Below are 68,024 nucleotides of genomic sequence, written 5' to 3'. Positions count from 1 at the left end.
GGCAGCTCGTGCCGGCACTGCCCAGCTCCTTCTCTCTCTGCCTGCCAGTTCTCTCCAAATGCCACCCTTCCCCCATTCCCCCCTTCACTCCCCTCCCTTCTCCCCACTCCCATCCCACTCCCCTTCCCCCCGGCTTGGCACTGAATGCGAGGAGAGGGAGGGAGGCTGGGCAAAGAGCATCTGTTCCCTCCTTCCTCCCAGCTCCATCGGCTGCCAACCTAGGGCCAACGCCTGCCTCACTCGCCTGCCCTCCCGCTCACTCCCAAACTGGCATAGGATCAGGTGTTGGCTCCAGCTACCTCTCTGGGTACTGGTCCCTAATGCACGATGGAGTTGGCTGCCGAAGCCTAGCATGCATGGGGCTGTGTATGTGTTTTGTATGTGTGCGCGCGTGTGTGTACATCCATGCAACCTTCTGGGTATGGGGTGGGGATTGGCATTGCGGCTGTCATCCCAGTGCCCATAGAGAATGGAAGGATGGGGCGGAGAGAGGAGGGAAGAGGTTTGGGGCAGGGAAGGGAGGGGGCATGATGACTGCTTCGTGCTGCCTGCTCACAAGCTTTGGTACTGCAGCTGCCACCCTTGTGCCCGTGGAGTTGGGAGGAGGGAAAATGAGGAGGGGGAGCAGGCGCAAGCGCGAGCGCTCCATAGAAGGCTTGGTGTGTAGGAACCATTGGCACCACAGCTGCCAGTCTGGTGCCCAGAGCTGGGAATGAGAGGGGACCAGGAAGACTGGGAGGAGGGGCAGGACTAGGTGGTTGGTTTTGTTCTTGTAGAAGCCCAGCTCTGGGAGATGGTTGGACTTGGGGGTGGGAAGCTCTCTTTCAGCTTCGGGAAAGGGACATTAAGGGAAAGGGTCAGGGAGAGCAGTGAGGGAGGTACTGAGAAAGTAGTGAATGGCTGATGTAGGGGCATATCATTCTTGTGTGCCTGGGAAAAGTCCTGGTTGGGCTAATAGCCCAATACCTCGTGAAGGCAATGGGGGAGCAGGAACATCAGATTGGCGCCATCACTGCCTTTGGATCCTGGAATGAGCCACTCTGACATTATGTCAAATTGGGGGAGGGGGTAGTGCCTCATGCCATTCTGGTAGACTGAGTTGTTGCGCCTGATGCCTAGCAGGAGGGGACTGAGATAGGAAGCTAGGCTGGCATGTGTATGGGCGGTGGAAGATGGGATAGGCGCTCTTCAGTCGGGGCCACCTCCCTCATACAACTCCGACCTGGAAATGGAGAGACAGACGGAGAGAGGAGCAAGGGGCACAAAGGAGGAAAAGAGTGAATGCTCATACCCAGAGGAAGAAAGAATGGAGAGCGGCTGGCAGCCCTGCTTGGCCCTGGGCCAGTTCTTGGCTGAAGACGGCCAGATCCTCTTGCCTGGTCTGTATATGTCCCTGGCAAAGGGGGAGGTGGGATAGGTCTGGTCATTCAGCCCATGGGATAGAGGTTGGGGGCTGGGCTAAACTGGGCAGAGCAGGACCCCATTTGGACTTTTCAAGCTAACAAGTGGGGTGTTTCTATTTTTCTCTCTCTGGCTCCTTCCTTTCTCTTCCACCCCCTTTTCCCTCCCCCTTCCTCTCCTGACACCTGGGTCCCTCTGCCTTGGCACCCAACCAACTGGATGCTGCCACGCTTGGCAGTGCTGCACTGGCACGTGAACGGCGTCTCTGATCCTGACACTGCGGCAAAACCCAAACCCCGCCAGACGTGTGCTTGCCGCTTGGTGGCAGTGGGGGGAAAAGAGGGAGACTGGGGAAGGATAGGGTGGTGCCACACAGAAGATGCCAGGCATTGGGTGGGGTAGTGGGCACAGGAGAATGGGGCAGTAGCCCAAGGGAGAATATGCAGATAGAAAGTGAACTGAGCTAGGCCTCATCTCTCCCACATTCCCCAGAAGAGAATTTGGGTGGTACCTCATCCCGTAGCATTTGAAAAGCCAGCTAACAGGAATGCAGACGTAGACCACTTCCAAGCTTTAGATACAAGACTTCCATGGGGCTTTCTGATACTTGAATAGCAGCAGAAATAACTGGGCAGGTTGGGAAGAGAAAGAGGAGGTTAAAAAAAGAGATAAAAGATAGATTAGAAATAGTGGGTACAACGGTGATGGTGGCAGGGAGGGAAAAGATGCAGGAAGGAGGGATCTTTCCTCCTTTGGGTTATCTAACTCCTCCTGCAGTTGGCTGAAGGGTAGGGTTTCTACCTGTCTAGGTGTCATTTAGCATTATGATTGGCCAAACTTTGATGAGGAGACATCTGACCTTCCCTCCTGGGTTTGAGTGGAGGGGTGGGGGTAAGGGGTGTCTTTGGGCCATAGGTAGAAAAGGTAATACCTGTAGAAGGTGAAAGATATCAAAAACCTGTCCCTTCCACGGCAACTATTCAAGAACACTTGGTCATCTAGTAATTCCTCAACAGCATCCCACTTGGAATTATATAAATTTCCATATTCACCTTGATCTTTACACCCAAAGTCAATACTGAACCTCAGTGATGGGGGAGTCTCTGGAAGGGGAATCTGATCTGAGGAATTCTTAAGCATTCTTTGTGGCAGGAAAGCCAGAGCAGGCTTTGTTGGCCCTTTGGACATGCTCAGAATATTGGCCAAATCCTGGAACTGTAGTCTTGCCAAAGTGAGCGGCATCTGAAAAAAGTTTCTGACAGTATTGGGCTTTTTTGAGGCCCCCATAACCAGAACCTGAGCTATAGATGACCTCTGTCTTCATGACTGAGTTTTTCAGACACCGTGGATACTCTGGGATGGGAGGTTTGGCTTTACTCTTTGTTGAGTGAAGGTCATATGAGTGACCTGGGACACAAAGGGACATGGAACCATTGGCCATTGGGAACTGGACTGTGGGCATGTTCTGGGCCAGAGAGTTTCTGACTCCATCTTTTCTGGGGATGAATGGTAGCGCTGGAGAAAAAACATGGCGACTCATTGGAGAAGGAAACAATTGGTGATGCCATTGGGAGGAAGAAGTGAGGCGAGGCACTCATTTGGAGGGGGTGAGTGGACATTTTATATCTTATCTCCTTCCTGAGAATAGCCACAACTGGGAGAAGGAGCAAGGCACGTTTTCAGGGGCTATGAGTTGGAGGGGAGGAAGAGTGGGGAAAGCAAAATGACAAAGAAAATGAAGCGGTGGCAGCATAGTGGGTAGTGGTGTGAATGAGTGTGAACGTATGAGAGAAAGAGAGAGAGAGAGAGAGACAGATTTCAGCTAGTGTGGGCAGTTTATCCAGTTTTGTGGCTGGTCCATGCCTCTGCTGAAGGTGAGATCTGGGAAAGGACAGTGAGGCTAAGGGGACTTGGTAGAAATGCTCCTGTGTGGAGAGTGAAAAATAGGCTGGGTGTACAGTGCATTCTGAGTTGATCTACAGAGTTTCTTTAGCATCAAAGACACAGGACCGTTGGACAACATGGGTATGATGTGTCACATAGGATTTATTCCATCATCTGCCAAGCATGCTCACACAATGGGTACTTCATGGATGGGTGATGATGCAGATTGGATTTGGGGTGTAATTTAAAGAAGTGATGCACAACTGGGCACGTTTGCTTGTTCAGAACAGCTGAGAAGAGAACATGATTTTTAGTTCGACAAGAAAGGGAATCTAGATAAGTGGTAGTATAGGGCTCCAGTTATGAAGATTCTAACAAACATGTGGCATTTTTGCTTTTGATGATAGTATGAAGGTGGGTGCTAAAGTACTGTCATTCATGGGTACTATGTCAACTGAGTAAGAACACCCTTGCCCCGCTTTTTAGTCCTGATTCACCCTTATTTTCTCCCGATTGTGTTTCTCCAACCTACCATTACACACGGGGACTGGCATACTCTGCCACTTTGTGTTCACCTGTATCCTAGCATTTTTCTGACTTGGATGCCGAGGCTTATCCTGTCCATAGGACAGGGTAGCATTTGCCTTCTGGGATCATTTTTATGTGTGGGTTCCCAAGAGGATGAAGGAATGAGGTGGTCCTGTTCCAGGGCTTCCTGGTCTCCTGTATGAGACTTCATCATACAGACCTCTTCTCTTGTGATCACTTCCCAGTTTTCCCCTTGACCATAATAAGTTGGTCCCATGTCAAAGTCAGGATTCACAATTTGAGTTTTCTGCAAATGATTATTCCCTCGTCCTGCTTCTGAGCTTCCCCCAACCCTCCCTATACAATGTATGTGAGCCATAGTTGTCATGACACTAAGGGCAGAATCTTCCCTCTTTGGGACAACTGGCCTGTCCCCTAGAAATGACATCTGCCCTTTAAAGCTCAGCTTCTAGAAACTTATCCCTTCTCATATTTTAAGAATTTTCATCCCTGCCTTTGGTGACATCTTTGTCTTCAACCCCTGACAGAAATGCCCTTGTTTTGCCCTTTCAGGTACACCATTTGTTAAGTGCTTACCATATGTGCTTACCATTGTGCTAAATCCTGAGGAAAAGGCAAAAATATAGTCCCTATCCTCAAGGAGCCTGATTCTAATATGGGAGGCAACATGCAAGTAATGTGTATATACAACATATAGTATCAAGTGGAAGATAGACCAGCGTGTCTGTTGTTGGGAAGGGAGGCGGGGGTTGAGACGAAGAAAAGCCTCTTGCAGGTAGTGGGATCGGAGCCAAGTCTTAAAGGAAGCCAGGAGACAGGTAAGGGAGAATATTCTGGGTGTAGGGACAGCCAATGAAAAGGTAGAATTGAAAGATGGAGTGCCATGTTTAAAGAACTGCTAGAAAGCCAGTAGATCGCAGAGCATGTGGAGGAGACTAAAGTTTAGGAAAGACTGGAAAGGTAGGAAGGGCCCACGTTGTGGAAGGCTTTAAGAATGTAAGAGAGGATTTTATTATGTTTGATCCCAGTAATAGAAAGCCACTGTTTTACTAAGTAGAAGAAGTGACATGGTCAGTCCTGTGCTTTAGGAGGCTCACTTGGCAACTGAGTGGAGGAAGGACTGGGATAGGGAGGTGCTTGAGGTAGGCAAGACTATTGCAGTAGTTCATGCAAGTTGAGATGAGGACCTGAAGTGTCTCTCATGGTGGCTGTGTGATTAGAGATAAGGGGAGATGAGATGTAGAAATGTGAAGCTAAAAATGACTTGACGATTTGACAACAGATTGGATATGAGGGGTGCAAGTGAGTGAGGAGGTAAGGATGATACCAAAGTTTTAAGCCTGAGAAACAGGGAGGATGGTGGTGCCCTAGACAGGAATAGGGAAGTTGGCAAGAGAAGAAGGTTTTGGGGAAAAGATAATGACCTCTGTTTGGGCAAGCTGGTTTTGAGGTGCTCATATGACACCCTATTCCAGATTTCCAAAAGACTGGGATTCAGGAGAAAGATTAGGACTGGATATATAGTTCTGAGAATCATTTGTTTAGAGATGATGATTGAACCCATGAGGGCTGATGAGATCACCTGGAGAGAGTAGAGAGGGAGGGAAAAAAAAGAGTAAAGGAGAGAGTTTTGGGAGATAGCCCTGGTGATTAGGGGTGACCTGGAGAAAGATCTAACAAAGGAGGCTGAGGAACAACCAGACACAGGAGGAAAAACCAGGGGAAAGCAATGTCATGAAAATAGAGAGAGAAGAAAGTATCTGGAAGAGATTGATGGATAGTGTCAGAGGCCACTGAGAGGTCAAGAAGAATGAGGATTTAGACAAGCTATTAGACTTGGCCATTGAGAGACCACTGGTAACTTCAGAAAGTAGATTCTATTGAATGAAGTTGATTTTGAGAGGAGAGAGAGTGAATCTGGTCTTTAACAAGTTGTCTCTCAGAAGTCTCCTCTGAGTAACTCCTGCTTGCGTCACACCTAAGACCCAAATCCTCCTTACCCACTAGAGTTCCTTCCTCCTTCCTTCCCGGCGAGGTTGATATCCCAAATTCAGTCACCCCTTTCCTGGCTTTTAATATGTTATTTCTATGATTTAGTTACTCCCATCGTTGTTTGTTGGGAATGTTTGTTCAGAATACCGAAGTGTGGGTCCGTGTCCCTGGGGTCATCTGTGTGGTAATGAAAGTCTTTGTGTCTGGGAGCAGTTCTTGCTTTTGAGCCCATATAGCAGTTGGTATGTCCATGGTTCTTTCATTCTCCATTTGAGTTTCTCAAATGCTACCAGGGCACACAAACTGCTTCCCTAACTGCAGGCATAAATTATATACCTCTAGGTGAATCTCTATTTAGAGATAAATAAATAAGCATGTCCTTGATTATAGGAAAGAATCTTGGTATGTGAGTTGGGAAAAATCAGACTGAATTACTAGAGACATACAAGACCTGAAATGGAGTGCAACAAAGGACAAGAGGAGGTTGTTGTTGTGTTCGTCCTTCGTTGCCAAAGAAGACCATGCCATCAGAGACATGATGACATGACTTGCACTTGACTTTGTTTTGAGTGAGGGAGGGCTGTGCAAGGTCACCAGCCTAACTTCTCTTCCAGAGTCATCTGAATCCAGTGACCAGATATTCATCAGGATGACTGGAGATGACCCAGGATGCTTAAGGCACATAAGAAAGGACTGAGGGGGTGTTGGTTTCCTGGAGGGCAGCATTATGTCTGAGAGTGGTATGCAAGTGTCTAGATTTTGGATGGGTGTACTCCAAGGGTTGTCAGGAGCAGAGAGCCAGGTTCTTTTATCCTCAACCTCAAACAGTGAAGACCACTTTGCCCTTAAAGTACCTCATGCCATTTCCTTGTCTAGTTTCATGCACAATTGTCCTGGTGGGAAAATCAGTCAAGATCATTGCCACTCCCCGGGTACCATTTCTAGCTACAATATCTAAACTAGAACCAAGTTTGGATGCCTTTCCAGGCCCTTGGTTCTTTAGAAGCCCTTAGATCCTCTCCCCTTTGTGGTCTGGCCTAAGTTGCCACATTGTCAGGTCTATTAATCTACTAGAGTTCAGGTAGAGAAGTAAAATTAAGACTCGCCTCTTAAGTAGATCTGTGTGTAAATGCACAAAGATTCCAAGGTGAATGGATCTGGAAACCAGATGAGGGCTGGGTCTGAATAAAGAAAAGTCATGTTGGCATCATTCCAGGGGACTTGGAAATAAGTGGCACTCACCCCAAATTGACTACCTCTGCCTTCCAGCATCTTACAAAAATGGCCTGATGCAGTTGTCTGCACAACAGGCCAGCCTGCTAGAGTGGGATCAGAGGACTTTCTGGTTTGAAAAAGGGATTGGTCGAGAGTGGTACCAGTCTGAAACTGCGTAGAACAATAGCCCCTTTGATTTACTCAGTTCAATGGGGTTAGGCTTTTTTTTTTTTTTTGGCACAAGGGATCTCGATGAGTGTGATTGGCCTAATGTAGTGCCAGCCTATACCAACTGGTGACTATACTTGTATCCCCTGTGTTTTCCAGGTCAGTGTATCCGTTTGCATGCACATACACACAAGAGTCTATGTGATGGGTAAAGCTTTCTATCCAAATTCCAGTCATCCTGCCTCTCCAGTTGGAAAGCTCTAAGATATGGGAGGGACCCACAAGCAACTCCACACCTCATCACTCCATACCAGGCCATTGCCACGTTGGGTTTGGTTTTGAAAATGTTTCCTCTTATTTTTTTCCTGTGTTTTTGTTTTCAACCTTTATACAAGTCACATTCCCATAAAGCACAGAGTTAAAAAGCCTCTTTCCTCATACACATGCTGCTAAGAAAATAAGTTTTATACATGGAATTTGAATGGGGGGAGTTTGGGAGGGGAGCAAGAGGGAGGCAGAGAAAGATGTTAGCAAGAGCAGCGTGGCTCAGTTGGAGGAGGGTCACTTCTCTTGCTACCTGAATTGGTAGCTGGTCATTTTTGGCATCATCAGAGGAATTCTGCCCCTCCAATTCCACCCAGGTCGTGGTGACTGACTTTGGGGCACTTTGTAAATCATGAGACTGTGTGGCAATTCTAGGACAAAGCTAGGTTTTCTCTCCTCTCTCTTCCCTCCCCTTTGTTCTCACTCTTCTACATCGCCATAACTCTGATGTTTAGCATGGAAAATTTAACTGACTGGAAAACCTAAACTCCAGGATGGATTTAATCATGGGGAGGGTTAATGGTTAAGTGGGAGATAGAGAAGGAAGGAAAAGTGTTAGAACAGAGGACAAGAAAAGGGGCAGGGATGCAGGAGGAGGGACAGAAAAAAGTCTGGAGGCCTAAAAAGTTTGTAGTGAGGACTTTTCCTTTACCAAGACCTACCATCTGCTTCTTGGTCCCTCACCACCATGTTAGCTTATAAAAATTGTCATTTTAAGGAGAGGAGCAGGAGCTCCTGTTTTGTGCTTAAGCCATCACTTATTCTCCTAATAGCCCCCTCAGTTGGGGAACAGGTCCCGGTGGTCTCATGGGCATATTCTAACACCTCTAAGTTCCCCGTGACAGCTGAACAGCTGTTGAACAATGGAAGAACGGGCTGTGGTGTGACGTAAGGTAGGAGTGTAAAGACCTGGAGTACGTGAAAGGGAAAGAAGAAGATGGAGAATGAGGTACTTTAGGGAGTGGGGATTATGAGGGAGTATCAAGAAGTGGGAATAGGAGTTGAGGTTTAGGAGGGAAGTAAAAAAGGGAGGAAAGGACAGTTAGGATTCACAAACCAATTTGTCACATCCATCCACATTTTTCTGGACAGGGTTTCCAAGAGTCCCTCTTCTATCTCTGGGAAAGAGCTTTTAAGTGATTACAAATTCTTACGCATGTCAGGATTTTACCTTTCCTCTTAAACACACAGTGTCTGTAACAGGGGAGGGGAAAAGATAGGGTGACATTATTTTCAGTCCCATGAGGTGCTTAACAACCATTTCAGGGGCTAAAAACCATTTGTTCTTCCAAAGAAATGGGGAGATTTAAAAAACAACCCTTAACACAAGAGAATTTTTAAAATCTAAAGAACCAAAGCATTGACACAAACAGGAAAAACCAATTTGTTTGGTGGAAGGGTTTTCTGTTGGGTTTTTTCTGTGTTTTTCAAGTTTATTATTTTTCTTTAGTTCATTCCTCTGGTCTCTCCATCTCTCTCTCGTGCGTACGCTCTCTCGTGCTCTCTTTTTTTTTGGTTGTGTGTGTGTCTCAGTTTTTTAAAGAACTTTGGATTTGCCGTTGGTGGGCGGCACCGGGTCCCAGAGGCTGGGCCCAATGGTGGCAGGCCTGGGACCAGGGGCTGGCCCACGGCTGCTGAGAGGATCTCTGTGTTTAAAGCCTTTGAGAATAAGTTACTGCAGTTCTGGGGTGTAGGAAGGAGAGGGGCACAGGGGTTCCTGGCAGCGGCTTCCTCAAGAGTCCAGGCTACCTAGGTTCCCCTGCTGGAGAGGGAGGGGAGATAGGGGAGTAGGGGACCCCTCTCCCTGCCCCACCTCTTGTTTGGTTAGAGTTCCAAGACTCCCTACCCATCCTGGGCCCCAGCAGTGGGGGCTGGCCAGTTGGGAGCTTGGAAAGAGTTTGTGACCGGTGTTGCGCTCTGGACGAAGGAGGCCCGAGAGGGAAAAGGAGAGGGGTATTTTTTTTTCCTTCCCCCTTCGTCCTCTTGGGTTTTCTTTTTTTCTCTCTTCTTTTTGGCGTTTCTCAGTCAGTAGCACAGTACGGGAGGACTTGAGTTGGATAGGTGCATGTGGCTGGGGACATAGTGGGGAAGAGGCAGGAGGCCTTTGGAGACCATGAGAATGTAGGGGAAGGCAGGTATGTGTGTATATATGTGGGGAGGCAGGCTGTGTAAGTGTGCATGTAATAATGGGGTCGGACAGGGGTATGTTTGTAGGGAGTCTCGGAGCCAGGTTATGTGTCTGGGTTGGGGAGGAGGCAGGACACTGCTGGAGGTGGGGTGTGTGAAGCCCACTGAGGGTCGAAGTCTGAAGACTCCCCCAGGATGGGCAGAGCCATGGGGTATGGGCGGGGGTTTGAGCTCCCACCAGCAACCCCTTGGGGTATGCAGGAAGAGCTGAAGAGCCCTTCTCTCTTCCCCTATCTTGGTTTCTCTGTTTATAAAGCTAGAAGTGTAGAGGTAGAAGTAGTTTTTGGGTTGGAGTCCGTGTGAGGTAATCTTGCTTCCTCTTTGGCAAAAGCCGTGGCGTTGGTGACCGGCTGGCCTCCTGGGGGTGGAGGAGGGGCCGCCTTGCGCCGGTGCGCTGAGGAGCGCAGATGTGCTGCTAGGGCCTCCCGCCCACTCAGCAGCACCTCACACGCCAGGCAGTGGTAGGTACAGATGGGTACTCGGAGGGGGGGGGGCACACCAGCCCCCGGACCCCTTCCAAAGAAGCAGAAGGACCTCTGGTGGGCAGCAGCAGGTGCCTCTCCCTCAAATGCCATCTTGCACTGGCGGCACAGGTAGCGGTGGGTCACATCCACGGTGGAAATGCCTGTGGTACCCGCTAACAATTCATCGGCTTCCCCGGGCTCACCCTCACTGGGGAGGTGCAGCTCTGGTGGCTTCAGGGGAGCTGTGGCTGCAGGTTCAGGGGGCTGGGGTGGTGGCTGGAGGAGGGCATTGGGGAGCAGCCCAATGAGGGTCTGAGGTATCACAGGGTTCATGGGGAACAGCCCCTTTTTCATACCATAGAGCTGCTGGAAGTAGGCCCCTTGGAGCTGTGGACCAAAGACGGCTGGAGGGGCAGCCCCCCCTGCTGTTGGCAGGGGGAAGGGCAAAAACTGGCCCCCTAGCAGGGTGGGTACTGTGGCCTTCAGTGCCTTGAGATTCTTGAGGGCGTCAGTAGAGGAAGTGGTGACCCCAGTGGCAGCACACTTACGCTCATCCGGGGTGTCATCCCCTGAAGGTTCAGCAAGAGGCCCCAGAGCAGGGTCTGCTGCAGTGGAGTTGGTTTGATCTGTTCTCTGAGGTAAGGGGCGAGCTGGACTGGGCTGGACAACTGTGGTAGCTGGCAAAACAGAGGCGGCAGCAGCAAGGCTGATGAGGCCTGAAGAGGCTGCAGGGCCTGGGAAGGAGAGAAGGGGTTAAGTAAGGAGACAGGTAGACCACTGATGGAGAGCTCCTGACCAGTGCTGTCTGCTCCCCACCAGAATCCCAGAATCCCACTGGCTTCTATAGGGGGCTATGTGCCCCACCATCACCCCCCAGTGAGTTACATTTCCCCTCTGCCCCTGAAATGGGATCAAAGGAAGAATGCAAAACAGGGTAGAGATGGGAAGGGAAGCTTGGGGAAAGGGAGAAGACAGACTGAGGAGAAAGAAGTCCCTTGGGAAGAGATTGATATTTCTGACTAAAGGGAGTCATCCCCTTCCTCTTCACTTACCTGAATTGAAGGGGGCTAAGCTGCTCAGTGGGGGTTGGGCCAGAGCAGAACCAGACAGGAGCACAGGGGCCAGTCGAGGCAGGGCGCTGGCAGCCCCTAGGGGCAATGTGGCAGTTGTGGTGGGTGGAGGGGCCTTAGGGACCAGGGGAGCCTCAGGGGCAGGAGCCAAGTCATAGCATTTGCTTTCACTCTTGAGCTGGGCCCGGACAGCCTCCTTCAGCTTGGCCAGATGCTGACGGGAGAACAGATGGCCCCGGCAGGACACGTAGAAATCGTACTTGACATCGCAGTAGGGGCAGTCAGTTCGGGGAGCTCCCATGGGGCCTTCACTGATGCTGCCTCCCCCACCTCCTCCCGCCCCTTGTAATTTGGCCTTCTTTTCCTTGGCACGGGCATTCTGGAACCACACCTGGATGACTCTCTTTGGAAGTCCGATCTCTTCTCCAAGGACTTCACATTCCTGCATGGTTGGGGTGCGGTAGGCCTCGTAGCAGGCCTTCATGATCTTCAGCTGCAGGCTGCTCATTTGGGTCCGATAGCGCCGCTGGCCTAGCCCATCAGGGGTCCCAGCTCCACCTCCAGGCCCACCACTGCCCCCTCCCCCGGCACCAGGGGACTCTGGCTCAGCCAGGCTAGAAGCAGATGAGTCACTCAGATCCCCTCCTGAAGGGCTGCAGACCTCACTTTCTGGAGATGCCTTGAGTGGCTCATCTGGTGCCTCTTCCTCAGGAGGTGGGGGTGGGGGTAGGGGAGTTGGGGTAGCATCTGATGGGGTGGCACTAGCCTCCTTCACTTCTTTGCCAGGTGGTACAAAGGACACAGGGCCAGCCATGGGAGAGGCTGTTGCATAGGGGATGGTGGGTGCCTCTCGCTTGGAGACTTCCCTTCCTGCTCCATCGTCGACTTTGCCCATTAAGATGCCAAATTTTGTAAAGGGGACAGGGGTCGGTGGGGCAGGGGTCTTGATGGCTGGGCTGGATGTGCTTCCAGGAGTGCTTCGAAACTGACCCTTCCGCTCCCGGGCTCTGGTGTTCTGGAACCAAACTTGTACCACCCGCTTTTTGAGCCCCACCTCCTCAGAGATACAGTCTAGCATCTTGCGGGTCGGGTTGGAGTCCTGCATGTACCAGCGGTACAAGATCTCCAGCTGCTCAGGCAGGATGGTGGTGCGGAGACGCTTATCTCGGGGCGGCTCACCCTCCCCAGGTCCCCCGGCCTCGCTTCCTGTTGGTGACAGGCTGCCTTCTTCATGTTTGCGTTTGAGAGGAGGCCCTGAGGCTGGTGGGGGCCCTGGCACCAGGGGACCCCGCTCCCCAAACACTAACAACGGCAGGTCCAAGAGCTGTGGAGGGGCACCAGGTGGCACTGGTGGCACAAAATGGAGTCTTTGGTGGCTGCTCAGGAGGTCCTGGCTGGCAAAAGCAGCAGCGCACTGGTCACAGGTGTGGGCTGGGGCCAGCGCCTCCATCTCTCTCTCTACCTGGCATGGCTCTTCTTCCTCAGGAGATGCTGGCACTGGAGCCTGCGGGCCAGCAGGTGGTTCTGGTGTTTGCTCTTCCTCAGCTTCTTCCTCCTCAGCTGCTTCCTCCTCCTCCTCTTCTCCCTCCTCCTCCTCTTCTGGCGGCCGGTCATCATAGCATTTCTTGAGGTGCCGAACTAGCTCAAAGATGCAAGAGAAGGTGGTGTGGCAGCGCTTGCAGGCCAAGGACCCCCCGCCTGCTCCCATGGCTGGTACTGGACCCCCGTCCCCAGCATGCTTCCGGGCTTTCTGCCGAGCGTTCTGGAACCACACCACCACCACGCGACTGGCCAGGCCCAGGAGCCCTGCCAGCCGCTCCACCTCCCCATCTTTGGGATAAGCGCTGGTCTCAAAGAAGGACTGCAGGGCCTGGGACTGGAATTCAGTGAATTTTGTGCGGGAGAAGCGGCGGCCTGCAGGTGCAGGTGGAGGAAGGGGACTCTTCCCCTGGTCTTCCTCCTCTTGGGGCCAGTGCCCTGGACGGAAGTGCTCCTCAGCAGGCTGGCTGGCCCCAGCCTCAGCTTCGGGCACCAGAAAGGGTGCACAGAGTTGGGGAACAGAGGGGTCTGCAGAACCATCTGAAAGCTTGGGAAGCTCAGCTAGGGGTGGATATAGGCTGTCATAGCTCTTTCGGAACTGTGCTGCATAGCGGCTAAGGGCTTCAAACGGCAGGAAGCGCCGATGGACATGCTCCTCATGGGTCTTGAGAATGAGCATGTTGGAGAAGAGCTTCCCACAGGCTCCACAAGCCAGCTTGTCCCCACTCCCTAGGGCCTCAGGAGGAGGTGGGGCTGGGGGTGGTGGTGCTGACTGCTTCCCCTCGTTGTATTGGATCACAAGCTCAAAGCCAAAGTTCTCCAGCAGGGCCTTGGCTGCAGTCCGGGCTGCCTCATTGGGAGGTTGGCAGGGTGGGGAGGAAGGCCCCACCTCGCTTTTCTCCTCAGCCACTGAGGGCCGCTCTTGTTCCTGCTCAGCCTGCTCGGCCTTAGGGGGAGGTGGGGGGGGAGGTTGGGTGGTGGGTGGCAGTGACAGCACAGGGGTGGGCCCTGCCAGTGCCAACTTGGGCCCCACCTTGAGGTCATGCAGGTAGAAGGGCAGGAGCAGCTGCTGTTGCTGGAGCTTGAGCAAAGACTCAGGTACAAGGGGGAACGGTGGCAGCACTGGGGGAGTAAAAAGAGGGGCTGAAAAACGGTGTAGATCTAAGGGTGGTGGTGGTGGGGACAGGAAGGGCAGCCCGGAAATCAGGCTGCCGGGCTCAGATGCCTTCTTCTCTGTGACCCCCACCCCATCGGGCTCAGCCTCCTTGGACTCTTCCTGGTTCCTCTCTGGTCCCTCAGCCTTGGCATCAGTCTTGGCTCCCCGGGACCGAGTCTGGTGCAGGACTGACCGCATGTGAATCTCTAGGGTAGAGCTCTGGTTATAGGAGACACGGCAGACTGTGCACTTGAAGGGTTTGTCTGTGGCTGTGGTAGCTGTTGGGGGTGCACCACCCTCCCCTCTGGCTGGGGCCAAGGGGTCAATGGCAGCTTTCTTCATCTTATGCAGATGGGAGACAGAGTTGTAATGTACCAGGAGGATGTTCTTCTGGGTGAAAGATTCCTTACATACTGTGCACTTGTAGGGCCGGGCAGGATCCAAGAACTTGTCTAGAGCAAAGTTGGTGGTCTTACGGTAGGACAGGGGATGTCGGGCATCAGCAGGAGCTGGCTCTGCTGGGCGAGAATCCCCTGTGGGTCCATCTTCCTCTTCAACTATGGGCATCGTGGGGGATGCTTCTTCAGTCTGGGGGTCAGGCTGAGGGAGTGGGGAAGGGGCTGGAGAAGGGGGCTTTTCCGGGCTTGTCAGAGGTTTGTCAGGGGCCTCAGCTGGAGGTGGAGGAGGCTCTGGTAGAGGGTCTGGATTGACTTCTGGAATCAGGTTGGGACCTTCTCCTGAGAAAAGAGAGAAGTGGATTAGGGTTGAGTGAGGAAACTACACCAGCCCCCAACTCTAGTCTCCTTAATCTTATCTCCTCAGTTCATATACCCTTGACCTCCTCCCCCTACTAACCAACCCCCAAACTTTTTCCCTTACCCACTGCTGAGTCTCCACTGGATACTGGTTCAGTTCCAGGAGTAGGGGGTTCAGGGCTATCCCCTATGGAACTGAGACTAGTCCCAGGCAGCACTTTGGTCAAAAAGGTCATTCCCACAGTTGTGGCCTAAAAAGAAAAAAGTCCAGATCGCTCCAACTCTTCCACCCCAGACTCCTCCCTTATAGTGAACTGGTGCCCGCCTCCCATTATCAGAGGACCAGCTTCTCCTCCAGTGCCTGCCCAGTTGCTGCGTTGTCATGGGCACTTCATTTGGTTTGTTCTCACAGTCACTCGGGGTAGATGTTGATTTTGGTAGGGTGGTACGCAAGCAGGGGAAGGGGAAAACGTGACCCACCCCCCAGGCCAGGAAAAGGGAGAGATGAGCCTGCTGATCAACTGCTTACTAGAGAGGGAAAGGTGAGGCATGCTATTACCCTCCCCATCCCAGCACCCCAGAATGCATCTCTTTTTCCCTTTCTGCAAGGCAGTGTTAGGGGTGAAAAAGAAAGCAGAGGATTCGCAGGGGTTCTTGCCTGGCACTCACCACCAGAAGTAGTTTTTCAACACATTCAGGTACTACATTGTGCAGGTGGCTAAGGTGGAAGTGAAGACCAGAGCGTCCCACCAGCTGCTCCTGGCACAGTGGGCACCGGTACTTGGGCTGCACGGCATGCTGGGCTATGGTGTGGGCCTGTACCTGCTCGTTGACAGGGCTGATGAAGCTGCAGTATGGACAGCAGTACACCTGGGTAGATGGATAGGTGAGTGGGAAGGACATAAGGAAGGAGACAATAGGCTGCTAGGCTCCTGGCTCTGGGAAAAAGCTAGCCTGAAGGCAGGACTTCTCATGCCTTGAGAACACCTGGCTAATAAACCTAGAACCTCAGAGCCTTTTGGGGTTCTTGGATCTTTTTAAATCACTGAGAGAGCTTGAGGAGCTTATGAGAACACTTTATGGGAAGGCATCACAAAAAACATCCAACCCCCAGCTGTCTCGGGGCTCTTCCCTGGGGGCAGGGACTGAGGCCTGCTGGGAGCTGCACACTCTCCTCCCTCTTTGTCCTCTCTTCCTGTAACTCGTCCATACTCTACTTTCCTGTGGCTCTCGCTCCTCTTACTTTCCTCTCTCCATCTCCCTCTGCCCCCCCCAGTAAGCCCCCTTCCTCCTAGCCATTTGGATCTCTCCCCCTTTCCCCAGCCTACGCCTACACCTTCCTCTCCTTTCCCCTTCCTGGCGCTGGCCTCTCTCCTCTTAGGCCCTAGGGGCACTTTCCCAACCCTGAAGCATGGCCTGCCCCTGCCCACTGCCCCTTCGGCACTTGCTGCAGCCAGAGTCGTTCTAGGAAGGAGGCCATACCTGCCTGTTTCGGAGCCCACTCATCCTCCCTCCGAATCGGCTCAGCTCCCACTCTTTCTTTTCCTTCTTCCTTTTTTTTTTTTTTTTTTTGTAAACAAACACCACAGCTCCCCCAGTGGCCAGTGGCCCAGGCCTGGCCTCCTCCCTCTGGCTCAGGTCCCCCTTCCATCCACTCCTCCCCCTCTGAAGGGGCGGGGAAAGGGGAGTGCAGATGGAGGTGGTGGAAGAGAGGGTGAGAGCTCTCTGTGTAGAGTTCGTATGATGAAGCAGGGAGAGACTCCTCTCTCTCATTTTTTGTCATCAAAGTGCCTAGCACTGTACTGGGCACTGTGTCTCCAGTCTCAATATCAAGCCTGTGCTCCCAAAGCCTGGGCCTGCCTCTACTCAAGCAGCTCAGAATTCCTCACTTGGGTGACTTACTTTTTGGTGACTGGGAAGTGGTTGGCAGATGCCTCCAGGAAAAAGCATAAGTGGGTGGAGAGACCTAGAGCCAAACCCTCATTCTCACTGCACCCAACTTGAACCCAGATTAGGAAGGCCAGGGATTAGACCTGCTGGACACAGCCAAAGTGACCGCAACGTTGCCTCTGCTGTTGCCACCTTTGCCCTGGGATGTAGTAGTCACACTGTGGGGGACCTGCCTGTTCTGGGGAGCTGGAGAGCTCTTTAAAATTTGGATTTGTCCAGATTCAGATTGTAGAAATGGCAGCTTTGTACCTCCTGTTCCCTCTTTTACTTTTGGAACCAAGAGAAGCCATATTAAATAGAGCTCCGTGTGCCTGTGCTCCTGGGCTATGCTAGGCCTTTTGGACACTCAGTGTTTTTCTGCCCTAGGGAGTGATCTAAGCTGGGGGTGCCTCCATTTCCTGGGGCTCCTCCTAACCCTCCCTCCCCAGGAAGTAGAGGGAAGTGATGCCAGGACAATACCCAAAGAGAAACTGTAGCCTTCTGGGCCCCAAGACTGGTCCCACTTCTCTTCCCAGGAGGCTGGGAATCCCTTTCTCAGTCTCCAGCAGCTGTTTTCCCCTGCATTCCCCCTACCCCCCTCTTTCCCCAGTCCTAGATTTTCTCCCTCAAGCTAACCCCACCTTTTCCTTCTCATCTCCCTTTACTCTTTCACACCTAAAGCCATTATAACTCTTTAGATTTTTCTCTGGCTGTGGCTGAATAAAAGCAGGTGACCTTATGCTGCATGGGAGAGGATTTTGTAAACTAGAGTCTTATGTAAATGTTAGCTAGTGTTATTGTATGTGAACATATTAAGGGAAATAAAACCACTGATTTAAAGAGTGTGAGTCTGTTCTTGCTCTATAATTCCTTTTCTGTAGAACTCTGTACAGAGTAGGATTCCTCCTTCTGCCTTTTCTAGCATCGAATTCCCTAATAAAGCCCCTTCCCAATCATCCCAGTTCTGACCACAGTCTGGTTGGTATTGTCCCCCGAAGGGCCAGTCCTCTTTTCTGCCTCTTCAGAAGCTGAGGATTGAAGGAAAAGAGGTTCAGAATGAGCGCAGGAAACCCAGTTGGTTTTATTTTTCATATGCTTTCACCCCCTTTGGGATTAGTGTAGTAGAGAAGGGAAGGGCAAGGGGAAGAGAAGAAGGATTTATGTAGCACCTGTGTGCCAGGGACTGTGCTAAGCACTTTACATATGTGATCTCATTGGATTTCTCAGAGAAACACCTCTGCCTACTCCCTGACTCTCACACGCGTGCGCACGCACATGCACACATGCGCACACACACACACACACACTCTCTATCCCAGCATGTATAGCAGTACCTCTCTTAGCACTGCCTCCTTCTGTAGAAATGAATGTCATGGAGGCTGCCAGGATGTGTCTTTGTATTTGTGAAAGTACACTACACATAGCCAAATAAAACTAGAGCTAGGGGCCAAAGAGAACACGTTTCTTTTGCTTGGGCCAAGTGAGGATTCAGGATCCAAAGGGGAGAGATGACAGAACCTCCACAAGACTGCCAGACTGAAGGGGATCACCACAGAGCCTTCTCTTGTTCACCCCTAACTCAGTCTTCCTCCCCTCAACTTTAACTTCTTGGCTCCTCGCTTTGAAAGTGGTCTTCCCCTCCAACATCCAGAAGCCTACCCGGGAGGCGTCAGAAGCTGTACAGCCTTGAGATTGTCCTGGTTGTGGGGCCAGTGGGAGGAGGGGTAGTTTGGGAAGAGGGAGGGTATGAGCAACTCACCTACTGGTGGGGCCTTGTTCTGAGTGTTCTCTGCAGTGGGTGGCTCCATATGGGCAGTGATAGGACCTTTCCCTGTACAGGGGTAGGAGAGAAAATCCAACTTAATGGGATAGCAAGGTTCAGTGAAGAAATGGGAGGGAAAGAAAAAGGAATAAACTGGACAGATTGATGGGCAAACAATGTCGAAAAGGTTAGGAAAGAGGAAGAATTACATGAATTTCATAAAGCAGAAAAAACGTGAGGACCAAGAGGAAAGGTACTGAGGGGTGAAGGAGAATCCAACTAAAGTGGGACAATCACTTCATCCAATCCCTTCCTTTTCTGAATAAGAAAACTGAAGATAAGAAAAGTGACTTTAGCATAGTAGAAGGAGCATAAGATGCTGTATGGGTTCAGCACAGGTAAGTCTCCTTCCTCCCCTGTGCAGTTTCCTCGCGTACATGAGCCCACACTACTTCCCTCACAGGGCACTCTGCACCCCCTTACACAGTATATAAATGGGAACTGCTGCGAGTTCCCAAGGCCATGAGGCTCCACACAAGTGGAGCCAGGCCTGGAGTTTAAGCTTCCGCACTCTTCCCCATTCCACCTGGTACTATGCCTCCTGTAACAACGCAGTGGGCAAAGGTGGGTGGTTTCAGGTGGTTTCAGGAAGAACAGATAGGAAACACAAAGCAGGGGCTGCTGGGCCTGGAGACATTACCACGAGAGGAAGAATTGACAGACGTGTAGGAATTTATTTTCGTTGGCGGCCTAATTAAAGTGTTAAAGTTCCTTAACTCCACTCAGCCCTGCGCCAAGATCGTTAGCTATTGATCCGAGCCCCTCCGGCACTTAACTCCAGCCAGCATATTGGCAATTCAATTAGCACCAGTCAATGCAGCCTGTTCCCTGGTTCCTGCTGCCAGTGCCCTTGCCCGTCTTTGTCTCTGGAGAGCCCAGCACCCATGGCCCTCCTGATCCCATCTTCCCGTCATTTAGCTGGTAGTATCTGTGGCCCCCATCTTTAATTGTAAGTCCATCTTATATGAGGCTGAGGCACAGTAGGATATCATGCAAGGCCCTAAGCTTGCCCAAAGGGCAGGGGGAGATTTTGGAAAGCTTATGTGTAAGCCTCTTCCTTTAGCAGGAATGGGTGGGATCAGAGGTCCAGTGTGTGTCCCTTCCCCACAGTTCCCATTATCCCCAGTGAACCATTAAACTTTTTCCATCCCTTTCTCCTCCCTCCTTCTTAGGTTCAGCCCACTCCCCCCAACTCCTCCCCTAGCACTGCTAGGAAACTGGCTTCCTGTCACAAGTCAGAAAGTTTCTACCGAAATTCCCTGATTCTTGGCCCTCCACCTGGTGACCCCACAGCCCTGCTCTCTCCCTTTATTTCCTACCTCCTGGGTCTGCTTTGTCGCACTCCCTGTAGCTCCTCTGAGCCTCTCTTGCCTCCTTTGCCAACATCTCCTTTTATCATTTTGCTTTCTGTCCCACAATCCTCCATCCTCCTTGCCCCATCACACACCCACTTCCCTCGCCTTGCCAGCCACGCTTCTCTGTCACCTCCATGACAGTACTTGATCCCCTTCCCAAACTGTCAGTGCCCCACCCTTTCTCTGCCTCTGTTCACAGCCCCTTACTCCCCATCCCCTCTCATCCTTACCAGGAGTTCTGGGCTGGCCATGGCTGAAGCAGAGGATGCTCTGAAGAGCTGAGATTCCTTCCTCAGCTACACGTCCACTCTGCAGCAGCTGAAGTCGTCGCTGGGCCTGGGCATCTCGGTGAGCAGGTGCCCGAAGGTGTTGCAACAGAGCCAGTCGGGAAGGTGTTTCCCATGCACACAGAAGACATCGGTAAAGTCCCAATTCCACCCCTGCCTCTGCCCCTTCCATCTCCAGCAGGAACTGGAAGGAAAAGGGGATACAGTTTAGGCCTGGGAGATAAGCACCAAATCCTGAAGTCCTCCCCTGCCCCCCCCCTCTGTCCCCTCCCAAGTCCTCTTGGTGCAAAGTCTCCCCTTCCCTGGATTTTGACCTTGTTTTTTTAAATCTCCCCATTTTGTGGCCACCGCCTTTATCTTTCCCTTCTCTCTCCATCCTTCCTTATTCCACTGTTTTCTAGTCTCTCAGCCCAGGTCCTCACTTGAACGTTTACCTTCTTGTATCCCTAACTTTTCTTTTCCTCTCTTGCTGTCTGATAATTTTCTTCCACCCTGCACTTCATCTTCTTTCTTCATGCCTCTATCCACTTAGCTTCATCCCCCCTCTTCCCTTATTCCATGCCCTGGGATTACCATTTCATGTTCCCCTTTCCCTCCCTTTCCTCCACTGCTCACCTTATAGACTTGGCTGTTCTCCTCATGTGTGCCACCGCGGGCATGGAGCTGCATTTTTTCCTTGCTGTTAGACTCAAAGTCACAAAGGTTACAGCGAAGGTGTAGGGGAGAGACTGGCCCATAGGGAGCACCTTCCCCCAGAGGGGGGACTGGTGCAGGAGTACCCCCACTGCCCTCCCTCAGGTGGGCCACCAGCTGGTACTTCTGGGCATGCTTGTCGGTCTTGAGATGGAGCTGGAAGTTGGCCTTGAGTTGAGTACCGTAGCAGCAGAGTTTGCAGCGATGGGTGTCTCCGGCCACTTCCTTCCACTCTGCTTCGGGGAGGCTTCGGCCCAGGGTGCAGTGGTACAGCAGCAGCTCCAGGCTGTCTGTGCTGAAAGCCTGGCACACCAGGCATCGGAACACTTTCAGTGATGGATCATCATCTGGTGGGGGTGAGGTGGGCAGGCCATCCATGGTGGGCCCCAAAAGCTGGCTTGGGGGAAGGCGGGGTTCCGGGGAAAGGCTGCCAGGGGCTAGAGAACAGGGAGAGGCAGGTGGGTCAGGGGAAGCAATGGACTTTTGCTGGGACTCAAAATCATATTAATGTGAGCATAAAGGTGACATCAGAAAAGTGAAAGATGACACTGGGAAGAGGAGAAGGGGCAGGGACTCCTAGGAGAAAAGGATGAAAGTGGCTAGGGAGTAGGAAAGGAGGAATGGAGAGATGGAGAAAAGGAAAAAAAGGAACCCAATAGGGGAATCTTACCAGGAGTGGGGAATTTCCGGGCAGGTGGCCCCAAGTGATGAAAGCCATTGAGGAGGAGCTGGGCCTCCAAGGGCTTGTCTGGCCTCAGCCCTGGGCCAGGCAGAGGGGCTGGTGGCTGGCCCAGTCCCTGTGGCCCATAGTACTGGAACAGCTCAGGGGGGTTGGCAGGGGTGGCTCCAGGAGGTGGGGGGGGGCCTGTTCCCACTAGCCCAGGAGGCAGCCCCAGAGGCAGCCCCTGATGCAGCAACAGAACATTCTGCATGTGCTTCTCTGAGGTCATGTGGATGCGGAGATTCCTAGAGATGTTGGTTTCATAGCTGCACACCTTGCACTGCCAGGAAGACTTGGCCTTGGGCTCCTTTTCCCCAGGTGGAGCTGGAAGTGCTGCCTCAGTGGGACTCCCCTGACCTCCTGGGCCAGCCTGAAAACCTTGAAGGTTGGCCAAGTGCTTATCAGACTGCATGTGGATACTGAGATTCCCCTTTGTGGTAGTGGAGTAGTTGCAGACCTCGCACCGATAGGGCTTGTAGCCACAGTTATAGCTCTCGCCCCTGGCGAGGCGGGGGTGCGCCCCTCCTGCACTGCAGTAACTGCAGTGGCTGTTGTTCTCTGGGTGTTTCTCCCTCATGTGAACATCGAGGGTCTGCTGGTACTTATAGTGCCAGTTGCACTTGGGACACTTGAGTGTCTTGCAGGAGTTTCGAGAGTGCAGCAGGGACATGTGGCTGGAGAGACTGAGACCCTGGAAGGCTGGTGGGGCTGGGGCAAAGTCATCAGCCAGCCGGTAGGGCCGGGGTGGGTCATTGGGATCTTCAGGTGAGTCAGCCTGGGCCGGGAGAGCCCCCCCATCTTTGGGGGAAGGTGAACTTTGGTTGAGTTGGGGGCAGAGTCCCCCATCCTCCTCTTGCCCCTCAGGGAACCAATCTGGCCCTGCCTCGCCTGCTGCCACTGGCGATTCTTTGGCTTGGGTTGGGTTGGGGTCCCAGGCAGTTGGGGTGGCAGGTGGGGAAGGTGGGCTGGGGACCATGTCTTCCTCAAGGGGCAGTGGAGGGCCCTGGTTTCCTGCCTCAGCGGGGCTGTCCCCATCCTGGGCTACATTCACCGTTCCACTCAGTGCTCCACTGCTGAGGGGTGCGGTGGGCAGGGGGCCAGGAGAGATTTTTGGTTCCAGAAAACTGACAAGCACTGTGGACCCCTCCTTCCCCTCTTGTATTATAGCTGGGCAGCCTGGCAGGCTCTGGTACTGAACTGGGGCCAGTTTTACCCCATGAGACTGAGCATGAGCCACAAAAGCCTTGGGCCCACTGAACCCCAGGCGGCACAGCAGGCAGAGCCAGAAGAGCTCCCTGTGGTCTCCGTTCCCACTCCCTATGGGGCCATCTTTGGGATCTCTGGGTGGGAGTGGGGCCGGCCGGTAGCTCCGGAAGGCTCCATCCCCTCCCTCACAGGCGGCCAGAGGTGGCGCTGAGGTATTATGGGGCAGAATTTGGTCAGAAGAGCTAAAGCCTTGAATTCGGTCAAAACCGTGTTGGACGTGAAGGACAGTGAGGTGAGTGGATGACGGGCAGACTTGGAGGGGCAGGCTGGACTCTTCCTCAGTCCCTGACTCCCCCCAGGAGAAGCCCTTTGGTAACAGGAGCTCACTGTTGTCAGAGAGAGGCAGTTCAGCCAGGAGATAGGTGGCACCATCTTCGGTGAAGAGCAGGTGGTCACTCAGGTCCTGGGGAGGGGGCCCTGCTTCTTCCTCCACTATTTCCTCCTCCTCCTCCTCTGCTCCAAGCTCCTTTGGTGGGACTAGGCCACAGCCTGGTTCCAGTGGATGCTCCCTGGTCTCCTTTGGTGGGACTAGGCCACAGCCTGGCTCAAGCTGGTGCCCCCCAGGCTCTGAGGGCCTCATGCTATCAGTGGTGGCAGCAGTGGGGGGATCTTTGGTGGCAGGTTCGCAGGATGTGCCAGAGGAGGGGTCCTGAGGCGGGGACGGGGCATTATGACCAGGGGCAGAGGTGTTGCTAGCAATGGAAAGTGAGTTAAGGGTGGCCATGGCAGACGGAGGAGCACTTGGGGGTCATCTCAGCGTGACAGCCAGCACCCTGAAAAAAAGAGGAGAGGTTTTGGTGAGGAACAGGTTGTGGATAGAAAAGATGAGAAAACAGGGAGGTGAGAGGGATGGGGGAAGATACCTATCTGTATGTATTTGGATCTTGTTTTTGACAAAGTGCCTCATAACTTCACATTATCAGAGCTCATTTCCCCAGGCTGAACCTCCTACAACATACCTGGGGTTGGCAACCTGTGGTCTACTTGCCAAAGATGGAACATAGGCTGATTTCCATTGGTACCCAAACCACTGCCATCCTCTCCCCAGGGACTGTGAGAGCTACTACAGGTCCTGAGATTTAATGGCAGAAGCTTACTTGATTGTACATCAAAAGCTTACCAGCTCTAGACTCTAGCTATTTCTGACTGCTAGGAAAAAAGGTAGGGGGTTGTCTTTTCTTGGCACCTCACTTATAAAAGTGACAATCTGAGATTTCTACTATCTTGGGGGATGACCCCCCCCTCACCCCAAAGCCTAGGCCCAAGAAAAGGGAGTCCCACTGATATCCCTAGGATCACCAACAAATTCCTGGTCTAGTACTCCTTATACTGTGACACAAGCTCACCAGCAGGGCAACTGTCTTTTCCCATTACCAACATACTCAGCTTCCCCTTATGTTCTCAACATTTGAAAAGTTCTATCTTAACTTTTTCCAATTCTAGATCATTAGCGATTCCAAACTCCTGAACGTTCAGTATCCACAGTGAAGCCAGAGGAACACCAAGCCAAACATGTTTCAGAATGAAGAAATAAATGGTAAGAAAAGGTTTATTTACCAGGAAATACTAGAACTACAAAAGTTCTTTCCTCCCTTAGACAACTTCTAACCTTCACCTGTTGAACTCCTAGACTGGGGATGAGATTTTAGGTATGGTCCCTTTTGGACCCCTCCCCGCACAATTTTTTTTGAGGGGGAAAAGGAGGGGTGTTCTTTCCAGTTCCTGGTAGAGGGAAGGCAGCCAGGTGTGACATCAGGGACATTAAGGAGTTCTGAATAGGACTGGATTAGCATGCTAATGAATATGCAAATAAGCACCTGGGAAAGGTAGGATTTGGGGAGGGGAGAAGGTAAGGGCCTAAGGGAAAATGGAGACCATGGACAGAAGGCAGGACTGTTCCCAAGGTGACTGGTAAAGTGGGTGAATTTGGAGAAGACTTTCTTTTATGGAACTCCTCAAGGCTAGAGAGTCAAAGTGCATTTGTCAATGCTAGTAAGTCCACTTTACCCTGGGCTTCCTCAGCTTCAACTAGCGCACAGGTAGGCTTTACCCAGGAGGAGACAACAGTCCTATTCCTGACTTGTTCCCAGTACTATCCAGTGGAAAATTTTGACCTTAGCCCACAAACCTTACTGATGTTCTCACCAACTCTCAGGGAGGACTCTCAGAAATAGAAAAAGTGAGCAGTGGGTTTCCCATCTTGGCTAAGGGAGTCCTGCTCTCTTAGCCTGGTGTCTGGGTGAGATGGAAGCCAATGGGGCAAAGGATGGTTGGTAGGCAAGCTGTTTAAAATTGCAAATCTCATCTCTATCCCTCCTCCTCCCCGGGAAATAATTTCAATTGCAAATTCATCTCTGCCTCAGTGCATCCCTACCCCCCCTTTTACCTTTCTACTTTCCTTCTCCTCCCCCTCTCCTCTTCCTGGGGGTTATCTCCTCATCTGCATCATCTTCTAACCCAAGCTCAGGAAGAGCAATGATTTTTCATCTCTTACTTTCCCCCTCTTTCTCCCCCATGCCACCCTACCCCAACCTCCAATATATTTTTGGAGGACATGCATAGAGAGATGGCGAGCCTCAGACCAATTTAGTATCATTCCTTTGTCTTATTGGAATTCTTCCCATACTTTCTGTCTCCCTATTCCTGGGTCTTAAGGGCTTCTTCTCCACTCCAGGGCATATCCGGATGGCACATGCAGGGACAAGGTGACTCTGTGAAGGCCTCAGTACTGTCTCTGGTGGAATGGTGGGATCCAGAGTGCAGAAATAACAGAAAGATGAGGAAGCCTTAGGGAGCATGGCCAGGAGTCGGATGAATGGGAGGGTCCTGGGTGAAGGGAATGGGTGGAAGTGAGGAGTGAATGCCTTTGGAGGACCAATGGGAGAGAGAGGGGCAAAGGAAGACTGAGAAGGCAGTGGCAGTGGTATGATTAGAGAAGAGATTGATGTGAAGGGGCACCACAGACGGCAGAGAGAGTCAATAAAACGAGAGGATCACATTAGAGGCGACAGAGAGAGCTTTAAATTACACTGCTGCTGCCACAGAGGGGGATGGGAGGAGGGAGACCTGGAGCATAGGGAAGGATGAAGAGAATTGAGGGAGCAGTGGCTATCTGATCTGGTTAGATAAATCTCCAGTTCCTCAAAGTCCCTCATTCTCCAGAGCTTTCTCAAAGCCCCTCATTTTACCCATATCCTTCCAAGTCCCCTACCACCCTCTTTCTTCCACCAGGGAAAAAGAAAGATGTAGGAATGGAAGGAATTCTCTTAGGAAGTATTTTTTTTCATTTTTTTCCTATTTACTGGTTTCTTGTCATTCCTTAGGAAAGGAAGCTAGGTATGGAAGTCCAGAACAAGTACAGAATTTCTCTACCAGGGTCTCTTTCCCATCCCACCTCTCATAGTCACTAAGCAGCAAATGCCTTTCTTTAGAAGGAAGCAGGAGGTAAATGGCACCTTCCCCAGTAAACAGAAAATTATTTGCAACTCCTGATGCCTGGAAACAGGGAAACAGAACACAATGAGGATCAGTCAGATACTCACTGATCTAGGGAGAAAAAGAAATGGCCATTGAAACCATAAAATACAGACATACCTAGGGCATCAGAGACATACATAGATAGTATGAGACTGATACTAGGACCCAGAGGGCCAATGAGATAAATAGATATTATGAATAAGTAAGACTTAGATGCTAGGAGATAAGAAACAGACAGCTGACAGTTTGGAGCTACATACTCAACAGAGAGATGCCGAAAACCAGAGTCAGGCTAGCTGAAAGGCAGCATGTTGAGAGGCAAAGGAAGACCCAGAAACAATAAAGGGAGAAAGAGATGCCATCACTTACTAAGGAGCTAGGAAAGGCCTGAACCCAGAATAGGCCAGGACATTCCCCCTAGACACAAGGAGCTTCACTCACCCCCATGGGGTGTCTAGTGGCTCCCCTCAGGAATAATCCTCCAAGCTCAACCCTCTCTGGAAAAGACATGGGACTGTTCCCTAGTGGTCGCAAAGGGAACTTCTTACTGAAGGGGATGCAGTTCCCCCTGCTCTCCATTTCTGACAGACCCTTCCCAAATTCAAAACTCCGACCATTGCGTTCATTAGCTCCTGGAGAAGATCCTGCTCATTTGCTTAACATTTACTTATCTACAAAATTTTCCTCAAACTCCTAGCTGGCACCTCTTCTACCACCTCCACCTTTTTCTCGTCTTCCTTCATCTTCCCATGCACTCACTCCCCTTCTTTCCCACTAAGCAGAGTACATCCAAAGCAGAGAGAAGCTCGGAAACGTGTGAAGAAAGGTCTGTGTGCTGGGCAGGGACATTACAAGCATCTAGATTATAAACTCCTCAAGGGTGAGGATTTCCTCTTCTTTCTTTTCCCTAAATAAGGCAATTTGATAGAGTGGAAAGGACACTGGATTTGGCAGCGAAAGAACCAGTGATTCATAACTCTGCTCCTTACCACCTTCAGAACCCTTTAACGTACATCACTTCACTGCCTTCTGGCCTCAGTTTCCTCATTTGTAAAATGAAATGAATTAGATTCTAAGGCCTACATTCTATAATTTTACTTTCACTCCATCCTTTCATAGAACTTTTGTTCAGTCATGTCCAACTCTTTGTGACCCCATTTGGGGTTTTCTTGGCAAATATACTGGAGTGGTTTGCCATTTTCTTCTCCAGCCCATTTTATAGCAAAGAGGGTTAAGTGACTTTGCCCAGGGTCACAGAACCAGTAAGTGTCTGAAGCCAGATTTGAACTTAGGAAGATGAGTCTTCTTGACTCCAAGCCTAGCACTCTATCCACTGTGCCATCTAGCTTCTCTTTTCATAGCCTGCTATAGCGTTTGCATACCTAGCACATCTAACAGTCTATCAGTCTCTTTACTTTCCTTGCCTGGAGGACGCCCCTTTAATCTCAGGATCTTGAATTGGTGAATCAAATATACTTTGGAGAGAGAGCCGAATTTGGAGATTTGGATTCTACTGGAATCCATATTCTGTCACTGCCTGCATGATCTGGACAAGAGACTAAATCTCCGAGTCCCAGTTTCTTCATCTGTAAAATATAGGGGGTGGGTTTGAATTGAATGACTCTAATGACCAAGGTCCTTTCCAGTTCATATTCTAACAGGACATAAATTCAAAGTAAATGGAAGGTCATCTCAAAAAGGAAAGCATCAGCAGCTGGGAAAAAACCTTCATTTATTTAGAGCCAGAAGGGACCTTACAGGTCATCTGCTCCCACCCTCTCATTTTGCAGATGAGGAAACTGAGGTTCATGGAGGTAATGTGAATTGCCCAAGTCTGTATTGGTATTAAGAGAGAGTCAGGATTTGAACCTATACTGAGTCCAAAATCAGTGCTATTTCCACTGTACTCTGGGAATACCTGAGGCCTGGTTCAAAACTGCCATGCCACCTCTACCTATACCCATCTCAAAACCTGTCTTTACTTTCCATAATACTCACCAATTTTTCTCCTTGAATTCCCTCTCCCCAGTCACAACCACCTGGGCTACTTCATGCTTCTCTTTAAAAAGCCTGAGACAGGTATGGTCAGGAAAGGAAAGAATAAAGGGCCAAAGACAAAAAGGGAAAGAGGAAAGGGGGGGAGAAGCAGGGGAAGGAACTCACTTCTGATCTGCATATGTAAATGTTTAATCTCAAAAAGGTCTCCTTTCCCCAGCCAAAAAACAGGGCTGGTGGCAAGTTCCCTGCAGAGGGAACCTTGCAGAAGTCTTTGTGTTTTAGACTTTGTAAAACGCTTGGGTGGTGATGGTGGTAGAAGTGGGGGCCTGAAGGTGAAATAGGAAAGGAGACACTAGGAAGCTGGAGACAGGAAGAAGACATGAGATTGGCGGCCATGGATTGAAACCCATGCATCCATGTGTACTGGTTTATCTGTGTTTAAAAGAGATATACACTGAGGAATAATACAAGCCAGTGTTCCTCCCCATACCTGGGAAATATGTATGTTCGGGTGAAATGTTTTTTTCCATTCTTCTGGCCATGTAAAATTGTATTCCTCTTGCCTACATATATACATATATGTCAAGACATGATAGGGTGGTTTGTATGTCTATGTGAATACCCATAAGATCATACTGGGGGTGTATGGAGCTGAGACTTCAGGACTTTTCACTATGTTACAGTCATCCATACTTTCATTAATCCAGCCCTGTATGTACCCTTGTGCATTTGAGCACGAAGGTGTGGGAAAACTGACATGTTGGAATGTGCCCTTGAACAAATTCAGGAACACATCTGCATACTGCTATGCTTTGGAATATATACAGTATAATTTAAATAACTTAAGTCAGAAAGGTACTCTATGCGTCTCTCCTAGTTATTTTCAAGAATATTTGTGTACACTATGGACATATATACATGCTATGGTATCATGTAACTAGGAAGATATTTATTATTGATTTCCTTGGTATCTCTGAGTCCAGTGTGGCACTGTTCTGTTGCTGGTGTATTTTTCTTCTAGCTTGAAGTTGCTAGAAGTGTTCCAACCAGATGTATTCTTTCTCAGGAAGGTGTCTCAGAGGCCATGTCTGATTTGTGGTATTTGAGTAAATGGCTATGTACATATCTGTACCCAGTTTGAGAGAGCACATGAGTGTGTATATCTCCATGGGTGGGAGTTGCAGTGTGACTGCATGCCAGTTATGTGTACATCTTTGCCACAGGTTTGGATCCATGTGCATTGTCTATTACAGAGCACTTGGACATCACCTCGTGATTGTGTGTGATGTATCGGTGTTCCTGATAACTCTTGGATTTGGGAACGTGTGCATCCTTGCATTTCCGTCCTGTCCTTGTGTGGTCAAGATGCAACTTGGCCCATGTGTGTGGCTGTGTGCCAGTGTACAGCCTGGTATGGGTGTGTTTGGGGTGGATGTAATTACTGGGATCGGCCCAGCCCTAATGAGTGTGATCTCGTTACACTCTCGCAGCGAGGCCTCTAATGGAGCTCACCTCATTTCACAGCCATTAGAGATGGAGATGGAGCCCCGCCCCCTGGGCTCAGCCAGCCACTCCTCCCGGGCCACATTCTTTCCCTCCGGCTCGCCATTTCTTAGCTCCCTCTTTCCTTCTCCCTCCATTTGTCTGTTCTTCTTTTCCTTTCTGCTTTGCTCTACAGCACGATCTGTGCTCCCTCCCCTTCTCCTTCCTCTTCCTCCAGGTGCTTCTCCTTCCTCTTCCTCCAGGTGCTTCTCCTTCCTCTTCCCTGACTACCTATTTCCCCTTTCTTTTCCTTCATTCCTCTCCCCCTCCTCCCTCTTTTGCCTAGTCTGGCCAGAGGACAAATCTCAAGGGGAAACTAGCAAAGACAAACAAGGAGCAGTGACTTCATTACTGTCATTAATTTGCCACTTCAGTTCCTCCCACAAGGGTCAAACCCAGCACGGCTCGGACCTGGGACTGACACAGGGAGGAGGGGAGCTGGGCCCTGGTCTCTGGCCCTCCCCTTCCTCCCCCTTCCTCCCCCTTCCCAGGAGGTGCCCGCATCCCCTATCTAGCGGATCCCTCTCCTTCCCCATTCTTCCTCCTTTCTTTTCCATCACAATTGGGCCATCCATCCTTATATTACTGGCTTTCTCGCTTCTACCACTCCCAGTCTCTGTCACATTCAGTTCGTTTCTCCTCCCTTCCATCTCAGCCTTATCTCACAAGATTGTTGTTTCACATAATGCATGTGAAAGAGCTTTGTAAACAATAAAACACAATACGAATATATGATTATGCCAGTTCTTAATCCCTCTCTCATCTTTTGTTTGCCATACTCATTTTTCTCTCCCTTCTTTCTCCTCTCTCTTCCTTGAACCCTGGTTTTTTGCTTTTGCAATGACTGTCAGGCAATCCTTACAGGAACATGGTGGAGAGAGGAGGTCAGAGGATGACACAGGGTTCTTCTGGTCACTAGCAACCCAGACAGAATCAGAGCTCGATAAAGATAAACAGAACTAGAGAGAGAAAGGGAGACACAAGCAAATCCCAGTGCTAGAGAAAGCCTGTGATGGAGAGACCCAATACAAATATATATATATATAAATCCAATGAGAGTCTGTACTACAGAGAAATAGAATCAGTGAGGCCAGACAGAGACTGACAGGCCAGAGTCAAAGGAGCAGGGGTTTGGACATCAGAATCAAGAGGAGGGAGAACTCACTGGTCAGAATGAGATGAGAGGAATTTGAGGGTGGAAATGACAATCAACCCTATTCTGCTGGGATACGCAATCTAGGTCTTCCTACACTAACCCATGTTCCTCTCTATTCTAAAGTCAAATGAGTGGGGTCTGACCAATTACATTTTAGCTTAGTCTTTGCCCTTAAAAAAGGGAATAAATAAACTGCCGGGGTAAGCAACACAGCACTCACATACAAATTCTGCTTCATTGTGTACCATGGACATAAACGTGCTACACACAGCCATGTTACACACATGTACATTATATTTCATATCATGTTTATAGAAAATAGTTCTGTCACAACCCATGGCAAAAACCTCTTAGACACACATGCCATATGCACATAGGACAATAGCCGCAGAAAGCCTACACAATGCTTGTTCACAGACACAAACCTAGGCTTTGTTATTCACATAATTCTACATGTGTCAATGTAGAGGAAGGGTCCCTTTCCTTCTATCTTTTCTCACCCATGGAAGTTGGAGAAGACAAAGCAGACATAACTTGATTTTCAGGGGGATAGAGGTGAGCTGCCCTGGTACCCACTACTGAACCCCATCATAGCTAATAGACTGAGAAGGGGAGGAAGTATGTGTGAAAGGGGAGAGCATTTCTGCATCTTAACTCCACCCCTCTTTTGCCAGGAAAGGTGAGGGTCAAGAATGAAGAAAGGCAGAACAGCAGACTTCCAGGCTTCCCTAGGGTGGCAGGGGGCTCAGGGCAAGTGGGTGGTGGGATGGCTTAGCTTAATATGAGAAGCCAGAAAAGAAAGATGGAAAAATCAATGAAATGAGTTTCTAACGGTGAGGTAAAGGACCGCCGTGTCGACAGCCTGTCGCCTGCTGCAAAATATGAGCTGCCCGAGTCCACAGCGGTAGCTGACAGCATTCGCAGCCTCCACGATCCCTCAGCCACTGTCCCCATGGCTTGCTATCTAGCTTTTTCTCTCTGACCATAACACCTCTAGCTTGCCCTAACTGCTTAAGTGAGAGCCAAAACCCTCTCCAGGGTTTCTTAATGCTGTCTTTCCTAGAATTCCGCCACTACATCCCTCACCACTGGCCTGGGTTGCTTTTCCTTTCTTGGAGCATCTCTTCCCCGTCTCTCTTCTCTGTTCTCTACATCTCTTGTGGTGGATCTCTCTGAATATGTGTTTGTTGTGTAGTTTTTCCCCTTCTGTTCCTGGCTACCTTTGGCTCCACTGCCAATGGAGAACCAGACGTCTCTATCCTCATCCATCTCCCACACTTGTCCTTTATAAGAGACAAGTAATCTGTGCCACGTTCTGCCTTTTGGTTTCCTCTGGAAATGCTGACTTTCCTATCGCTCACCTGATTGGGGGTGGGGAAATTAAAGTGGACTTGCAATGATTTATGAACCCTTTATTTGTAACCAACTGTGTACGTGGAGGCGTCTGTCTAGTAGACTATGATCGTATAAATTGTGGGGGAGATGTGTTGAGGATGCTGTTTCTAGTTCCCATATATTGACTTCCCTTGGAAACTAGTATCACTCAACCAGGGACCCAACTAATTAACCTCCCTACTCCATCCTTCTCAGTCTCTACCACTTCACTCTTGGCAAATCTCCCAAAATCTCTTCAGAGGCTCTCCCATTTCCACTTGACTCAGAGAAGGCCCTAAAAGGCCTTGATCCTCTTCTATCATTCCTCCCTCATAAACTCTTATCAGTTTTAGCTCCCATTTACATAGGATTTTACCCTTTTCCAATCCTCTCCTTGTCCTCTATCTTCCAACCTCTTGGTCTTAGGGAGATTTGTGAAGGGAAAGGGGAAAGTGAAGCTCCTTCTAGGCCCTTCTCTTTCCCATTTCTATCCTTACAAATGACTTATTCCAACTCAGTCTGTTCTCCCTGTTACAAATGACACTGCCTCTTGACATTTCAGAATTCCTTCTTCCTTTCTGTCTGGTTAGCTCAGATGTCCAGCTCAACCCAAACCTCTCTCCTTTCAGTTCTTATAAGGTACCTCTTTTTCTGCATTTCCAGTGACCTCCTCTAGTTACAAATCGGATTCATCCTTCTAATTTCCTCAGCATTTCCCTTTCCTCCTCTGCTTGCCCATACCTGATTGCCTTCTAATCACCAATTCCTCACTACTCATTGCTCTGTCTTGTTTTCTCCAAACCTCAGCACCGCACTGGAATTGAATAAACAGGGCCTTGTTCTGAGTTCAAAGAACAGCCCTTAGTAAAGTGAGGTCAGACACCAAGCTATCAGATTTGGAAGTCCTACAGATCACATTCAGATCCAGTCCTCAGACTTCAGATACAGCTATCCAGCAAAGCAGCGTTTCCTGTATAGTTCTCAAGGTAACACCAGCTGTCTATGACATCACAGAGGGGGGAACCCTGTCAAGTTACCAAGGCAACACCAGCAATTTATGACATCAGAGGCTTGAGGTCTTTAGTTCTTAGAGGGATAAGAAGGTTTGAGTTTCTGACAGCTAAAGTAACCGGGAATCCTGCTTTCCTGTCATCTCTCTTTATTAATGGTCTCCTGAATTTGGAATGTAGTTCAAAGGTTTCTGCTGTTGTGATGGAGGATGTGGGACTCTACTGACTTCTCTTATTCCACACTGTTTTAAGATACGTTTGTTCTCTTTGCGTCTCTTCTTTTTCACCATCTCTCTCAGTCCCCTTCTACTAAATCTTTTTCCCCCACAGCCTCTCCTCCATCTGCCTCTTTGCATGGATCATGCTTTGGACATTGTACACCCTCAGTACTCCAGAAGCACTTGTTTCCTAGAATAGATCCTTCTCTCTTGACTCTGTTTCTCCATCTCTCTGATCCTTTCTGTCATGCCTCCTTGTTGGAGATATCGTTTCCTAGAATAGATCCTTCTCTCTTGACTCTGTTTCTCCATCTCTCTGATCCTTTCTGTCATGCCTCCTTGTTGGAGATATCTTTATTCTTTTGTGCCTAGGGAGGCTGCATGGAATAAAGGATGGAATGCAGCATCTGGAGTCAGGAGAGAACTGAGTTCAAATCCCACTTCCCACAATCACTGGCAGTGAGACCACGGGCAATAATTTACTTAACCTCTCTGAGTCTTAGTTTCTTTTTCTGTAAAATGGGGATATTATCCTTAATAGCCTCCTCTCAAGGGTTATAGTGAGAATCGAATGAAATTATGTACATACAGTATATTGAAAATAGATGTCAGCTATCATCACCATCATCATTTTCCTCTGGTTCATTTTATCTTTTTCTCTCCATCTCATTCTGCTTCTCCTGTTGACCTCTCTATGCATCTTTGTTTTTAATCTCTTTCTTTTAACTCTCTGGATATCTTATTCCATTTCATTCTCCTATTTTCTCATTCCTTCCCCACTGTGTATATCTTTTACTCTCTCCATGTTCTTTATGCAATATATTTCCTTACCCAACACCCTTTGTCCCCCTCTTCCCTTCTTTCTGTTGATCTGTCAGTTTTTGAAAGCTCCCTCATTCCGTTTATCTCCAGCTCTCTTTCTCGCCTTATCCAGCTTCTGACAGGCCTTGAAAACAGTGATGGACTGAAACCAAAGCAAACTCCCAAGCCCCTGTGGCCTGTTTTCTTTCCCTTAGGTTGAACTTGCTTGTCTCTTGGGCTTTGCACAGGCTAGCTTTCACCTCACTAACGAATACTGCGCCTAGTAAAGAATTGGTGCTCACGCCAAATATGGTAACAGCAGCAATGAAAGAATGTTCTTTGGGCCCAGGGAAAAGACGAACAGGAATGCGAGGAAAAGGCCACTGAAATGTATCATGACTCACAGACACGGAGAGTCTGGAACACAGGAGGAAAAGAGGCGGTGGGACAAGAAGGGGACTCTTGCAAGATATCGACCCAGAAACACCAAATTGACAGTTGGCTGAGAGGATGACCCTGGCAAAATGCAGGTGGTTAAAGAGCCTCATCATCCAATGACAACTTTTTCCTTAGCCTGTTTATTTGCCTTCTCTTTAGAGGAGGGTCATATCACAGAGCTCCATCACCTTTGGCCACTGGGATTAAAAATATCAGGAGGGAACAGAAATAAGACAGGAAAGGAAGGAGGAACTAGGGAGAATGGGTGGGAAAAAAAGGTAGGCCGACAGAAACAAAGGTGGACAGTAAAGCCAGAGAAGGATAACAAGAAGGGAGAGTAAGTTGGAAAAAGGGAATGAAACCAAAGTGGAAGGAGAGAAAGTGATGAGAGAGAGCTGGAGTGGGGAGAAGTTTAGGGGGAGGCAGAAAGGGCAAGGTGATGGCAAATGAGCATAGAAGACGGGCTGCTGAGAGGGGAAAGCCAACCACACAGTCCTGTGCCCTCTCCACTCCCACCCCATGAAGGCCGCGGAGGTGGCAGGGTGGGCACAGTGGCAACAGGGAGCGCCTGCCACGCTCCACCTCGGTCCCCTTTCTTCCCAGTCCCCCAATTCCATTCCAAAGACAAGTTATCACAGCCATGGACGGCCAAGTGCCATGACGGGTGAATCGGGTTAACAGCGGGGTAGGAGCAGGCAGACCTGGCAAAGGAGGGGCACAGCCTGACCGGGACATGGCGTGGACGCGGGGTTAAATGAGTGATAAAGAGGTGAGAGGGAAGCTGCCAGGTGAGCAGACAGGAGAGCTACGAGGGCGCACACACACGGACACACGGACACACAGACACACACACACACACACACACAGAAAAAGGAAAACGCAGTCGCAGGGGCAACGAGGGAAACAAGCACAAACACGGAGAGAAAACAGGGGCACCGAGAGAGAAGCCCCGGCCAGACCTCCTTCACCTTGACCGCGCCGCTGCCCCCCTGCCCTGCCCTCCCCTACACACACACACACACACACACACACACACACACACACACACACACACACACACACACCACACACACACACACACACCACACACACACACCACACACACACACACATCCATCTATGCCCAACTTCGGATCCGGAAGCGAAGGCGGCCCGACCCGCGCCCCGCCGACCCCCGCGTCCTGCCGCAGCCCCGGCCGCCCCACCTCCCCGCGCTGCCCACGCCGGACCTGCCCCCTGACAGCTCGCGCCCCGGCCCCCCGGCCCCCCGGCGCTCGGTCCTCGCTCCTCCCCGCCTCCCCCCGGCCCCGCGCCCGCGCCCCCTGCTCCCCGGCCCTCGGCTCCGGCCGGCCGCCGGGCGCTCTCGGCGCGCCCGCCTCCCCCGGGCTCGCGCTGCCAGGGAGCGGGGCAGCAGAGGAGGGAGCGAGCGAGCGCGAGCGAGCACGAGAGCGGAGGAAAGAAACCCCGGCAGCATCGGAAATCGATGCACTTACACCTCAGCTGGAAGCAGACGGCAGTCGGATCGGCCGCGGAGAGCGCCGGGCGGGGAGGGGGAGAGGGGGAGGGAGGGGGCGACTCCTCGGGCTCCGTCCTCTCCGGCCCTCCTCCTCCTCCTCCTCCCTCCGGGGCTCGCTCCGGGCGCCGGGGCAGGGGGAGAAAAGCCAACCCACAGACAGATAGGTAAACGCGCGGCGGAGAGGGAAGGGGCCAAGTGATCAATGCTACTGGGCTGCGGCTCAAGTGTTTTCCCGGCTTCGTGTGGGGGTTCCCATTGATTCACCCTGGGCACTCGCTCCCTGCCTCCTCCTCCTCCTCCTCCTCGCCCTCCTCCTCCTCCTCCTCCTCCTCCACTCCCTCACTCCTCCGCCTCATTCACTGGCTAGAACCGTGGCGTCCCAACACAATGGAATAATCAATACCCAGGCGCCTGGGGTTGCCCCACTGAGCAGGTGCAGCCGTCCTCTCGCCGGGGCATGATGGGAGATGTAGTCCGGATCGCCCCCACCCCGAGCAGGGACGTCACTGTAGTACCCGGCGCTGGAAACATCTGCAAACTGGGGGGAGGGCAGGCTTCTGCGCCCCCGGCGCCGTCTCCCCCCTATCCAGACGCCGGCCCCAAGTCAAGTACCTGAGGGGCGCAGATTCCTTCCTCTCCCTGTTCCTCTTCTCTTGCCTACAGAAACCATAAATATCTTATCAGCTTCTGCTTTCTTCTAGGTCCCCAGAGCTGCTTGGGGCCTGTCTCTGCCTCCCGCCCCCCTCCTTCCTGCAGCCTTATAACTGGCTATAATTATAACAATATTGGTAACCTTAGACAGCACTTTACATACGTGCACTCATTTTTTCACCAAATAGTCCTAAAAGTGGGCATTAGTCCCATCTGACAGATGAGGGAGCCACAATTCAAAGAGGCTGAGTGATCTGCTCCCAAATTATATGGCTAAAACGCTAAGTACAGCATTCATAACACAACCGCCGGTCTTATCCCTCTGACCGACACCTGCTTTTTCCCCTTGTCTCGTGCCCCTCTCCGTCACTTGAGCACAGAGAGCTAAGAATCGATTCTTTCTATCTCACCATTAGCCGGAATTGTCTATATGGATACCTAGCTCCTCTGTTCCCCTCAACGGAAAACACAAAAGTTCATGAGGTCATGACTATGTGGGGTTATATTCAAACACAGGGAAAACATTATATCCTCTCTGCAGGACAAAAGTAACTGAAGAGGAAGCAGATTTTGGTTTAGGTCTATGGCCTGAGAGTCAGAATATCTTGATTTTCCTTCCATACTTTAGAATCGCCCCAGCTGGCAAGGAAGACACAGCCAAAAGTGGGCTGGAGAAGGGAGAGAGGGGCTGTTGCTCAAGCGGTTCCTTTGCAATTCAGTACCCCTAGCTGGCCATTTGTACTGGCCTGGAAATGGAGCAAGAACTGGGGAGGCAAGGACTGGCTCCTCTCAATCCCAGACATTTCCGACCCTTCAGACCCTTTGGAGGCCTGTTTAAGTGCCAAATACAGGTAGGCTGAAGAAAACACATCTCCTCAATAAGATGCCATCCCATCCACCATCCCAGAGGGTCAGAAATATGAAAGCTCAAAACGACGCCAAGACTTTTGGGACACCTTGTCCAATGAAGGCATGCTGCCTCTCCGTTGTTTTAATCAGGCGACACCATCTGGCTCCTTTAATGTCTGCTCAAACCAAACCAAACCATACTTTTTGGAATCAGAAGACCTGGATTCCAGTCACTTTGCATTTGGTAGCTGTGTAACCTTGGATGAGTCCCTTAACCCAGGTCTCAGTTTCCTCATCTGTAAAACGGGGATAATAACCCTGGCACTAATTCAGAGGGGGTGGGAGGCTCAAATGAGAAAGAACATACACAAAACACTTTTGACACCCTTAAAACGCCCTAGAATTGCAAGTTACGATGATGATATAATGCCCTTTAATTTCAAATCCACTTGCATTCTCCAAACCTCTGTCATGCCCAGAGCAGTGCCTGGGGGGATTTGGGAGGTGGAGAGGGGAGTTGCCCAGCCTATATTTCCTAGCCACGGAGTCTGAGGCTGTCCCTGGGAGTCAGGACCTAGCCTCCCCTCTTTCCCCAACATTGCCCCCCCAACCCCTTCCCAAGCTCAGTTCTCCTTCCCTCTCTCTCGTCGCCAGCCGCCCAGCCCAGTATTAAGTCGGAGCCCCACTGGCCCTAATTGCAGCTTTCCCGTAGCCATGGAGACAGGGAGGTGGGATAGTGTAGGCGAGGTAGGGGGAAGGGGGGGGGGAAAGAAGGGCAGAGGAAGCGTCTCTGCTGAACTACATCTCCCACAATGCTCCCGGCTCAACTGCTCCCTGGCTCCGCCTGAGGCCCAGTGACCCCAGCCCGCCCCGGGACCCAAGTCGGGACGAGGGGTGGAGCGCGGGCGCTTTGGCCTCACTCCTTCGGCCCACAGCCAGGGACTCGTTCCCCTTGACAAGCCCGAAGGCCTACCGGACCCCGCCTGCAGTCTACACCGTCCCAGCCAGGAACTAATATGGCCGCTGGAGCCGGGTCCAGGGCCGAAGGCGCGAGGGTGAGGCCGGGGCTCGAGGCCCGGGAGACCGGAGGGTGGGGTGGTGGTTGGCTCCCGGCATGCATTGCGGGAAGTTGCGTCCTGCCCCCTCTGGGTCCGCGGGGCGGGCGCAGTCCCGGGGGAGGTGGCCGGGGGAGACCCAGGGAGTGAGCTCCATGAATCTGTTTCTCCTACGAGTCCGAGGGAGAGGAGTGGGGATCCCCACCCCCAGGGAGCCTGCTTTCCCATCTGTGAAATGGGGATAATACTATTTCCGAGGGGTTAGAACACGGGCAGATGCGCTCTGTTGATGTCAGTTAGCACCTGGCCGGAAGGACTGACCTACTGTGTGCTAGATGGAAACCGCCAGCGCACATTTGTAGGAGGAAACAACTTCGTATTTTAGTTTGAGGAATTGATGTGGAAAGTGCTTTAAAAACCTGGCCTGCCCTAGATCGAGGTTGGAGGAGGGGAGGGTTGGTGGGTGCCCCGTGCCCATGTAGGATGCCATGGCTTTGTTGGTGCGGGGACCCCCCTGCATCCAAGCTCCCAAGTTCGGAGTCCAGGTGTCACGCATGTGTTCTGTGGATCCAAACCGGGATGCGAGTTCAGGTTTCCCCTGCCCAGGTCGGCTCTCTGAAACCACACTGGGCGGTCTCTTGACCTCTCTCTCTTACAGACAGCAGAAGCTAAATCAGTGTTTGTTGATTGACTGATTGGCCGAAGGCACCATGACACATCCTTGGATTGAGGTGGAGCAAAAGTTTGTCCCCAGCCCAGGCATCGAGGATCGGTTGAAGGAGCTGGGGGGCACCCAGGAGAGCCAGATTTCTTTCCGGGATAGCTACTACGACACCCCCGAGCTGACTCTCATGAAGGCCGATCACTGGCTCCGCCATCGGGAAGGCAGCGGGTGGGAACTCAAGTGTCCTGGAGCGGGAGCCAACGCCGGCTCCCATACCAAGTACATGGAGCTCACGGCAGAGGCCCAGATAGCAGCCCGCCTGTGTGAGAGGCTGGGCCCGGTGGGGCTGGGCACCGAGAGTGTGTCCGAGATGCTGGGGCGGCTGAAGCTGCAGGAAGTAGCCAGTTTTGTGACGGAGCGGAGTGTCTGGAAGCTGGCTCTGTCTGGGGCTGGTGATGAAGAAGAGCCCCTTACAGTAGACCTGGACACAGCCGACTTTGGCTATGCAGTAGGGGAGGTGGAGGCCCTGGTCCGCGAAGAGGCTGAGGTCCCAGAAGCCCTGGAGAAGATCCACAGTCTCAGCTCCTTGCTTGGTGAGGGGGCACGCAACTTTGTTTCTCCTGTATTCTCCAGGAGGGTTGGGACTGACCTATTGGGCAACAAGATGGGGGCGGTGCTCCCGAGCCACCTCTGTAACAGTGTCTGTAACTATGTATCTAAATTCCCGTCTGTATCTAATCCTTCCCCCCTCCACTGGCTAGTAGCTCCGGCTAGGTCTGTATTTCGTCTCATTTCTTGGAATTTTCAGTCTTCCTTCGGTGTGTCCCTCCCTGACTGTATCCAGCCCCCATCCTGCTCCTCTTTGACGCCACCTTGGTTCCCAACCTTATTCATTTGTGTTCTTCACTCTCATCTCTCCATCATTCCCACCAGTTAGTGCCTCCACTTGGAGCTGCTTTCTTTTTATTCAATGCCAATTTCTTTATCATCGTTTCCCAAATTATATTTCACAGAATCCTGGTATTCCATGTGATGTGAGTAGTATTTTCTTGGTAATGTCCGTGCTAGTGATATTTACCCGTAAGCAAATGTGTATGACATGATGATATGGCCATTTCTGGGTATGAAGATTGGCTTATTTTGCTCACAATTTGAACACCTTCTTTCAGTGTTGGGGGTTGTTCAGCCCTAAAAGTGCCATTTCAGGCCCCAGAGTTCTGTGGGCAAATTAGTTTAACAGTGTGGATCTAGGCCATCTCTTTGATTTTAGACAAGAAAATGAGGCCCAGAGTGGTAGACTTGCTCAAGGTCATATGGCTATAGAGCCAGAAAAAGCCCAGGCCAGTGTGCCTTTTCACTCAAACATGGTGTAGTAGAAATGGCCTCAGCCTGGAAAGAAGGCCAGGATCCCTTAAGGAAAGTGGTGGTGGGAAGGGCATTCCAAAGGTGGAACACCTGGGTTCGGACTCCAGCTTTACTTCTGGTGAGACCTTGGCCATATCACTTCCTCCTTCTGGGAGGTTGGGACCAGGTGACCTCTCATGTGTCTATGGATCTGTGGATATATTTTAAATCCAAGAGTTCTGTGGCCAAACTAGTTTGGGAAATGCTAGACTGTATCACTTCTATTGTCTTTGTAGCTGTAAGGGGAGACGAGGACATGTTATATTTGTGATAAAGAGTTAGTGTTCCCCCCATCCCTCTCGGGAGGAAGGTTGGTAAGAAGACATTAGAAGGACCCCTCCCTCCCTCTCTTGTTTAACGTATGTTGTTTTTCTACCTCAAATCTCTGTCCCTTCCTAGGGGATTACAAGTTATATAGCCTACTGTGTCCTACACCAGTCTAGAAAACAGACTGGGCACCCTATTCCTTTCATTCATTTTAACAGATATGAATCATATGTACAGCTATGGGGGATACAAAGAAGCCTACATGGCCACTGTCCTCTGTTTGTGTCTAATAGTACCATAAGTCTTCCTTGTTACATGTGGTGTGAGCCTGTTCCAGGCGGGTATGGAATTATGGATATCTCTGTCCACAGTGATAGCTCTACCTTTCTGATGGGCTATCCTTCTTCATTCCTTGGTTTACATCTGTGTGTATTTGTGGCCCTGCTTCATTACCAAGCCAATGAGCTCTGGCCTTCTCTAGAAGAGCTTTAATCTTTATCAGGGGACAGAAGCAATAACTGAAATGAGCCAGTTGCTATAAGGCCTTTCCCGTCTTCCATTGGATAGCAGAAAGATTATATTTACCTTCACATATTTTTGCCTGCCTCTGGCAGCTGGGGCAAGAACTGCAGTCCAGAATAGCCTGTGTTAACCTGACTCCAAAGATGAGGGAAGGGGAAGCCCCAGGAGCTGAGGGGGGTTATTTCATGTGTGTTACAGAGCACTTCTAAGGCAAGGGAGGTAGAAGGTTGAGGTTAGAGCTTAGGGGCTTATACTGTCTAGAAAATTGCTTTAGGGCATGCTGACTGTGTGGCTTAGGAAATGGAACAGGCTTAGAACTGCTTGATTTCTCATACTTTCTTGCCTCTCTCCACCTTTTTGCTTATAGGTGTTTCACAACAAGAGCAAACACCTGGCAAGCTGATCGTATACCTGAAGCGCTTCAGGCCTCAGGACTACCAGCGCCTGTTAGAAGTGGCCACGGGGAAGAATGATGAACAACAGGGGTCTGCAGCCATGGAGAATTAAACAGCTACAACATGGGATGAGTAGGTGTCATTTGTTTGGGGGCTGGGGCTCATGTTAGGGCTAATGAGGTCCACTCTTAAATTCCCCAGCCTCCTTCTCACTCTGTCCCTCCCAGTCCTTCTGCCGTCTCCACTTCCTTTGCTTTCTCTCTCACCTGCCCCACTACCTCCTCCCTGCTCACCTCCTTTCCTTCATCCGTCAGATGCAATCTGTGGGCTGCCCCTCTCCCCCAGCCGCTAAGCAGCCTCCATTGATTTCCGCTCGTGTTTATAGGATTTCCACTTAGCCGTGATCAGTAGTTAAGCACAGGAAAATCCCTCACCAGCCCCCCCTTGGTCGATGCCATTGATTCTGCCAGCGGCTCCTCACCGCCTTACAGCTGAGTTAGAGAAGAGGGCAAGCAGAAGGGATTTCCCTGGCTGGGGCTGGGGGGACTGTTGGGGAGGGGTAAGAGGTGGGAGACTCTGATGTCACTGGCAGTGGTGTCTGCCTTTGACCCAGGATAGCAGATTAGGTTTTGTGTGAGTTTTTGAGCTAAATTTCTGCCCTGTAGTGGAGGACAAAGAAAATTCTCTGTTTGTAGACTTCCCCAAGAAACCTTTTCTTGAGAGGCTCTCTGTTGTTTCCTAGGGCTCTGTCCCCAGAACAGACCTAGACATGGCTTTCTTTCCCCAAGTTTATTATAATCCTTCATTGCCAGGGGGAGATCAGTGCCCCCCATACCCCAGTCTATCTCTGCACTAGACAGTCATGGAGGCAGAGTGCCACCTACTGGGAACCCTTGGGCACAGTGACTTCAAGCCCCATAGGCTCAGTCTAGGGGCTCTTTGGAGAGGCTGGGACTTCTTCCTGCTCAGGTTAAGGAAGCTCGTTCTGTCACTGCCATGTGTCTGGAGGGAAGTCCTTCACCTCAAAGATCTCCTGCACTGACTGTCCAAAGTGGTTGTACGTGAGTCGCAATCTCATTCGCAAAGGGGCCTAGGAAGGAGAAAACCAAAGGGAGGGTAACTGGCTCTTTTTGTTCCTCTAATTCTCCATGGCTGTCCTTATCCAGAAGGATTCCTGGTTCTCACCTTGTTGGGATTGAGGACTCTGAGGACCTGTGTGACAGGAGGACCTCCCTGAGCAGGAACTGTGTCCCCACTGGGTATCTGCAGCTGCAGCTGGAAACTCTGGCCAGTGGGGTTGGAGGGAAGCAAGGTAAGGTAGACTTTCAGCAGGCCCTTATACAGGCCTGTCTTCCCACGTACCACTTTCCCCCCCACACTACTACTTTCCCTTTTCCTATAAGCTCTTAATTCTCCCACTAAAACCTGATCTAGTATTAACCTTGGGTACAGCAGCCTGACACACAAAGTGGGTGACATCACTCTTGGAGGTGTTGCTAGCAGTTGCTGTGATCAGAAGCAGGGCAGGTGTCTCAGCGGAACGAACGAAAGACAGATTCATCTGTAGTCCTTCTCGGTCAAATACCTTTAGACCTGGGATGGGTGCTACAGTAGGGTTATAGAGATGAGCTCAGTCTTAGGAGTTTGGAATGGCCAGGCAATATAGAGAAGTAGAAGAGAGGAAGGCAGAGACAGTTCTGGACGCTCCAGATAAACCCTGCTACGTAGCCTTGTTGGACTGCACACCAGCATGTCATGTCAACATTCCCCTGTACCAGTAACTTACCTAGGGAGGGGGTATTGGAAGGAAGATCCAGTAGGTGTAATAAGGAATCTCCTGGGGTTAGATCTAAAGCAGAAGATGGCTGGGCATCCCCACTGGCACTATCCAGGAGATCCAAGAGGTCTAAAAGATTTGAAGTCTGTGGGAAACCAAAGAAAAGGATCAGTATGGGATGGGGGAAGAGGCTAAAATTCTCCTTGCTCCAGTACTTCCAGTCTCCTCACCGGGGGTTCAGTGGAAGATTGGACCTCTCTGTTTGGACTCCAAGGCTCTTCTTTGCCTTCTCCTGGCTCATGGTCTTGGGGTCCACCATGCTCCACAAGAGGCATCTTCTCCAAGATTGCTGATCTGAAGGGGACACAACCCAGGCAACCTGGCTCCCAGGACTGTCCCTGCCTACCACTTTTCTTTTGCACTAATGGTATGTAAGGGGGACCAGTTGACAGAGTAACTAGCTCACTGAATATAGTCATAGCTTCTGGAAAAACAATGAGAATGCTTGTTTTACTCTGGGTATGCCAGTGCTGTTTTTGCATTCAAAGAAATGTTGTCTTGGAGGGCTGAGAAAACCCAAATTTGTTGGGTAGAGGACAAGAGAAGCATTGGCAAGGACTCTCTGGGTGCTGAAAAGGTCCTTTCATTGTCTTTGGGTGCGTTGGGAGCATGGCAGAGGGAGCTCCGGGGACAGATTGTCATACCTCATATGATCATACTTCCGGAACAGAGCATTGTATTCCACAGCTCTCTGTTGTAGCTCTATGTCCAAGCAACTTCCATAGATGGACACTACTTGTCGGATACGGCTGGAACATATAGTAGACAGTGTGGAGAAGAGGGATGGGGTACAGGTTAGTGCGGTTGGAAGTCTAGTCATCACCCACCCTACCCTTGTCCTTCTGCCCCAGAAGTGAGAGAGGAGGGAAAGGCTGCCTTAGGGATGCTTAGAATTCTGTGCCAATCAACTTCAAGGAAAGGGAAGCATGAAGAAAGGCTGGGTGCAGTGGTACCCTAGAGGAACACAGGAGGCCTCTTTCTCACTTGTTGTCTCCTTGGAGTCTGGTGCTGAGTTTCATCAGGGCAGTGAGGGCATAACCTCGGGTAGCTGGCAAGGACAGGTGGGACTGCAACACCTTCTCTAGTAGCATTAGCACTTCCTCTTCTTGAACCTAAATGGAGGAGAACAGAAGAGATCACAGAAGGGAGGCTCTGGTCTTTTACCCCAAAGAGCACTTTTCACTTTCCTTAATGTCTGTTCAGTCTCACCTGCAGTGGCTCAATCTCCTCATAGCTCCCGGACAGCAGAAGGTCCCCATATTCCCCAATGCACCAGGCAGCTACTTGTACCAGGGGCTGCTGCATGGAGAAAGGACAGGGCCAAGTCATCATCTGGGTTCCTTTCCCTCTCCTGACCTTCAGCCCTTGGCCCTATGGTTGGTACTCTGGGACTTGGGTAGTTTTTGAGCAGGGAAAGTCAAAGAAGGGGACTTAGGGCAAATGCTAATTAGGGCCTTTAGGGCTTGCCTTAATTTCAGGTATATTGGAGAGGCAGCCCTTTCCCTTGAACTCCCACTGGCCTCTAGTGGTCAAGAGGGAGAGCTGCAGTGTCTAAAAGACTGAAAGGCGTTGGGATGGAGGGAAGGTGGGTATCCTGTCTGCTCACCAGGGTAAGTGCAACTTCTTGTCTTGAGGAGATAGATAAGGACAGAGTTGTTGGAGGGGCCGACAGAGGTGTGGTGGAAAAGGCAGTGGGCTGGAGTCAAAAGACTTGAGTTCAAGTCATGGATTCTGGAGAAAAACACTTAACCTCTGGCCTTCCCTTTCCTCATCTGGAAGATGAGGGGGTTGAACTAAATGATCTCTAAGACTTCCTCCCTTAAAGCTTTACATTCTGCTCTCTGAGGAGACAAAGATATTTAGGGAGTCAGTGGGGCCTTGCCGCTGGCCTGTACTGCAGCACCCTGTAAAACCCCAGACCTTACAGTCTAACTAGTTGAGGACCCTTCTGTATGTGGTACCTTTACCTCTTGGATGGTGAGCTCTTTCTGAGCTAGGGCTGTCTGGATTTTCTGTTTGTATTTCCAGTGCTTGGAAAGCACTTAATAAAGGCTTTTTCATTCATTTATTTATTCATTCATCCACAGGGTATGGATAGAAGATGGGGCAAGGGAACGCATGCTCAGTGAATGCACCAAGGAAAGGAATGGGTAGTCTTAGGGAAGGGGCTAGGGTGAGGAAAGGGGGGTTACCTGGGAAATGTCTGCAGCCAAGGCACTGTAGAGCCTGCGCACAGAGTAAGCGTGAAGCTCTTCCGCTCCTCCAATCAACTGAGTTAAGTTGGCCACTGCGTCATCTCTCACATGGGCACCTGCCTGCAGAGGGTGAAGTGGGGGAAGACAAGTCAGTGAGTTAGCCCAGTACCTAAACTTTTTCCTTTGAGGTTACCTCTAACCCCCAACCCTTCCCTCCCTACCCCTCTAGTCCAATGTTCTCACTGTGGTCAGCACTTGCATTATGGTATCTATGTGCCAGCGCTTTGTTGGGGCAAACCTAGGGGGCAAAGAACAGAATAGGGTTATCCTCTGCATTGCCTACCCAAGGAGAGGAGTATTGGAAGGAGCCTTCTCCAGCATTCCCCATGACCTGAGCACTTCTCACCTCTCTGCAGCCAGCAGGATACCTGATGCACAGTCTGCCCGAAGATCTACAGGGCAGGTTTCCAGGAAACCTTGCAGCTCCTGGGTCATGGACCGAATGTTAGAACTATTCACCAGAGCCAAGCTCAGTTCTAGTGCCCGCCTAGCAGAATAAACAGGGAATGCTTGAACAAACAAAGCAGGGTTCCCCAGTTCTTGCTTCTATTACTAGCTATTTCCTGACCTCCCTCTCCCTCTCCTAGCCTCATCCCAATCTCCCTGGGATGCAACCTCTCCCTTGGTCACAAGGTTCTATTCTGCCTAATTCTCTTTTCCCAAGCTCCACTCACCGACTAAGGGAGGCATCAGGCTCCTTTAGACACTCTACCACAGTGGGTCGATGCCTCTGCACAGCGCTATGATCTGACTGTACCAGTCGAAGCATTGAGGTCAGGGCCACATACCTGAGGGGTAAGGGTAGGAGGGGACAACCATCATACTTTCTTGGAACTGACTGCTATCAGTCACTTCCATAGACACCATCCCCAAACCCTTTGGGACAGGGGCACAGTGGTGAGGACGGCATGACCCTGAAGGGAAGCTGAGAGATGGGTAGATGGCCAGGCATTAGGTAGACAGCCTGAGGTGATCAGGTGTTTATTACCTGATGTTCTTGTCATTGTTGAGCAGGAAGCGGCCAAGGATGTTGACAGCGAGAACCTGGGGCAGGGGGGAGTGAGGGAGAGGGTGATGCTACTGCCTGAGACATGGGGATACATGGCATGGGGGAACTGGAGAGTACAAGTAGCTAAAGGTGAGTATCCCTAGAGAGCAGGAGCCAGAGTGACTCCTAGGGGATAGGATCTGTAATGTCTAGGATTGCATGGTGGTATCTGCAGAAGACCAGAGGTGGGAACTAGAAGGAGCAACAGGTATGACAGTAGCAAGACGGGAAGACAAGACAGTACCCGAAGGCCAGAGGCAGAACAGATGTCCACAATGGTGAGTACTGTCTCATATAAGACGGCGTTGCCAGCATTCCGGCTTGTGTCTGTGTTGGTGGCCACCTGAGTGGGTGAATTTGAAGTCAGCACCATCCCTAACCCAGGTTCCCATCTAGCACAACTCCCACCAAACTGACCTGGGCCAGCATGTCATTCATGGCCTCACTGCTCTCTTCGTGGTTTCTGCCTAGGATCCGAAGTAGTCTCAATACTTGAACCTTGTAGTAGAGGAATCAAAAGATATGGGGTGAGTAAAAGGGGGCTACAGGGTGGAGAGCCAAGGGAGTTAAGTGGAATTTGGCATTGAAGAGAACACAATGAGGTACACTTTCTCCTTCAAGGGTCAGAAGGACCTTGGGAAGGCCAGATGGGACCTGTCACCTCTTTAAAGTAAACCTAATCTACTTTCAAGGTCCTCGAATTGCTTGTCATTGGGATTCTGGGGAGCCAGGACAGATTGAGGCTGCTGTGGGCCTCATTTGCCTGCCACTCCAATGCTCACAACCTGACCAGAACCACACTCTTTTTAGAATAGTAGTTATAGCTGGGTTCTTTTCCTTGTCTCGAGACACAGGAGGGACAGAGGAGAGAGATTATGATGCCAGGGTCAGGTCCGCACCTGCAGGAAAGGGTCACTGACCCCAGCAACGCTATGCTCTGGTGAATATCCCGACATCACCAGAGTCCGAAGGATCTGCACCAGCTGGGGTACAACCTGGGGATGAGAAGAGTTTCACATAAGGACACAAGAACGCTGTACCCCCAGTCACACCCCCATACTATCAGTACTTTGTACTTTTCTGCCCTGGGAGTTTCCTGATTCTTTCTTGACTCACCTGTCTGAAATGTGTGAGGGCAGCAGGGCTTCGCTCACAAAGCTCTGTGATCAGTGTGATCGTTCCCATCAGGATACCTAGTTTCAAGGAGCAGGAGAGAGGGGGAGGAAGGAAATTAAATCAAATGGAGTCAGAGGAAAACCTATTTGAAACCTGCCCTGCTAACCTGTTTGGCTCAGGAAATGACAAGCCTCACCTTTCACCTCTGTACCCTGGGCCATGTCACTCTTCTATGACCCATATCCAGAGTTGCAAAAGGAGACAGAACAGTGTAGGAAGGAAGGGTGGCAGGTTCACGTGATGCTATTAACAGTGAGGATGAAAGGAGCTCCCTGCGCAAGAGAGTTCTTACCATGGTGGCGTTCATGCAGCAGCTGGGTACAGGGTGGGAGAAAGATGTCAGAGAGCTCAGGGACCTTCCGGATCATGTGCACTGCAGCCAGCACTGCCTGAGGGAGTGGGGGAGGAAAGAGGGGCACAGGCCAGAAGAAGCCACTGTAAGGGCACAGTAATATCAAACCCAGATTTGGGAGTTTCAAGGAAGAATTTCTTGAAGGTAAATGCATCAGAGGACCTTCCATCCTGACTTACCTTCTTTCTAATGTAAGGACTGGGCCTCAGCAGCAACCTCTCCACTTCATTGGCCAGGTCCCGGCACATCTCTGCTGAGCCCATGTTGCTTAGGGTACATAGTGCCAACCCCTGCACTGGCTGGGTCCCTTGGCTCAGGTCACTGCAGGGGTTGCCAAGATTGGGAAATGCCCTAGGAATTGAGTTCTTCCCTCCCACAGATGCCTCTCATCTCTGTCTTTTAGGGCTCATCTACTATCTAGGGTTTGAGAATCCTCCAAACTCCCGAATATATTGTTTCCCCCAACCTCCTCACTTTTTAATGCTGTTGGTTATGAGCAGGTGGGCATCCTGCCTCTCATCCAGCAGCAGCATTGCCCCCAGGTAGCCCACCCTTTTGTCTGTGAATCGGGGTGATGCGATCAGCTTCAGGCACTCCATCTATAGGAAGACAGGAGAGGCCGAGGACCAGAAGGAAGAGTGAGAGGGACCCGAGATCGTGTAGCCTCGCTCCATTCCCCTCCCTAACATTTAAATTAACCTTCTATACTATTCAGTATAGAGAAAGTGGAATAGTGCCAAAACAGGGCAGGAAATGGAAACGATCCCCTTAGTTTCAGTGTGAGTTTCACTGTTAGGTTCTAGGATCTAGGCCTGGAAGAGGCCTTTAAAAACTATCTAATTTATTTTGCCTGGGATAGTTAGACAACCTGTATATATGATATACATAGAAGACTGAGAGAATTTTACTGGTGTGTGTTTAGATATGTAAAAGAAGGAGGTTCTTGAGATCTTCGGGGAGATAGGCTGTGGGGATCTCATTTCAAGCACCCAATTAATGTTAGTTGAATCAATGAAGAAAAATAGGCAGTCCTAGGGATGGGTTTTAGCTGAAATGGCCTATCCCTCCTGAGAGCATGAACTTGTGTGTATGGGGCAGGGAAAGAGAGAGTCCCTGGGAAGGTTTGAGCTGAGGATTGATCCTGGATGGCATGGGTGTGCCACCCTGCCTCTGGTGAAGTTGTGAGTCAAAAGGAGTCCCTGGGAAATCTTGGGGTCTAGGCAGCAGGAGACAGCTGGAGTTGAGTATTCCAGATTATTTGGGATTTTGGGGGAGGCTTTTAATTTTTTTTCTTTACACAAATAACATTTTTTAAAACCTAACTAGTTGAAAGATTTGTAGGAAATATGATTCTCAAGGTAAGGTAAGCTGCCTTCATTTCATCTAATATAGCAGACAGTTTAACACTAATGGTTTTTAAATCAATACTTTCAATTGTAAATATGTTAGGATGTAGAATTGTATATACATATGGTTTAGTAACTCTCATCTGAAAGATAAACCGGAACTGCTGGTCTTAGCCTGCTGTCTTACTCATTTACATCAGAGGAGGGGTCACTTGGCTGCAATGATCAGGGTGTGAGGCTGTGTGTGTAGGGGGGTCCTTGGGAAATCCTGGGGTCTAAGCAGCGGAGGACCGGATGAGGGGTCACCCGATTGCAGTGGCTGTGCTCCTGACCGGGGTGTGAGCCTGTGTCTGTAGCGGGGCGTCCCTGAGAAGGAAGGGCTCCCGCTGTGCACAGCAGGGAGTCCTGGCAGAGCTGAGGTGTGGATGGTTCCCGCTAGGGGCGCGGTGCCCGGTGGGGTACCTGTCCAAAGTGGGCGGGATAGCCCAGCATGTGGACGTAGAGGAGCTTGGCGAGCTGGCGGTGGCGCTGGGGGGCATCGCCCTCGCGGAAGGCGGCCCGGATGTGGGCGCACTCCTTCTGGATGACCTCCCGCTCCTGGGCCTGAGTCCTGGCCCCGCGGATCTCCTGGATCAGCTCCTGCAGCTTCAGGGAGGGCAGCACCATCCTGGCCGGGCGGGGCAGGGCTGCGGGCCGGCTGGAGCTTAGCGACCGCGGGCCGGCCGCCTCGGCCCCGCCCTCGCCCCGCCCACCGGGCTCCCCCCGCCCGCAGCCCATAGGCCAGGAGCTCCCCACCCCCTCCACCTGCGGGGCTCTGGCTCCACCCCCCTCGCAGGCGCTCCACCCCCCTCGCAGGCGCTCCTCACCGCGCACGCGCCCTCCCTGCTCTCGCTTCCCTTCCCTCCCCAGGCCTGCGCACCCCTCGAGCCCCTCCCTTCTCCCGATGCCCCAACTGCGCATGTGCGGAGCCTCTCCCTATTTCCCCGCCCCGCCCCACCCTGCTGCCCCACAGCCCCGGCTCCAGACACCTGGTCTTCACGCTTCCCACCTGTCCCCCTCCCCGCAGCCTCCGAGCTTCGCGGATCCTGCAGCCCCCGGTCCCTCCCTCGTCAGACGCTCGTGGTCTCCGGCGGCCCAGCCCGGACAGCCCGCGCGCGTGCGCGCACGCAGCAGCCCCCAGCTCACCCGAGCCTGGCCTCGGCAGCTCCACTGGTGTGCGGGCTTCCTGGTCCGAGCCGGGCGGGGCGGCTCCCTACCTGGGCCTGCCCCCTTCCCGCCCCACCTCGCCCTCGTCCCGGCCCGGCCTTCAGCCTTCCGGGGCTGGGGCGGCCGCATCCCAGCCCTCCCTGGCCGTGTGGCCCTGGGCCGGTCCCTTTACCGCTGCCTGCCTCAGTTTCCTCTTCTGTAAAATGGAGATAGTAGCTCCCATCTCCGAAGCAGTGTTTGTAAAGTGCTGTGCGGGTCTGGAGTTACAGACGTTATAAATTGATAAACAAAAAAGCACAGATGTTATGGGTAGGACCCAGCCCCCTTCAGCTCCTCCATGCACCTGGCTCTGCCCCGAGCACGTGGGACTCGATGGGTGTGATGGAGCAAAGGCAGACTGGAGGTCTGGGGGTCCCCAGCCACCCTCCCCTGATGTGTGGGTTCAGCCCCCCCCCCCAATTTTCCCTCCATAAGATCTTACCCTTGGGGCACCAAAACTGACCAAGGGAGGAGATAGGCGGTCTTAGGGTAGAATGGTCTGAATCCCTCACACCTCAAAGGAGATGACTGCCCCCCCTTTTTTTAAACTTTTTTATTAATATATTTTTTGTTAAATTTATTTTTTTTCTGCAAGACTTGGTGTGAGCCGAGATGTTTGACTTCGATCCCAAATCCACGAAGTAGAAATTTGAAGTAAAGTCTTAAGAAGGGAAGGAAGTGGACCAGGTAGAAAATAGCCTGGCCAGAAAAAAAGAAGAGGGGGGGGGGCATTCCCAGGCATGGACATTCTTTGGGGAAGGGGGATAATGGGCAGCTTGCCTCTCTGCCTCATGCAGGGGAAGGGAGAGGCCTTCAGCAATGATGGACAGATTCTGGGGACCTCACATCAACCCCGTTCCTAAGGGGGTTCCCTGTCATCAGGGGGAATGCCGACAACTTCAAACCACGTGTTCCCTATGCCTCTTTCTCAGGGACTTTTGACTTCTACCTTTCACCCTGCTCCATGTACATGAGGGTTCCTCTTCCCTTTCAAGGGATTTTGACCCCAAAGAGAGAGATCCCCATTTTGATGCCCGGATAGGAAACCTGATGTAATAATAGACAGCAGGTTAGACCCTGGGCAAGTCACTGAAGCACTCAGTGCTCTAGGCAGCTCTTCAAGACCAACCTGCATCGGTAAGAGGGAGATTCCTCTCCAATCTGGGAGTTTCCTAAACCAATGAAATCACAGGTCTAGTTCCTATCCCTATCTTTTGACATCTAACCCAGTCCTCAGACCTTAATTGGGATTCCTGGGAGGGGCTCAATTTTGCCACCTTTTGAGCCTCCCATTTTCTATCCATTTCCATCTCCCAGAAATCCTTCCCATCCCATCCCACTTCCTCCCCCATCCCCAATGGTAATGGAGCACTGGCAGAGGTTCCCCTAACCCCATACAGTAGGAATGCCTCCCTCGGCCCCTCTAGAACATTATCAAGGCCACAAACAAGTCCAGACCATGTGGAGATGGTGGTGGTGATAGGGAAATTATAGGGGAGGGATGGAGAGAAAGAGGGTATGTAAAGGTTTGGGAAGGAGGGGGATGAATTTTCAGGTGTTTTTGTTATGCTAATTGTCCACCACCCCTCGGGCTAGGAGTAGGGGGAGAACAAGAGGCACCCTGCTCTCCCCTTCGGATCTCTGCCCAAGGGGAGGACAAAGTTAGGCAGGAACCAAGTTCAGTGCCTAGAAATTTGGTAACTTGCCACAGGGTAAGAGATGCCCCACTGCATTCCATTTCTATTCATTAGTCCCGCTGGTCCCCAAAGGAACATAATTTCCTGGGGGGTGGTGGTGGTGGTATGTAAGTCTTGGTTACCCCCTTCTGGAACAGGAGAAATACTACCAATCTCCAAGCTGGAAGTCTGGGATGGAGAGACAGAAACCTATGTAAGTCTTGGTTACCCCCTTCTGGAACAGGAGAAATACTACCAATCTCCAAGCTGGAAGTCTGGGATGGAGAGACAGAAACCTAGCGGGTGACTTCATAGCAGTATTGCTGGTGCCCCACTCCTGCAGTCAGTCACCCCTTCTCCAGGTCCCCTCTCCACCTTGCTGGTGGGAGATGTCTCATAAGCCTCAACATCATGCCCTCCCTTGCCCTCAGTGTCCACCTCATCTCTTCCCTATAGAAGTGTTGATCCCTAGGAAAGTTAGGAGAGTGTGGGTGGTGATGGTCTGACTTAGATTTGTATGTCTCAGAGACTAACTCTGAGAGAGAAGAGCCCTTCATTTGTAAACAATCTAGAGAAAGAGAAAAAAAAGACAAAGTCAGAATAAGGGAGAAGAGGGAGAAAGCAAGAGAAAGAAGAGGGAGCAGAAAGTAATAAATGGGAACAGAAAAGGATAGGACGAAAGAGAAAGGCAGAAAAAGGAAGCTACGAGATGGTTGAGAGAGAAAAAGGCAGGTCTAAAGGGAAGAGGAGGTGAGAACCAGAGCCATAGACTAGGGAGAGACCTCAGGTGAGGAGTTGGGAGAACAGGAATGCCAGGCTCAGGTCCAGCAGTGCCACGGCTCCCACCACCAAGGGGTTAGCAGCTCCCTAGAAAAGAAAAAAGGGAAAGAGCGTCACATTCCTCAGAGGTCATGATGAGGACCTTTTTGAACACCTATCGATACCATTGGGGATGAGTCATTCAGCATGATGGAGCTTGGTCAGAGCAAAAGCTGCCAAAGCCCCTTTGGTTCCAAGAAAAGCCAGAAGTGTGGGAAGCCTTAGTTCTGGGCTCTGCTCAATATCCTTCCTCTCTTTACCAGGTCACAGATCGCTTCTCCAGCTCCCCTGTGCCTGTGCAGTCCAGTGGTCCCCTACTCCCTCATTTCTCACCTGGATGCACTACTTTGGGACTTTTTTGGACTTCTCTACCATACTCCAGGAAGCTTATTGTTGGGATAACCTCATCATCCTGTAGGATCTTGGTCCTCCACCTCATCACTACCTTCTACCTCTCGGATTGGAGGGTGGGGCCAAGAACTCCAAGGGTGTATTTAAGAGCTCTTCTTCCTTGCCTGGATGCATTACTTTGAGCCTCCTCTGCCTGATGTTCATTTCAGCAAACCTCAGAGTTGGGTCCCTGCTGCCTTCTCCTTTAGTTTTCTTTTGTGTTTTGCCTTTACACATTATTCCACAAACCCTTTGAGGTCAAGGACTATCTTTCTTTTTTTGTATTTGCACCTCCAGTGCTTGGCACAGTGCCTGGCACACACAGTAGGTGCTTAATAAATGTTTACTGATGATTTACTGATTATCGATCTCTCAAACTCTCACCAGGTCTTAGCAGAGTCTGGTAATAGTGGTAGGTAGTACATGTGATGACTACTCTTCAAGTCAAGTACAGAAAGAAAAGAGGATGTGGTTTCTAGGTGAAAAATGACTAGGATCCACCCATTTAGGAGTCTTGGGAAAAACTTTTCCCCTCCTCCTCTCCTACTTCTTTCTGGGGAGGAGGAACACGGCAGGGAGGGAAGTTTCTCTATTATTTCTGGGTCAACAAATTGGAAGGGGAATCAGGAGGGATCGGAAGATACAGAAGGAGGAATGAGGAGCTTGGAAAACTCTACTGAGAACTTCATTGGGTCACCTTGGGCACGTCACTTGACCTCCCCTCCCTACTTTCAAAGAACAAAACTTAAGCTCTGGAAAGGATCTGAGAGATCCTTTCTAGTCCAAACCTTTCTGCAGCAAACATTCTACAAATGAAGATATTGAAAAATTGGGAGATTAAATGGTAAGAAATTGAGAAGCTAAGATTGACTCTAGTCTAGCAAAGTCAAGGGAAGAAAGGCTGGAGAACAGAGACAAGGGATATGAGACTTAACGGGAAGTCTAGGAAGAGTTGGGGTGGGGGAGAGGTAAAGAGAATAACTTACCTGTTGGGCAGGTTCTTCAGTGGCACCAGGCTCTTCAAGTGCCTCTGTCAGGTTCTCTGCTTCCAGAGCCCTTCCAGATGTGCCCCTCAGTATGGGAGTGACTGTGGGCTCAAGCCCTGGGTCTAGGGGAGACTCTGAGTGGGGCAAGGACTCCTCATCCTCTCCCTCTTCTTCTCGAAGGCTTCCAGAGCTGTCACTGGAGCCCCCAAGGAGGGGGGAACCATCCCCAACCCCTGGCCCCTGCACTCCGGCCTCATCCTCCGCCTCATAGCCAGCTAGCTCCTCTCCAGGTCCACCTGGGCCTCCCCACTCCTCTGGCCAAGACTTGGGGCCGGAGAGGTGACCTCCATCATCCCTAGAGGGTAAAGGACTGCGGTGGGTAGGGTGTCTCCAGGGCTGGCAGGGGGAGGCAGGACTGCTAGGAGGCTCTGGAGTGCCCTCAGAAGGGGTCAGTCCATTCTCATAAACCCCAGGGCTGTCACAGTCGGGCAGCTCTGTGTCAGTGCCTTCAGAGTCCTGCCTGGGTCTTCGGCCTGGGGCAAAGGTAGATGAAGAATGAGGTCACAAATCTATGCTTGGGGCTAGGGGACAGCCTTTGATTCCTGGGCATAACCCCATAATCTTTCAAATGAGATATGTGTACAGCGCTTAGCACACTGCCAGGCACATGGTAGGCACTATAGAAATGCTTATTCCCTTCCTCTTTCTTGAATTCTCCAAACTTCCCTGACACGCCCCCCCCCCCCCCCATTCCTCGCTCCTACTTCATGTACATTTAACGTCATTCTCTAATGCCCCTGATTTCACTGTATCTCCCAAACCTATTGATTCTGTTTGTCCCAAATGATCCTCCCTCCCTCCTTCCCTCCCTCCCCCTCTCTCTCTCTGTCTCTCTGTCTCTCTCTCTGTCTCTCTGTTTCTGTCTCTGTCTTTTTCTCTTTTTCTCTCTCTCTCATTCTCTCCTGACCCTGATTCTCACTCCATTGACTGACCTCATTTAGGACTCTCTAAATAGTCACCCCTAACTTCCTTTCAGGGATTCTTATTCCCCTTCTCCATTTTCCTCTCTCCTCTCCCTCCAACGAAACCTCATCCCTTGTCCCTGGGGGTCAAAGCCATGCTAGCACTTCAGGGCATCCCTACCACCACCACCCCAGGGCCCTTCACATCTTACCTGGTGCATCCAACATGGGTTGCAGGTCCTGGGCCATCAGTTTAGCCATTCGAGCAGCTTCCACAGCTTTTTCTGCTGTGTTGCTTGCTGCCACTGCCTTCAAGAGCGCATCTGCTGCCCTGCCAGGACCAGGGACAGGGTCTTAGTGGGCTAACCTACTACAGCACAGCTCCCAACAGACCTACTACAGCACAGCTCCCAACAGACTGTCTCCTACCTCAGGATTCAATTTCATACTGTGAGTCCTCGGTGGTGACACTCAGTTTATAGCACATCTATCCATTTTCCTATTTCTTGTCCATTCTTTAACTGATCAATCACACCTCCTCAGCATCTGTTATGATCCCTTCTTTCTTGTACATCTCTGACCAGTCTATGCTAGAGGAGATTCTCTGCCTTCCATTTGCAGTGCCAAACTCTGATCTTCTTCTACCTGACCTTTGATATAGTTTTTAACACACTTTCTTGTTATTATCACACCTCTCTCTAGTAACACTTTATCATCTCCAGGCTCTTGGACCAATCCTTGTTCCTCCAAGGTCTCCTCCCTATCTGTTTATTTGCGCAACCTTTTATATCCTCTCTCCCCCCCACCCAGTAATGAAATCCCTCCATATATTATCACATCCTTCTCTAAAATCACTGCTCTGTGCTGGGGAACCGTTTCTTCTGCTATCATCACCTCATTTCCCCCCCACCCTGCCCCAGGCTATTATCACCCTTTCTCAAATGGTGTCATCACCTCCTTCTGTATTATTACACTCCCTCTGTGCTTTCCACAACGACCTCCCTCTTCAATCATCATGCCTTTCCCTATGCATCGTTATGGAACCATCCCCCCTCCTCCCGTCAGCATCATCCAACCTTCCTCTACAGACCATCATGAAGACTTCGGGAAGCAAGTTTGTCCTTTCCCGGCAGTTTTTAACACTGCCCACGTCATCCCCACCCCCTATTGTCCACACTGCACAAATTCACCCTTCCTTCTTTCCATGTCTTCACCATTACATGATAGTTACAAGTTCCTCGCTTTTAGCACAATCTCTCGTATCACATCCCTCCCCAGTTGCAAAAAGCATACTTTCCCAGCTTTCTGCTATTATCGCATACTTTTTTTTTTAAATTAAAGCAGACTAAGATCTACCTTTCTTCATCACTCTATCTTTTTATTACACCTCCTCTTTGTTTTCTGTCCTCTATGGGCTCTGCTGTCCCTTCTCTTCCTAGGCATGCACCATCATGTAGTGACCCTCCCTCCACTTATTTTATCACAGCCCCTTTCTTTTATCATATGTCTTTCCTCTATATTCCCCACCCCTCCTCACTTTCATGGGCACCCTCTCCCCCATACTCTAATATCAGAGGGTTGCCATTGGTTGCTCTGATTTCTATCTTGTCTTTGTTGGGTTTAGGAGATTTGGGGAGGTTAGGTGAATGTATAGTGTGTTAGATGGGAGAGCTCTGGGAGTCCGGGTCTTAGCCTGTGTGTTCAGGCCCAGGCTTCTGGGGCTAACTGGGAGAAAAGCTCCACTGCTAAGGTTCCCTTGTTTCCATGGAATCCAGCAACCAATCAGGGTTGCCAGTCCTGTTGCTGGGGAGACCAGCCAGCCTCCTCCCACTGCCTTGCTAGCCATATACACAGAACAGTTGTTTCTGTACCATTTAATCCCCCTTTCCAGCCTGAGGCCTTCTCTGCAATTGGGAAAGAGCCAATGCTCAAGATATTGGTTCTATGTTAGTAGAGAGAGCCTGGTACTAACACAGGTGAGCAGCACATACATACAGACATGTACCTCACACACAGATGTGTACACACATGTGTGCACAGTTTTACATCTTATTCACCTAGGCAATTACACACACACCCTATTTAGTATGCCCTTTTAAAAAGAAAACCCAATATACAAAAGTCAGAACATTTGAATGGGAAAAATTAAGGAATGAGAATTATTAAAAATTCTTAAAATCCAAACAGAATTTTTCACTTTCTGATAAGATTCTTCACACGTTCTTTTAAACAGTGAGATCTCTTGTAAGGCTAAAAATATGATTTGATTTATAAGAAATCATTTTGCACACAATTTTTCAGGCACCTCATCTAAAAGGCAGGTACAGGAGACAATGCTGGGCCACACCTTCACGGATGAGTATGCCAGCTTTGGTCTTAAGGCCCAGGTCTGAAATGATGTCAGACTTGTCAAGCTGGAATGTTATTAGAAATGGAAATTACGAACCAAATTCTGGGCCCATCCTTTTTTAGACCCATGCTGCTTCTAGTCTCAGAGGCCTTGTTGGGGAAGAGAGAAAAGAACTTGGAAAATGTCAACAATCTATGACGTTTTTGAATCTGCTACCATGCTGATCTGTACTCATATATGTATGTGTGTTGTTACACACAAGACATGTATATGTATATATGTGTGTGTACATACATATGTACACACATACAGATATTTACAGGCACACATAATTACACATATACCTAAACACCCATAGAGATGCACCCTCCCACACAAATATGCACCCATACACACTGACATCTCCACCCCCATCCCTACCCAAAGGCTCACACTCAAACAAAAATCACAGAATTATAGAATCACAGGCTTTGAAACTAGAAGAGGCCTTAGAGATTGTCTAATTCAACCTCCTCATTGTATAGATGAAGAAACTGTGGCTCAGAGAGGTGACTCCCTTAAGTTGATACAGTTGGAATTTAAATCTGGGTTCTCTGATACATATAAATATAGGCTCACACACACAAGCAAATTACACAGTGATAACCTATTCATCTTATATAATTTTTCCTACCACTCCTTTTGGTCAACTGCATCTTTTTTCCCCCTCCTAACCTCACCTCTTCCTTTCTCTACCTGATCCTCCATACCCCGTACACCCCACCCTAAGTGTCTTTGTTTTGGTTTCAGGCTCCACACCTTCCCAGGGTCTTGTCAGGCTTCACGATCTTAACTCATGTCTGTTTCCTGGACCCACCCCCTCCTCTTTGCTTCCCATTTATTTGGGCCCTACCTTACCTGGCAGCAGCAATCTCCTGGCGCTGGCGGGCTACACTCACTGCCCGATGGGCACCTTCTACTGCGCGGTCCACCTTTTCCTTGACCTTACCCCTCCTCAGGGCCAGGGGTAGGAGACTACGGACCCGTCCACCTCGAACCAACCGGTTGCGTTTATACTTGCCCTCCTCTCGAGAGCCATCCGGGCGGGTGGTGCGGCCATAGCCGTGCCTCCGATTGCCAAGCCACTCGCCCTCATAGCGCAGCCCATTGGAACGCTGGCTCACTCCGTAGCCGCTGCGCCGGTCAGCCCTCCACTCCCCTGCGTACACTTCAGTGGCAGACCCTTCAATTAGTGCTGGAGGGACAGGGGCTGGAGGTTCACTGGCCTCAGAGCCTGGAGGCCCTGTGCTGCCCACCTCGCTGCTCACCTCGCTCCTCAAAGATCCCCTCTTGCTGCCCAATGAGCTCCGGCGCCCACCTGCCCGAAGCCCACTTAGCAATAGGGAGCGACGGAAGAAGCCTCCGGCTACTGGAGTTCGTTTTCGGGAGGAGGCCCCATCGGGGTCCCCTGGGCCTGCCAGCACAAATCCCCCCCTGGAGCCAGAGGCTGGGCTACCCCCCTCATCACCAGGTAGGGGAAGGGGTATGGGTGGTGTTGGGGGATCACTGTGGCCTGAGTCCAGTGAGGTGCGGCGGGGTGACCGCAGCAGTGCTGCTTGTTGGAAGGGTACGCTCTGGCGAACCCCATAGCCGTGCCGCTTGCCAGCTTGCCACTGGCCCTGATAGGTGCCTGAGGAGAGAACAAAGTGAAGATGAGAGGAGGAACAAACTTGTTTGTCCCCCCTGCCATTCCCTCCACCCGCTAGTATCCAAGTCACTGGTACAGAAACAGTAAATGTAAGATGACACAGGGACAGTCAAGGCAGAAGCAGTTTCTTGTGAGGGGCAGGTGATTAGTGAAAGAGCTAAGACTAGACAGGAAAGTGAATAGACACAGGGGATAGATGGGGATTGGGGAGGCGGTACCCTACGGAGATAGAAGGATAGCAAGAGATATGCAGAGACAGACACTCAGGATGATCAGTAGAAGATGTGTGAGGTCAGCTATAGATAGGCCATGGAAGCATGATGAGCTTGGCAAAATGGGTGAAGGGTATGGAGACGGAGCTGGGTGAGGTACATAGGAGAGGCAGAAGGTTGAGTGGCCAGGCACCTCCGTCAGAGTAGGTCTCGGTGCCATAGCCATCCTGGAAACCGTCCTTCCAGAGCCCAGCATAGCGCAGTCCTGAGGCACTCTCCCATACACCACTGGGCCCCTTCAGCCCACTCATCCACTCGCCACGATAGGTCCAGCGGCTCTTCTGCTCCACTCCCAGCCCGTCGCGCTTTCCCTGCTGCCAGTGGCCTTGGTAGCTGTGCCCACCAGGCCCAGTAAAGACACCCAAGGACTCGAAGCCATGAGCCCAGCATCCACTGTACTCTCCTTGGGCCCCGGGCCCTGTGCACACGCCGTAGCCATGTGCTCGTCCAGCCTCCCAGCCCCCCACATAGCAGCCGCCATCATCAAAGTCGAACTTGCCCCCGGGGGACATGCATGTAGTTGGCGTGGCCTCAGCCTCCCCACAACTCAGCACATCCTGGAGGGCCAGGGAACTGGGTGAGGGTGTAGAACCTGGATGCCTGGATGCCTGGTGGGCAAAGGACTGGGGGAGTCAGACTGGGGCCAGCTGGGAGTGCCCCAGAATGGGCAGACAGGGATGGGCCTTCATCCTGAGTGGCTGGAAGAGAAAGAAAACAGAAAGGGAAAAAGAGACTGAGTGAACATTCCTCTATCATTCCCCCACTTCTCAGTCTGGGTGGCATGGGTGTCCCCCTCTTCCAAGCATTTTCTCCAAACAGTTCCACAAGGTTTTAGGGAAAACCAAGGGATATCCCAATCCACATATTATCTTCTCCCTGAGAATTTGCCCTCCCAGTATAGGAACCCCAATCTCCATTTTACCCTTTCCCCATGCCATCCCTCCCCAATCCCTAGAATTTCCCACCCTGTTTTGCATTTTTAGCAAGAAAACCTAGCCTTAAAGGGCTGGGTGAGGACAACAGCTTGGAGGAGAGGTTGGGGAGCTCCCAGAGCCAATGCTCCACCCCCTCCCCAATTGCTGCTAGCACCCCATAGCTCTTTGGCTTCACTCTGAAGCCAGCCCAGGGGGGTGGTGCAGGTGGGGGAAGGTTGCTGTCAACTGGCCAAGATGGGCAGGGGGTTTGGTGGGGCGGGCCAACTCAGGGCTAGGGGAGGCACTGCGGGGGAAAAGCAGGGGGTGGAGACAGGCGGACAGGCAAGGAGAGGGGCCAGTTCTACTCACCATGTGGATTGGGGCTCAGACTGCCCCCCAGGCGCAGCGTCCATAGCAGGAGATTCCCCCCACCACCCCACCCTGGCCAGCCCCCCTCCCCCTCTTTTCCGGAGAGGCTCCCCTAGCCCAGGCAATAATCCTAGCCCAGAGCAGCAGGACTAGTTCCCCTCTCTCCCCAGCCACAGAGGAGCAGGCTGGTGGGGGGGCGGGGTGGTGGCAGGGGGTGGGGGGGAGAGATGGGAATTGTGTAGGGGAAAAAAAATTGCCTCTGATGGAGACAGGGAATCAGAGCTGGGCGGGAAGAGGGAGGGGGCAGTCGTAAGGGGGGGGGGTATTATTTTTAGTTGTTTTTTTTCCCTTCTTATGGTTGGGGGAAGAAAAAAATCAAAATTCCGATCCCATCCCAGCACAAATCAATGTTTGCTCCATCACAGCATCACGGGGAAGGCAGGGCCAGGGCCAGGCAGATTTAAAGGGGCAGGAAAAGGAGAGGAAAGGGTTGGGGATAGTATGAGATGCAGGGGAGAAGAAGAGCCTGTGGTGGGAGGGAGAGAAGGAGGAGGCAGAGATAGAAAGAGACAGACTCCCACCAATGCCACCGATGAGTGGGAGGAGGCAGTGAAAGGGAAGGGAAAAGAGATACCGAGATACCCAGGGCTGGAGAGCAACCCAGGGAGAGGGGTGTGGGATGAGGCAGAGAGGAGGGGAGAGGGGGAGGAAACCGAGAAGATGGGAAAGCAGGAGAGAGACAGAAACCTGTGGGGGGTGGGAGGAACATGCAAGGGTGTGTGTGTGTGGAGAAATACAAAGAGAGATGTAGGGAATGTGAGACAGATTTCCCTAAGAAAGGGAAAGAGAGACAGAAGAAGACAAGTATTGAGCTGGTAGATAGAGGGGGAAAGAAAGGGACACACATAGAGACTGAAGGCATGACATGAAGATGGGCAGAGAAACATTACAGGGCAGGAGCAGAGAAGCAGAGACCAGATTTTAGGGAAACAGGACTGAATTGGGAATGGTTGGTTACAGGGATTTGTTCCTTTTTTTCTTGACTTTCAGATCTCCAGAATGCAGGCTAGGAGGAGTGGGAGGAGGAAAAAATTTTAGCTCTTTGAGTCCCCTGGAAAGCCCATCAAGTAAGCTTCTGAACATGGATGCTTGGGTCTCCTCTTTGCATTTTCATGTTCCTCCTAAAGAGGAATAAAAGGAGAGCTATTAGGCCTGGGTAGGAGAATGAAGGCGGAGGCCCTGACCACCTTCAGCTACCTTCCTCCTTCTCTGGCAAAAGGAAGTTAAGACCTGGGGTTCCATGGCTACATGGAATCTTTCCTTCTCTAGGATTTGCTGCTATATGCTTTGGGGCGTGGGGTGGGGTCCTGTCAGGAGGGAAAGAGGGATTGTGGAGATACCGTTTGGAACCATTTCTTTCCCCTCTTGACTTCTCTTTCTCCAGCTCCCTCCCCAACCAACCAAAACCAAACCAACCCCCCCAGATAGGTGCCTACATACTTTTTTTTCCCTTTTGCTCATTAAAAGGGCCATTCCCTGATTACTTCTTAAAGAGGCCTATTCACTGACTGGGCATCACCTCCTTCTAAGTGAGTACCTGAAAAGAGCTTAGCCAAAAAAGGCCAACGTCTCCCATTGCATCCTGGGCCATCTCCAGTCATCCTGATGAATATCTGGTCACTGGACCCAGATGGCTCAGGAAGAGAAAGAGAGGCTGGTGACCTGCACAGCCCTCCCTCATTCAAAACAAAGTCAAGTGCAAGTCATGTCATCATTTCTCTGATGGCATGGTCCTCTTCAAAAACTAAGGACAAGCAGAAAACAAAACACAATGACAGAAAGGCAGAGGCCAATCAGAACCCCACATGCAGACAAGGCCATACAATACTACCCCATTCCTCTCCTCTTCTCACCCACTTGCTAAAAAACACAACTATAGGACTTCAGACACACACAGATAGGAATATGTCTGCACATGAAGGGTATACACACTCACTTAGGTGTGGTCACAGACAAACAGATAGACAGACCCACTCTGGCAGGCACACAGCAGATGTCACCAACCCACACAGAAACATAATGATGCATCTTGATCTACTTATATTCACTTCTTCTGTCTAAACCTTCTCCACATAAGGTGGGGAGGGCAATATGTTCAATATGCAAGCAACATGTAAAAATACAAATGCACTCGTGAATTTATGGTTTCAGAGCCATAGAATTTTAAAGCTGGAAGACACCCAACCCAGAGATGTCAAACATGGAGCTCACATGCAGAAATGCTTCTGAGGGCTGCCAGAACCAAATTAAAATAGAACTAGGAATCATTTAACAGAAAAATAAAAATACAATAGAACATAGATAATATTTTAAAAGTTTAAGGCAGCATGCTCTACATAGGTCTTTATGTACAGATTAGTGGCCTAAATGCAATTTGAATTTGATGCTACTGTATGTAATACCCTCTTATTTTATAGACAAGGAAACTAAAGTTGGGGGGTGGGGCGGGAGTGTCATCCGGTTAGTGCAGAAATTAGTTTAGAGTTCTGCATTCCTGACTTCTAGTCCAGCGTTTTTTCAATTATATCATGCTGTTACTGATATTCTTGTTTTTAAATTACATTTTATTTTATTTTCAAACAAAGATCAACCTTCTCTCCACCCCACATCCTTTCCCACATCCCCACTGAGATAGCAAGAAAAACAAAACCCTAGTTATAAGTACATATTGTCATTTCTTATTGGCTATGTTTTAAAAAAAAATCTCAATCTGTGCTCAGAGACCATCATCTCTGTCAGGAGGTAGGCACCGTTTTTTGTCACGAGTCCTCAGGAGTTGGTTATTATGTTGATCAATTTCCAAGTTTTCTTTTATATAGTTGTGTTAATAAGCCAAGATCCACCTTCTCATCCTTCCCTCAGACAATATCCCTCCCTTCCCCAATCGGGAACACAAGAAAAACAAAACCCATTACATATATGTATAGTCTATCAGTTCGTATTGGCCACATCTTTAAAATATTTCTCTCATTCTGCATTCTGAGTTCTTCACCTCTCTTTCAGGAGGTGGGTAGCATCTTTTATCATGAGTCCCCTGGAATCCTTGTTGATAAGAACACTGATATGAGTTCAACACAATAGTGTTCTGTCATATTTATAATAAAACTTATTCAAACATTTCCCAATTTATGGACACTGTCTCAAATTCCCATTCACTGCCACCTCAGAAAGAGCTATAACTATTTTTATGCCTCTTCAGAATTTGTGTTACTTAAGACTAATCTTTCTCTGTATCTACTGTCCCTCTAATTCTCCTTCCTGCCTTCTCCTCTTCCCTCTGGTATCACTGTTGAGTGAAATGCACTTCTATATTCCAACTCTGTGGGTGTGTTCTTCCTTCTTCTTATGAGTTCAGGTGAAAGTGAAGTTCAGGTGTTAGCCACTCCCCCTTACTCTATCCTCTTTGTTTGTTTAGATGTCATTGTGTGAGAAAACTGTCCCTAACCTTCCTTTCCTTTTCTCCCTGTCCAAAGCACTGTTCCTCTCCCCCTTCCCCACTTACCCCATTCCTTTTCATCTCTCTTTCCATTTTTCCTTTTCTTAACATGATCAAGACATAACAGAACCACTCCCTGGCCTTGTCTAATTGGACTGCCTCTATGAGCCCCGAAGAGGATTAATGGGTATAAATGTATTACTTCCCTAAATTTGAATATACAATTTATCTTTAATTAGTACCTTATCATTGTTCATTAATGTTTACCTTTTTACTTTTCTGTTCATCTTTGTATTTGTACTTCTAAAGTGTCTCCACAGTACAGTCTTTTCTTTAGGAATTATTGGAAGTCCTCTATTTCATTAAAGGTTTATTTCCTCCACTATAGCATTATACTCATCTACAACTCTGCTTAGTTTGAACTCTATGGAACAAGATGCCTAAGAGGTTACCCCCTTGGTGTCCTGTCCACCCCATCCCTAGCTTTCCATCTTCCTTTTGTGTTTTGTCTTTCCCCATTAGATTTGTAGCAGAATGGAGCCTCATGTGTAGAGAGGGGCCAATGTTTGTTGAGGTTGAGTGATCTGAAGGGAAACGGAATAGATATCTCCAACTCTTCTCCCCAGACCTTTCTCCAAAGGAGACTTTCATTTCTTATAGGTGGGGAAGCAACAGGCTGGGGCTAAAGGCTATTTTCCTCAGAGATAGGGGGCACTGGGCAGAAGTAGATCTATTTTATATAGATTTAAGTATTTTATTTAATAATAATAATTATAAATAAAATTCATTTAAATATTGTTAGTTTAGGGGTTATAGTTGGATTCTATCTACCTTCTGATTGCTTTGTCATATCTGGGGGAAGAGCTTTATATCTAAGGTTTGACCTCTTTCCCACCAAATACCAGATCCATAATGAACATACATAGAGAACAGCAAAGAAATCCATTCATCCAAATTATAATAAAATAGAAATCAGAGAAGGTATACATAGAAGAATATATACCAGACAAATCAGAGTGAAGGAATTCTCCCCCACTCAGAATGGGGCAACTCAGCTTAACCAAGAGAGAGGGTCCTGAATCTCACCCAAAAGAAAACTCCCCAAAGTCTCTAGTGTAACAAGCTGGGAAGAGGGACATGAAAAGAGATTGCCAGTCCCTCTCTCATCTTCCCAGAGTGTTCTCCTTTAGTAACCTGAAGTGGAGTTTGCTTCTTCTGTCTTTTTTCTCAAAGCTGGAAATCAGAAATACCCAAAGCAACTCAGCCCTTAGAGCTTTGAAGAAGACTGTTACTTCAATAGCCACTCCCAAAGGAGACTGGCCCTGAGGAGTCCTGAAGGGGGGACTCAAAGAGGACTCACTTGGAGAGTCCCAAAAGAGACTGTGGAAGGCTGGAGCTCTCTTGCCTCTCAGCTCCATCTCACCTCTCACAGAGGTCAGGTCTTCATTTCACCCATGCTAGTGAACTTTGGAACTGGGGTTACAAATTGTATCCCCAGTGCTTTGCATAGTTCCTGGCACATAGTAAGCACTTAAATGTTTATTGAATTGAATTTTTCTGCATAACTTGTTCTTGGTGGTAGCTGCTAAATGAGGTTTGATCCTGATTGGCTCTTTCTTTTTGACTGCTTGCAGTATTGTTTTTTCCTTTGACCTAGTTAGTAGTTCTGAATTTTGGCTATGATGTTCCTAGGAATTTTCATTTGAGGATTTCTTTCGGGAGGTGACTGGTTGATTCTACTTTTACTTTGCCCTCTGATTTTAAGAGATTTGGGTAGTTTTTTTTTTAACTTCTCTTTAGACTCTTTTTCTGATCCTAGCTTTCAAGAAGCTTAATGTTCTTAATGTTTTCCCTCTTCCATCTGTTTTTTAGGTTACTTGTTTTTGCTATGAGGTACCTTGCATTTTCTCCTATTTTTTTCAGCCCTCTAATTTTGTTTTAAAATTTCTTATTGTCTCACAGAGTCATTGGCTTTTCTTTGGTCCTTTGAATTTTCAGGGAGTTTGTTGCATGAGCAAGGCTTTGTGCTTCTTGTGTCAAACTTTAATTCCCTTTTCAATTCTTTCTTTCATGGCTCTCATTTCTTTTTCATTTTTTTCTTTAAGTTCTCTCATTCCAGTAAAAACGGTTTTTTAAATTAAAAAACAAAACTCTTCCTTCATCTCTTCCAGAAATTCTAATTGAGTTTATGACTATACTGTGTTTTTCTCTGAGATATTACTTGTAGATGTTTTGGAGTTATTCTCTTCTGCATTGAGTATCCTTGCCACCACAATAGTTCTTTATGGTAGGGTCCTTTTTTTGTTTGCCCATTCCAGCCTAATTCCTGACTTCAGACTTGATGTTTGGGTTGAGTTCTGCATCACTTCCGGAGGGAAAGTCTGGGCTGGTGCTGTTGCAACTTTGTTGGGAGAACTGGGTGTTGTATTATTCTAGGATCCCAGGGACAGACTGGGGACCTGCAACCTTTCAGTGCTCCCACAGTGGTCTGATCCAGGACAAAGTCTGATTGCAGCCCTCCTGGTCTTTTCTTTGCAACTTCCAGACATGGATTTGGGGCTGTGCAAGAATAGGCTGCTGCTGGACTCTGCCCCCATCAACACATTCTTGTATGGAGGTGACTTTGGATTTTTAAAGAATCATAGATTTAGAGCTGAAAGAGAACTTTGGAGTCTTCTAGTCCAAACTCCTGATTTTATAGATAAGAAACTGAGGTCTAGGAGAGGTTGA

The 68,024-nt window shown here is 50.2% G+C and overlaps 4 protein-coding genes and 1 long non-coding RNA gene across 7 annotated transcripts; 2 read left to right on the top strand and 3 right to left on the bottom strand.

Moving 5' to 3' along the window:
* Window positions 1-7,540: 7,540 nt before the first annotated feature.
* Window positions 7,541-36,593, bottom strand: ZFHX2 (zinc finger homeobox 2). Its single transcript, XM_072623122.1, has 10 exons — window positions 36,285-36,593; window positions 21,461-23,550; window positions 20,713-21,227; window positions 20,041-20,281; window positions 18,393-18,464; window positions 17,603-17,661; window positions 15,374-15,574; window positions 14,829-14,955; window positions 11,237-14,686; window positions 7,541-10,918 (listed from the first exon to the last, which is right to left on the bottom strand). Exons 2-10 carry the CDS (start codon window positions 23,499-23,501, stop codon window positions 9,969-9,971), a joined length of 7,656 nt encoding a protein of 2,551 aa, XP_072479223.1. The 5' UTR covers window positions 23,502-23,550; window positions 36,285-36,593; the 3' UTR covers window positions 7,541-9,968.
* Window positions 22,922-34,655, top strand: LOC140513437 (uncharacterized). Of its 2 annotated transcripts, XR_011970167.1 has the most exons (4): window positions 22,922-23,009; window positions 23,826-23,938; window positions 24,221-24,314; window positions 34,569-34,655. It is a non-coding gene; the product is annotated as an uncharacterized lncRNA (long non-coding RNA). The 2 variants fall into 2 exon arrangements; XR_011970166.1 differs by lacking the exon at window positions 22,922-23,009 and having other exon boundaries at window positions 23,492-23,938.
* Window positions 36,594-38,596: 2,003 nt separating the features above from the next.
* THTPA (thiamine triphosphatase) lies at window positions 38,597-42,243 on the top strand. Its single transcript, XM_072623126.1, has 3 exons — window positions 38,597-38,862; window positions 39,521-40,119; window positions 42,087-42,243. The coding sequence occupies exons 2-3, from the start codon at window positions 39,573-39,575 to the stop codon at window positions 42,224-42,226; spliced, it is 687 nt and encodes a 228-aa protein (XP_072479227.1). The 5' UTR covers window positions 38,597-38,862; window positions 39,521-39,572; the 3' UTR covers window positions 42,227-42,243.
* A 645-nt stretch (window positions 42,244-42,888) lies between these two features.
* On the bottom strand, window positions 42,889-50,803 carry AP1G2 (adaptor related protein complex 1 subunit gamma 2). Of its 2 annotated transcripts, XM_072623123.1 has the most exons (21): window positions 50,591-50,794; window positions 49,257-49,381; window positions 48,962-49,103; window positions 48,723-48,819; window positions 48,371-48,447; window positions 48,154-48,249; window positions 47,672-47,752; window positions 47,499-47,597; window positions 47,195-47,250; window positions 46,881-46,994; window positions 46,553-46,693; window positions 46,390-46,444; window positions 46,144-46,266; window positions 45,161-45,250; window positions 44,936-45,063; window positions 44,596-44,700; window positions 44,122-44,245; window positions 43,901-44,036; window positions 43,556-43,719; window positions 43,300-43,398; window positions 42,889-43,204 (listed from the first exon to the last, which is right to left on the bottom strand). In XM_072623123.1, the coding sequence occupies exons 1-21, from the start codon at window positions 50,792-50,794 to the stop codon at window positions 43,103-43,105; spliced, it is 2,358 nt and encodes a 785-aa protein (XP_072479224.1). In that variant the 3' UTR covers window positions 42,889-43,102. The 2 variants fall into 2 exon arrangements, with proteins under 2 accessions (XP_072479224.1, XP_072479225.1); XM_072623124.1 differs by lacking the exon at window positions 49,257-49,381 and having other exon boundaries at window positions 50,591-50,803.
* A 705-nt stretch (window positions 50,804-51,508) lies between these two features.
* On the bottom strand, window positions 51,509-62,418 carry JPH4 (junctophilin 4). The gene is made up of 6 exons (XM_072623125.1): window positions 61,799-62,418; window positions 60,649-61,213; window positions 59,454-60,225; window positions 56,419-56,537; window positions 55,245-55,777; window positions 51,509-53,916 (listed from the first exon to the last, which is right to left on the bottom strand). Exons 2-6 carry the CDS (start codon window positions 61,025-61,027, stop codon window positions 53,833-53,835), a joined length of 1,887 nt encoding a protein of 628 aa, XP_072479226.1. The 5' UTR covers window positions 61,028-61,213; window positions 61,799-62,418; the 3' UTR covers window positions 51,509-53,832.
* Between the last annotated feature and the right edge of the window lie 5,606 nt (window positions 62,419-68,024).

The sequence above is a fragment of the Notamacropus eugenii genome, chromosome 7 (assembly GCF_028372415.1).
Source record: "Notamacropus eugenii isolate mMacEug1 chromosome 7, mMacEug1.pri_v2, whole genome shotgun sequence".
Classification (NCBI taxonomy): domain Eukaryota; kingdom Metazoa; phylum Chordata; class Mammalia; order Diprotodontia; family Macropodidae; genus Notamacropus; species Notamacropus eugenii.
This window is presented reverse-complemented; position numbering and strand designations above follow the sequence as displayed.

Excerpts from the sequence above, each read along its gene's own strand:
- ZFHX2 (XM_072623122.1), bottom strand. The coding sequence starts at position 23,501 with ATGGCCACCCTTAACTCACTTTCCATTGCTAGCAACACCTCTGCCCCT. Across the intron at positions 20,282-20,712 it reads AGAACAGCCAAGTCTATAAG|TTCCTGCTGGAGATGGAAGG; the intron begins GTGAGCAGTGGA and ends TTTTCCTTCCAG. Across the intron at positions 17,662-18,392 it reads GAACAAGGCCCCACCAGTAG|CTTCTGAAGAGGCAGAAAAG; the intron begins GTGAGTTGCTCA and ends TTCAATCCTCAG.
- THTPA (XM_072623126.1), top strand. The coding sequence starts at position 39,573 with ATGACACATCCTTGGATTGAGGTGGAGCAAAAGTTTGTCCCCAGCCCA. Across the intron at positions 40,120-42,086 it reads CAGTCTCAGCTCCTTGCTTG|GTGTTTCACAACAAGAGCAA; the intron begins GTGAGGGGGCAC and ends TTTTGCTTATAG.
- AP1G2 (XM_072623123.1), bottom strand. The coding sequence starts at position 50,794 with ATGGTGCTGCCCTCCCTGAAGCTGCAGGAGCTGATCCAGGAGATCCGC. Across the intron at positions 46,995-47,194 it reads AACAATGACAAGAACATCAG|GTATGTGGCCCTGACCTCAA; the intron begins GTAATAAACACC and ends CTTACCCCTCAG. Across the intron at positions 44,246-44,595 it reads CGGAAGTATGATCATATGAG|ATCAGCAATCTTGGAGAAGA; the intron begins GTATGACAATCT and ends TGTCCCCTTCAG.
- JPH4 (XM_072623125.1), bottom strand. The coding sequence starts at position 61,027 with ATGTCCCCCGGGGGCAAGTTCGACTTTGATGATGGCGGCTGCTATGTG. Across the intron at positions 56,538-59,453 it reads CAGGAGATTGCTGCTGCCAG|GGCAGCAGATGCGCTCTTGA; the intron begins GTAAGGTAGGGC and ends TGGTCCTGGCAG. Across the intron at positions 53,917-55,244 it reads CTGAAGAACCTGCCCAACAG|GGAGCTGCTAACCCCTTGGT; the intron begins GTAAGTTATTCT and ends TTTCTTTTCTAG.